This window comes from Mytilus californianus, unplaced genomic scaffold (assembly GCF_021869535.1).
Source record: "Mytilus californianus isolate M0D057914Y unplaced genomic scaffold, xbMytCali1.0.p SCAF_23, whole genome shotgun sequence".
Taxonomy (NCBI): Eukaryota; Metazoa; Mollusca; class Bivalvia; order Mytilida; family Mytilidae; genus Mytilus; species Mytilus californianus.
The window spans coordinates 6609143-6681231 of NW_026262672.1; the positions used below are offsets into that span (position 1 = coordinate 6609143).

Here is a 72089-nt window from a genome sequence, read left to right on the forward strand (position 1 = left end):
AAATATAGCACACATGCCAAAACGTGTCTTCTTTAAAACGCTTGAACACTCCAAAACTTTAGACGCTATTATGTTCTCAGTGACGGCAGTAACATTTACGGTATTCCATATAGGGGACAAAATTGAAGATGTGTCGGGTTTCGATTGGATTCTAAATAAGATAAAAGCCGCTTTCAAAAGACATAAATTCTGAAGTATTTTGGGCACAATTACCCAAACTTAACAGTGGAACAGAGTTGAAAGAAGAAAATTCAAAATTAATTAGCACTAGTTTGTTCAACGCTAATTATTTATATTTTGCATAATTGCAAAATTGATTAGCAACATAAAAAAAATCTCTGGACTGCTGCCTGCTTAATGTCTAGTGGAAAGTATTTCATGCATATTTAGAGGGAACGTAAACACTATAGTTTAGTACAGTTAAATTAATTGTTTACAAAGTATATCGCATTGTACTAATAAACTGCGGTGATGCCTTACTATATTAATCATGCAATGAGGATATTGCACGCTGGCCGGTTTCCTAGCTGCAGAGGTATCTTCTAATTTTTTCACCAGTTCTGATTTTTTAAAAGCTCGTGGAATTATAAAGTGGTATTCAGGTTCTATATTATAAACTTAGGGTTACGAGCATCACTTAAAGACACGTAAACCTGCACAAGATATATTACGTCCAGTGGCAAATATTTCATGCATTATCAAGACGACAACATATTAACAATAAATACTATAGGTAAGTTCTATAATGAGATGCGGAGGAATATTTTCTCGAATCCGAGACTCAGGGATTGTACCTTAAAATTTATTATTCCGAGAATTTGGGATTGGACCTACATTTGTATACGGTTATAAGAATTTACACTAATTGGGTCGTACTCTGAAATAAATAATAATTTTTGGGAGTTGAGAAAGACCGCTTTATTTTCACGGGACAACAGTATAACAATCATGTATTCCCCTTTATATATACAAAGTAATAGGGGCTGTTTGAAATTAAAGTCGGCAAAATTCCAACTGCCACTAGATAATAAGGGTATATACAAACGGCGGTATAAAAATTAAAATTGCTACCTTGCTGCATATCATCGACGGCACCCTGAAAGAGTTGTTACAAGGATTTTGCAGATAGTAGCAATTTTCCTTATAGCGGAGGTTTCTGATTCCATATCCGCATTATGACATTATTGCGTACTTTTACACCCCGCACAACCGAACGGAGGCCCCACTTTGGCACGGGTTACCTTTATACTGTTAGTTAGACATAAAGGACTATGTTTCAATACGTCGATCAGTAAAAGAGCAATAACCAAATAATGGGGTACACGTATTATAATAAGGACACGGTTGAGCTGTTAAAGAAAGGTAAAACGTTAGGCTTTATATGGACACGTTTGTGAGATTGGGCATTAATAAAAATGGTATGCTTTGGCTCACTTCTAGTTCAATGACGTTATGTGGACACCTTTTGAGGAATCGGACACGTTTGGGGGATGGACACGTTTCTGAGTGTAACATATATATGTGTGTGCATGTGTTTCTGAGGAAGTCTGCAGGTTGGCAACCCGGACTTATATATTAAAATTAGTTTTCTTTTGTCTATAAAAGCTTAAGCTCGCATCTGTTGGTGAAAAGCTAAAAGTCGATACCTAAGTAGTTAGTATATGGTATAACTCGTATATGTTTGTGAACAGGTCGACAGTCTGCATTTATTTTATAAACTTCAGAAATCAGTACATATAAAAAAGCTCTAATGTGAAAACCGTAATTGTGTCAGTAAAATAGCTCTTATATTTTGGTGGGAAGGATGGCAGTCCGCACTTTTCGTTGTAATTCTTATATTTATCTCCCTACGCAACATGCGTTAAGCTGGGGTCACATATTCACGATTTTTACTGTCGTCCTTGTTAGGAACATTCCCGATAAAAAAAAATGTTAAAAATCTGATCAAGTTCTTGTTAATCGTGGCTGGAAATTCAAACTTTTATCAAAATTTGTAAAAACATTTATTTAATCACGCCAACAATCAGATATTGTTCAGGAAGCGTCAAAATTCAGCCGTTTCCATCCGAACTTATCCCGATTATCCCGTTCTCAATCCTATTCTAATCCGATTTGCATCTTTCCCATGGTTAAAACCGAATTTATCCCGACAGCGTCCCTATTCTGCCGAATGTGAATCGACAGACATCAGACATCAGACAGTGAACCGACGCTGACGGAAGATATCCGTTAAAAAACTGTCGCCATATTTTGTTCCGGAACGGATTCGTCAAAGACGGTTCGCAATCGGGATACAATCTGGACTCATTCAGCAAAAAAACAGCAATGACAAATCTCTCCAGATCATGCCCGTTCCACAGGACACCGTCCAGAAAACACAGAACATTGTTACGATTTTGATCCGATACAGCAGAATCTGTCACGACATAATCACGATTGTAATCCAACTAGACAAAATCGGATGAGTTTTCCCGAATGTTACGAGAAGCACGTAACCGTCGGGGGTGCTTTGCCGACCTCTCCGAGCCGTAGGAATATGTTACGAACGTAAACTACAGTGTTCGGGCAATAATAGGACATTCCAGGTCATTGAGGATAGTAATCCGACTTTTTTACTTTTCGTGTCTTAACGTTGTCTGATCTCAAACGGGAGCAATAATCGGCGCTGTGTTAACCCCGCATTACGGGGAACACAAAATTACCGGGAGTCCGGATGTGTCCGTGTGTTTGTCCGGCCACCCAGTTTATAAGCCCTCTCATATGTATAATTCTTGCCAAATGTTTATTAAACTTATATCAGAGATACATCATCAGCAAGGGTTCGGACGAGATTGCAAATATGGTCCGAGCAACTTTTTTTTAAAATGTGTTAGGCTTCAGAAATAATAGTTTTATGGGAATATTGCAATGTAAGCGCTCGCATACGCATGTACAAAAATGACAGATATTTATCAAGCATATATCAAAGATTGAGCAATGTCTAGGACTAGTTCGAAAATCAGTACGGGTCACTTTTTTATTAGTCCACAAAATAAATGCATTTATTTAATGCTATTACGTTGTCGTCATCGGCGTCGTCCATATCCATTTGCATTTGGTTTCCGGGCAATAACTTAAGTATAAATGAATGGATCTCTATGAAATTTTTCCACAAGGTTCAATACCACAAAAAAGTGTTACCTTTGAATTTGAAGGTTATAGGAATTAGGGACCAAAAAGTGGTCAAAATAAGCATTATTCTTTTTTCCGGAAAATTGCTTGTTTATAAGTGAATAATTTAATTTTGGATGTAACGCGTCTTCTGATTGGCTGACGTTGTTTTGTTTATCAGCTCATAGACATAATTTTGTCATGTGACCGTGACGTCATCAACGTTTTTTCATGGTTTACTCCGGTTTAAAATGGAATTTAGAATTAAATTATAAGAAATGACTGTAATATTTTTTCTGTCTATTCGAAATAACATAAAAAATGTGGTGCACACGTTAAAATAACCCGCTACGCAGGTTATTCAGTGTGCACCACATTTTTGATGTTATTTCTTCATAGACAGAAAAAATATTACAGTCATTCCTTAAATGGACCTCTCTGAATTTGTACCACAAGTTTCCATACCACACAAGAAAGGTTGGGATTGACTTTTGTGATAATGGTTCCGTGTTGGAATTAGGGCCAAAAAGGGGGAGTGGAAACAAGGTTTTTCTGGTTTCCGGACAATAACTTGTGTATACTGAGTGTATTGACTATATAAAACAGTACTACAAATGGATTGACTCTGTTGGTTATTGCTCAAACCGTTCAGGAGTTAGGAGAAAAAAAGGGGGATTTTTTTATGCCGTTTCCTAAAAATTGCTTAAGTAATTAGTATATTGATATCTTTAACTTTGACCTAAATTTAGAAAGCCACTTTACTAGAATGCTTTCCCGAACCTACAACTGGGATATAAAGTGGATTGTTGTCACGTGATCAGATAGGTACGATAGTAGATAAGGTGCACACAGATATACAGATTATGTGACGTCATTGAACTATATTAGTAGATTGATTGATTGATTGTTGTTTGCTTTCCGCCGCATTAGCACAGAAAGGCTATATCGCGGCGAGAGCTAATTCGAATATTATAACAATTTAAGGAATATTTTTAAAATCAGACAAAAGGTCTTTCAATAAACTAAAATTCTAGACTAAAGCAAATTGATTATTTACAAATAAAAATCAACACTAAGATAACGTGATAAAAATTAAAATCGTTTTAAATATAACAACATTTTTATATTTTATAATATATTCCAATTTCTTTTAAGAATGATTGATTGATTGATTGATTGTTGTTTGCTTTACGCCGCATTAGCACAGAAAGGCTATATCGCGGCGAGAGCTAATTCGAATATTATAACAATTTAAGGTATATTTTTAAAATCAGACAAAAGGTCTTTCAATAAACTAAAATTCTAGACTAAAGCAAATTGACTATTTCATTTTTTAAAAGATATTCGTGTGTTATTCTAGTATGACAAAATGCAGTAGGTAAAAATGACTGAACTAGAAGCGTTAACTCGAGAAGATTTATTTTAAGACCTCGGCAATTCCATTGGATGATATTAGTCATGTTTTGTTAATAGACGGGCGAATGCTATCGAGTTTGCCAGCATTCTTATTTCGCTCACCCTGAGATTGTAATCTTTCGGGTGGCGGAACACTTTCGATTTCCATTTCTGATTCGTCGTTAAGTGTTGAAAATATGTTGTGTGAGGAGAGTCGTCGATCTCCAGGACCATGCGCAGCTGGTTTTACTCCGCCTCGACCCCTACCCCGCGACCTCGAATCAGAAGACTTCTGAGAGGATGTATTTGCTGGCTTCTTTGGGACATCCTTCTGTCTGACACAGATATACAGATTATGTGACGTCATTGAACTATATTAGTAGATAAGGTCGATATATATAAGTGCCTAGAAAATCAACCTAACTATGTTAGAGTAGATCTGATTCGTAACTGTTGACGATTTCCTTAGTTTGAATGCTTATTTAGTTGGAAGAAATTTTCCTTTTACTCATTTTTTTTTCTGCAACATTTTCCACTTTAATGTTTTTATCTTCAAATTAGTTTCATTTTCTTTATTAGATTCGGTTAAATTTATCAATCCGTAATGTTTTTCTGGTAAATTTTCGTTAATTTCTTTTGTTTATGAGCAATAACAGAAAAAGGCTAAGATAAAGACACAAATAACGTATGTAATACCACATCTCTTGTTTTAAAAAAAGAAACTATTTAGATATAAAAAAAACCCCTTATATTATCTAATGGTCTGAGTATAAGTGAAATGCTAATGATAAGGATATGGGTAATAATCAAAATTAGGTTAAGTACAACAATGTAACGTCCAAGGATAAGGATAGGGTTAAGCAGTGAGTGTTGATAAACTTTAGAGTAAGAATACAGTAGTGAATAAATCTATATATGTCAGTATCAGTCATAGTATATGGATGATACAATATTCCAGGCAGACGGTTTATGTAAACACAAAGAGGAGAAAGATCACTCTACAGTTTTAGGGAAGATCTTGTTTTCAATTTACAATTAAAGGAAGTTTGCCTGATATTTTTAATAAACTTATGTAAACCAGGACACTTTAATTTAAACCCATTTGTGATTGATTGATTGTTGGTTGCTTAACGTCCAGTGGCAAATATTTCATGCATATTCAGGACGAGAACAAGTTCACAATAAATACAATAGGTAGGTTCTGTAATAGATTAAGGGATTAAGGTCGGAGAAATTTAGACTGCCACGGGAAATGAGGGTATATTGGATAGGGACAGAAATTTAGCCTTGCAACAGGTCACCTACGGACCCCTCAAAGAGTTGTTGCAAGGGTTCTTAACGTGCAAAGAGCGTGGCACTCTCTTTACACGAGGCATCGGATTTAACGTCCCCATTCTGACCGGACGTGGCTAAACCCATTTGTGCTGGTAGCAAATAATTTCTGTTTTATTTTGATTGATTGATTGTTGGTTGCTTAACGTCCAGTGGCAAATATTTCATGCATATTCAGGACGAGAACAAGTTCACAATAAATACAATAGGTAGGATCTGTAATAGATTAAGGGATTAAGGTCGGAGAAATTTAGACTGCCACGGGAAATGAGGGTATATTGGATAGGGACAGAAATTTAGCCTTGTAACAGGTCACCTACGGACCCCTCAAAGAGTTGTTGCAAGGGTTCTTAACGTGCAAAAAGCGTGGCACTCTCTTTACACGAGGCATCGGATTTAACGTCCCCATTCTGACCGGACGTGGCTAAACCCATTTGTGCTGGTAGCAAATAATTTCTGTTTTATTTTGACGATATGAAAAAAGTTTATATATATATTTATTTTGTATGTCTTCTGTTTCATCAAAAAGGAGCGAGAAAGTTTTTAAACTCCAAATGGTGTCACCTTCAGAATCAAAGACGTTGTGTGTATTGCTATTTAAAGTACACATAGTGACTATGCAGAAGTCACTCGGGTCAAGTGGACATCAAATATTTGAAAAAGACATCTAATGGACTTACCAATTGACCTGAATTTGATGAGTCTAAATATATTCAACTTAAATGATGTTTAAACAGTACTCATACTGATAAAGACAAATAACGGAACGATTATATAAATAATTGCATCATTTAATTATAAATGAGGAAATCAAAACCCTGTACAGGCTTCATTTACAACTGACCAATGAATGTTCTGCACACTAAAAACCTTTTTATATAAATTTGATGTGTTTAATCTGTCAGTAATCATGAATAGATTCGTTAAGACCAGACCAAATGAAAAAGTAAGAAAACTCGTCCAAAGATTAGCTATTTAAACAAGCTTGTTTCCACTTCTAATCTAACAGACCTATTTGCATAAGGTCCTTCACAATATTCAGGTAAATGTTTGTTTAAATTCTACAATTTTCCTACACAACGTTGCATGCAAATGCAAAAATAATTAGTGTTATCTGTTCAGTCGAATTAATTAATAAATCGGTTTTTTTTTCTTTTCAGAAAAACTATGCATGTATACTCCAATGAACAAAATCGTATTAAATAGCTTAAATGTAACATCTTTAGCATCAAGTTATGTAGGTTTGAGTGGCTCGATCAAAACGTGTATAGATGAAATATTCGCAAGATTGATCATCATTCTTAAATTAAAATACAATGCACACAATGTATTATATGAAAGCAAACACTTTTATTTTAGTCGTCAGTCATTCCCTCTTTACGTCTAAATGTAGCATAGCCAAACACCTTGAAAAAAACTTTTGCCTTTCTAAATTTTATAGATGATGATGATGAAAAAGTTATCAAAATCGAAACTATATGAAAAACCTCAGAGATCACTGCACACACTAATCAACAGCCATTGAGAAAAGAAAGTTCACCGAAACACAACAAAAATATTTAGAGAATTCACATACATCCTAGAAATGAATTAGTAGTAAATAAAGTAAGGTTACTTCATCTCCCAAGTACATGAAAGGAAATAAACGGACATTGTTCTCATCAGATAATAAATTATTGAAATTAATCAACGTAGTATTATGTATTTTGAGCAAACTTTGGCTACGTCATACAAGGATTAAACTTGAGATGCCAGTATTGTTGAGATAGTACATGTGGATCCTTGTATCTAAGGTGCAGCTTCTCGACATTGTACACAAACAATGTTAAAAAGCAAACATTAAACAAAATGTAGGAATCAACTAAAATATAAATGTAAATGACCTCGGAGCTAACGTAGACCGAGACGTCGAATCGAGCTAACATTTTCCAACAGAAAGGAGAAGTTGTCACGAAAAATGCAGAAATCTTTTTTTTTGTCCTGTTTATTTGATTGAAGATATTGAAACAGATTTCATTAGTTTAGTCTTAATTCGTCCTGTCTATTTGATTGAAAAGATCGAAACATATTTGTATACGCCCTATTCTATTCAGAGGCATTCCTTTTTTTAATCAGAATTCTCCTGAATGTTTCCAGACTACTGCTGTAATGTATGCGTCAACGTATGGATTGTGAAAACCATCGCTTGGTAGCCGAAACCCATCTGACGAATCACTTGCGCTGTCTGCATTAGTAGGATCTCGTTGTTCGGGTGGTGATAAAATGAAATAATACATTTTTAGCGAGTCGATTCCTGTATTTTCGTGACAACTTCCCCTTCCTGTTGAAATAGTGTGGCTCATTTGAACGTCACGGTCTACGTTAGCTCCGAGGTTATTTACATCTATATTTTGGTAGATTCCTACTTTTTGTTCGTCTCGTCTATTTGATTGAAGAGATTGATACATATTTGTACAATCCGCAAGGGTGACTGGGGAATAGAAGTATGGTCACCATTGGTCTTCCTCCGACCGGCAGTAAAACCCGTGCTAAAGTGGAGCGTCCGTTTGGCTGTGCGGGATGTACAAATTTGCAGCCACGTCCGGTCAGAATGGGGACGTTAAATCCGATGCCTCGTGTAAAGAGAGTGCCACGCTCTTTGCACGTTAAGAACCCTTGCAACAACTCATTGAGGGGTCCGTAGGTGACCTGTTGCAAGGCTAAATTTCTGTCCCTATCCAATATACCATCATTTCCCGTGGCAGTCTAAATTTCTCCGACCTTAATCCCTTAATCTTTTACAGAACCTACCTATTGTATGTATTGTGAACTTGTTCTCGTCCTGAATATGCATGAAATATTTGCCACTGGACGTTAAACAACCAACAATCAATCAATATATTATAGTTCAAGAAAAAATCAAAACATTATTTTTAAAATAAGGGTTTTCTTGTTCAGAGAAAAATGATCTCAAAACTGAATTGTAACTTTTTGTCCTGTGACTTTTCGTCCGTGACTTTTTGTCCGTGGCTTTTTGTCCTGTGACTTTCTGTCCTACATTCATTCCAAGCATGTCTTTGTTTACAATGGGTCTCATTGGGGTCTAAGCGTGACCCGGGATTGCCGATTTTTTTGTAAGCGTGACTCGTGAAAGTCAAATTTTTGTGCCGTGAAAACGGGAAATGAAGTCGAGCGGGACACGGGAAATTACAAAAAAATGAGAATTGCTTACGGACATAGTGTAAGCGGGATACGGGAATCTGACAAATCAGTAAGCGGGATCCGGGATCAGAACCCCCCAATGAGACCCCCTTTACAAGTTAATCTGTTTCATTCCTGTATTGATTCAGCCTGCATTTAAGTCTGACTAAAGAAATACTACAGGTAACACATTAGCACAGTGTGGAGGTTGTCACGAGGGCACGATATCGAGAAAAATTAAGTAATTGACAATAAGGACCAGTTCAAAATCTCAAAGTCAGATTGGTCAAATGATCCAACAGATGTGCCAGATATTAAGTATGCACACACATTATGTTGACCCTTGTATCCCTGTTTTACTTAATATGAACGTTTAGGTCGACGGTGAATTTAATTACATCTGCAATATCATTTCTGAACATGTTAGTTTGAAGTTTTTAGAAAGTTGTGTTGTATGTTCATGTTTAAGCAATTTTGTCTGCTGGATTCCAATTGTGTCTGTTTTTTTTTGCTCTCATCATTTAAAAAAAAAACCACGGAATTAGAAACAAACAAACAAGTGGAGGGCTACCAACGACAATAGATATAGGAAGATGTGGTATGAGTGCCAATGAGACAACTCTCCATCCAAGTTACAATTTATAAAAGTAAACCATTATAGGTCAAGGTACGGCCTTCAACACGGAGCATTGGCTCACACCGAACAGCAAACTATAAAGGGCCCCAAAAAATTACTAGTGTAAAACCATTCAAACGGAAAAACCAACGGTCTAATCTATATAAAAACGAGAAACGAGAAACACGTATGAACTACATAAACAGACAACAACTACTGTAATCAGATTCCTGACTTAGGACAGGTGCAAACATTTGCAGCGGGATTAAACGTTTTAATAGTAACAAACCTTCTCCCTTTTCTGAAACAATAGTATAACATCATAACATAGAAACACACTATAAAATATCAATTGGAAGGCTTAACTCAATCAAAAAACGTAAATTAACACACAATTAACGCATAAATTTGACCTGTGACACCTGAATGCAAATACACAGTTAATAAAAAATTACAAGGGATAAATAATTAAAGTCAAAAGTAAATAAACAGGTTTAAACAAAGTTAAAGTATGATATCACTGTGAAATTTCAAACAATTTATAGAAAATCATCACTTTTGAAGAAATTTGCGTCATATTATACACAGGTAAATGAAAAAAATTTTGTTGTTAAGTATACTTCTTCTGTGTGTTCCCCCAAGGGTGACTGGAGGAATAAAAGTATGGTCACCATTGGTCTTCCTCCGACCGGCAGTAAAACCCTTGCTAAAGTGGGGCGTCCGTTTGGCTGTGGAGAATATACAAATTTGCAGCCACGTCCGGTCAGAATGGGGACGTTAAATCCGATGTCTCGTGTAAAGAGAGTGCCACGCTCTTTACACGTTAAGAACCCTTGCAACAACTCTTTGAGGGGTCCGTAGGTGACCGGCAAAGCTAAATTTCTGTCCCTATCCAATATACCATCATTTCCCGTGGTAGTCTAAATTTTTTCGACCTTAATCCCGGACGCCCCTATTACAGAACCTACCTATTGTATTTATTGTTAATTTGTTCTCGTCCTGAATGTGCATGGAATATTTGCCACTGGACGTTAAGCAACCAACAATCAATTAATCTTCTGTGTGTATAAAAACGTCCGTTTAGGAATACCAAGAAATTTCTTTAATATCAATAAAACTAATCTAACACTTGGTTCATATGGGTTGAATATCAACAATAAAAATATACAATTAGTGCTATATAAAACTTCCTGTACAGGTCCCAAGAACAGCATCTAAGGAAAAATGAAATAATTTTGATGTTCATAGTACGAAGAAGTGAAAATTTGTAGTAATTAAATACCAAATAATCAAAGCTGGTATATAGACAAGATCCATGTTAACATTAAATAACAAAAAAGCATTACAAATATTATCAACAGGTCAAATTAAAAAGAAAGTACGATTTGAGAGTACTCGCAGTTACTGAATGCTAGTTAAAAGCCAAAACAATTAATAATAAAAAATCATGCATCAGAGACTAAAATCAACTAAATACATCCAGGGGATTTAGTATTTTAACGTCATGAACAGTCAAAGAAGACATGACTTGTGCAATGCCAAAAATAAATGTATCGACAGGTAGTAGGATAGTTAGGAGTGACTTCTTTATAGATAAAAATGAACGTGTGTGTGTCTCTATATATCCCGTTTGTAAAGAAAATACACAAATTTAGTTATGTTTTAATTTGTTAATGACAAAATCGATATTAGTGTCAATGTAAACTATATTCAGAGATCTAATTACAACATTGGTACGATAACCCTTACTAATAAGTTTGTTTAAAGGTTCGATGAGTTTACACGGATCACATAATGATTTCCGCGCTTTAAGTACAATATTACCATAACATTTAGGATGTGAAATACCATTTTTAATAAGTTTTCTACAGGTACAGCCAAATTTACTAATCAAATCTTTGTATCTATGAAAGAATTTAGTAAAAGTTTTATGTAATTTATGGTAACGAAATCCCTGACTTAATAAAGTACCAGTGATGCATTGATTACGTTCGTTAAAATTTATGACATCACTAGACACACGGGCATACCGAACGAGTTGGGGTATATAAACACTGTATGATGGCGCCAAAGGCACATCGCCGTCTAAAAAAGGAAAATTAACAATAGGGAATGAAAAATCGTCTCTTTTGTCGTAAATTTTAGTATGGAGTTTCCCTTTAGAAATTGAAATGTCTAAATCTAGAAAAGGACAACTGATGCTGTTTATGTTAGATTTAGTTAAAGTTAGTTCTTTTGGGTAAATTTCGGTAGTATATTTAGAGAACTCTGGATTATTCAACGAAAAAATATCATCCAGATAACGGTAGGTATTGTTGAATGTATCAACCAAATGTAACAATGATGTGTCTCTACTGAGTTTGGTCATAAACTGAGATTCATAGCAATACAGGAATAAATCTGCTATTAAAAGGGCGCAGTTAGTGCCCATAGGAATACCTACTACCTGACGATACACTTTATCGCCGAAACGTACATATATGTTATCTAGGAGAAAATTTAAAGCTTCAATCATATCCTCAAATTTCCAGTAAGTGTAAAACTATTTAATATTAATATGATTTGTTAACTGTTGGTTGTATTGACTGGCAATGGTATCTATATAAGGTATAAAGGTAGATGTCTATAAAAACAATCAATTCGACATCTTGTTTCTAAGGAAATAATTTGTGTGTCTGATTTTTGTTTAAATTTTCATAACGATAACTGTGTTGCGAAATGACAGTTGCTATGGATACTTTTTTTCAAGCTCCAAAGACAAGAGTTAATTTGACTTAATTTACCTAAAAAAACTAATAAAGTATTAAATTCACTGAATCTTTATTGTCCTGATTCTATTATTGAAAGAAGCAAACTCGGTAAATGTTAGTATTATGGCTTATGGAATTAAAAAATACTACGTACAAGAAAAATTAAATTTGACCATATTTCATTTATTTCAATTTTGTTCATAGGTATGTTTCATTTTTATGACTTTTTCCAAGGAAAATAACACGTACCCCCTCTAAATATGAATATTCCAGGCTTGATAAAGTTTTTGCAAATTTATTTATAGTGACGATCTCTCAGTCGTCTGAAAGGAACTCTAGGCCTATGGCGGAAAATTAATGTTGACAAATCCTTTGCAGAGTCTTTGAATGGATGTCTGGCCAGACCAAGTTCTTCCAATTGTATTGTCCTCCCAGGTGAATAGAAAAATACCTTTATCTCGAATAAATCTTTTGCAACCTTCTCTACATCTTTTTGGTAGGAAGGAGGATGATTAAAACCTCTCTTGTTCGCCTCTCACCGATTGCATCATAATATTATACCAAATGATCAAGTGAGGAAATTCCTTTGACCTTTAAAGAATGCTGTCTTTAGTTTGGCATCTGGTTGCAGCAACTTCACTGTTTCTATTTAGAAGTTTAACATATTCACCAAGAGCCATGTTGATGCTTCTTCCTTCTTGTAAATTTATGCACCTATTTACAACCAATCTTTTAGTGATGTCAGCAGGCATTGTACCATATGTCATTGTTATAAGATGTGTACAGCCTATAGAGTATTTGACTCTGTCAGTCTTATAAAAAATTGGCAGCTCATACTCTGCTGAACGTACAGATCTGAAACCATCACCCATGTCTACTATTGTATCCAAATTTTTGTGCAATGCTGTAAGCTTAAATATCAACAAAAGATGATCAAGAAGTTGGTCTTGTTGCTCCTTCTTTTTCATCTTGTCTGTTTTTTAATAGCTGGTGCATTATAATTGTGTTCTTTTTCCTCACGTTTTTTTTAAGATTCCTACAAAAGCGTACACTTCAAATCCCATAATGGACGGAGGAGTTGTATTATGCCGACTGGCGACTATCAAGAGCCTCAAGCCCCCAAGGGTGACTGGGGAATAGAAGTATGGTCACCATTGGTCTTCCTCCGACCGGCAGTAAAACCCGTGCTAAAGTGGGGCGTCCGTTTGGCTGTGCGGGATGTACAAATTTGCAGCCACGTCCGGTCAGAATGGGGACGTTAAATCCGATGCCTCGTGTGAAGAAAGTGCCACGTTCTTTGCACGTTAAGAACCCTTGCAACAACTCTTTGAGGGGTCCGTAGGTGACCTGTTGCAAGGCTAAATTTCTGTCCCTATCCAATATACCCTCATTTCCCGTGGCAGTCTAAATTTCTCCGACCTCAATCCCTTAATCTATTACAGAACCTACCTATTGTATTTATTGTGAACTTGTTCTCGTCCTGAATATGCATGAAATATTTGCCACTGGACGTTAAGCAACCAACAATCAATCAATCAATCAAGAGCCTCAATGATATCTGGCAACTATGATTACAGTTGAAATAGATCTGAAATATCGTGCTGCTCTTTCTGATCTGACCATGATACAATCTCAAAGAAAACAATGATACATTTCTATCCGATATTACTTTTACATTTAATCCATAAAGGTATCCAATGTGGTACCTTTATACCTAGAAAAAAAATTAAACACTATAACAATAAAGCAGTACAGTATTGTTAAGGGTTTAGTCCAGCAACAAGTAATGCATGATTACTGGACCACAAATGAACTTCTGGAGACTATATTTTTTCAAAAAGTAATGTCACGTAATACACTTTGAATGATACTTTCCTTTCCTCATTGTTATAAATTCTCTTAATTGTACTTATAAATCAGAGCCAGGTATCGGTATTCTATGTACAATATAAGTCCATTGTTTGGATAAATAATTGACACTTTTATACTTTTATATCTATGTTTACTGTGAATTCAGACTGTTTTTTTATGTTTGCACAGTAAATGTTTGACTGTTGAACAAAATCGAAACAATTTTTTGGTAAACAATAGCCTAACAAAAGATATAGGAGGGGTCAAGTGTTTGAGCAATCCATTTTTTTACAGCTCTGATGTTTCACTTTTAACATTTCTGCTGTGAGTCCATATTCATCGGGACTTTTTTGGTGATATTACAATCTATTTCTTTCTCTGTTTCTGTAAACAGTTCTGGAACATCTGTACAATCTTTTAGATAAGAATGAAGTCAAGCACTGGAGAATCAGTCTAACGCTAAAAGTATAGATCCCAGCGTTGTCAACCTTGGTGTTCCGAAAATTTTAAGCCCAGCGCTAAAGATATTAAGTCCAGGTTTACATCTCCAGCACTTGAATTACATCTTCAGAGGTGGACTTGTCATCTCCGCTAGATTTGAAATCTTCGACACACCAAGGTTGACGGGGGAATAGAAATATGGCCAAACTTCCGACCGACAGTAAAACCCTCGCCAAAGTGGGGCGGCTGTTTGACTGTGCGGCATGTGCAAATTCGCAGAAACGTCCTTTCAGATTAGACGTTTAATCCGACACCTCGTAACACCTAAGGGTGACTGGGGAATAGAAATTTGGTCAAACTTGGTCTGCTTCCGACCATCTAAAACCATTGCCAAAGTGGGGCGTCCGTTTGGTTGTGCAAATTCGCAGCAACGTGCGGTCAGATTGAGACATTAAATCGGACGCCTCGTGTAGAGAGAGTGCCACGCCCTCTGCAAGTAACGAACGCTTGCAACAACTCTTTGAGTAGGTTGCATGTTGCAAGGCTTAATTTCTATCCCAATTACCCTCAATTTCCAGTCGCGGTGGTCCAAATTTACCGCCCTTCATTCCAGTCGACCCCTATTACAGTACCTAGCTATATGTGTTTCTAAATTTGTTATCGTCCTGATCATGCATTAAATATTTGCTACTGGGCGTTCAGTAAACAACAATCAATGAATCATTTAAATCTTCATCGCTATACTCTACATCACGTTCGCCCGACTTTAAAAACCACTCTTTAGTATCTGTAATAGACCAACAGAGCACCATATAAACTAATGTCGAAACTTTAAACAGGTTTAAATGACAACCACTATACAGAAGATTCGTGAATTTTGTCGGTCATATCCGATTGACACTTACCTGATTGAAAGTTTCTCATCATTGTTCCAGAAAATCACAATCGGTACCAGAAAATCTCAACCTGACATTCTTCATTACATATTCAGCTTAATAAAATTACATTCCTATAGAAATAGAAAAAAAAAAACTGTTATTATACGTTTATATTGATTAAGAAGAATACCAATATACTAATATATACGTTAGCTTTAGTGATGATCACACTGTCATCTGATTGTGCTGGCCGCACTTACATGCGGGAGGAAAGCCATTCCGATGTCATTTTAAATTACATTGGTCAGAGTATTAAACGATATAACCTCAAACTACAAACTGTAATAATTTACAAATATCTGCCGATGCATGTAATTCAGGTATTGAAGAACGTTTAATTAATGAACATCCATTCCAGCACAGGGAGGGAACAAGCAGCTGCTAATTTCTCAGCAAAAAAAGACCTTCATATATAGTTGATTCTCTGATAAAACAGTGCTTTTTCTTATAGATCTATCACCTGTGTAACATTGCTAACTTTGTTCTGAACGTTGCTAAAAGTGTCTTGCTTGAAGACACCATTGGACTGATTAAATTGAATTGAATTGATAACTCTCCTGTTTTCCATATAATATTAACGAGTCCATCTGCTTACACATAATTCTGCACCATATAAATCGATATCGTTGAGGAACCTTGCATAAACAATATGCTTGCATGGTAGTCCTATCAACTTTCTAAAGTTACATGTACATGAAATTTTATAAAGTTCCACATCATTCATCATAAATTGACTATTCCTGCCTGTGGGTTGTTTTAAAAATGGTCTCCATTTTCTAGCCTTACTTATTTGATCTAAAACGAAATAACGAAATCCGCGTTTCAAACCAAAACCGAGAGAAACACATCAACTATAAGAAGAAAACAAAAGAACAACAGGAACACCGAAGTGCAACAAAAACCTAATATCTGCCATATTCCTGACTGGGTAAAGGACATTTTAAGAAAAAAATAGTGGGTTGAACCTGGTAATGGCATGCCAAACCTCCCGCTTTAGGACAATGTTAAAAAATATCGCTAAAACACTACGTTACAGAAATACAGTTCAAACACACGTAGCATATTCATAACAGAGAAACGTAGAAATAAATTATACAATCGTCGAAACAACATATTCCATGAACGACAAACACCACAGGATATTTCTACCCTAATTTTTTTGCTTTGCATGAGGGAGATACATTCTTTAATTTAAAATAATTTCGAACATTTTGTAACATCAAAATTTGATAACAAAAAAAATCCGTATTTTCATGCCTGTAACATGCAATCTCGAACTAAATTATTCTGATCCCCAATTTGATGAAAATAAATATTCTGGTCAAGCAGATGACCAAAAAAAAAAATATTCTGATTGCAGATTTCCCCCATATAGTGTTAAACTTTGAAAAAATAATTTCATCGATAGTGTCGAAAAACTAAATAAATTTCTGACTGAGAAAAAAAAACATAGCCCTCGCCCTTTTTGAAGTTAAATTGATTGATTGATTGTTGGCTGCTTAACGTCCAGTGGCAAATATTTCATGCATATTCAGGACGAGAACAAATTAACAATAAACACAATAGGTAGGTTCTGTAATAGGGGCGTCCGGGATCAAGGTCGGAGAAATTTAGACTGCCACGGGAAATGAGGGTATATTGGATAGGGACAGAGGTTTAGCCTTGCAACAGGTCACCTACGGACCCCTCAAAGAGTTGTTGCAAGGGTTCTTAACGTGCAAAGAGCGTGGCACTCTCTTTAAACGAGGCATCGGATTTAACGTCCCCATTTTGACCGGACGTGGCTGCAAATTTGTACATCCCGCACAGCCAAACGGACGCCTCTCTTTAGCAAGGGTTTTACTGCCGGTCGGAGGAAGACCAATGGTGACCATACTTCTATTCCCCAGTCACCCTTGGGGGAAACTCGCCATTGATTAAATTATAATAAATTAACTATTGGTACTGTTGTTTAACTAAACAGCAATTTTTAAGACTGCTTGTGTCTATCTTAACAAATAGCATGTCAAGTGCAAACCACTCTATATTGGAGAGTTGTCTCATTGGCGATCAATCTTTTTTTCAAATTCCCGTCTTGTAATAAATGTAAATGTAAGTTAAAACATATGGATGAATATATTATAACCAGTGTACATTAATTGGGATGGATGAAACTTTTATAACCAATACAAAGTATTTTAGATGGATAAAATGTCGTGTAAATTTGACCTTAGTTCATAATTGCATACCCTGTGTTTGCTGCCATAGAGAACCATTTTGCGATTGTGGTCTTTATTTTTCCCTGCAGATTCCATGATTTCTTTGTTTAACAGAATTGAAATGCGTCTCAAGCCTACCCGCAGATCAGAAAATTACTAGGTTAAATGTGATTGAATCCAAAGAAAAATACAACTGCAAAAACCATGAAAAGCTATTAACATTTGATGACTGTGCCAAGTCAATAGATATAGGAAGATGTGGTATGAGTGCCAATGAAACAACTCTCCATCCAAATAACAATTTATAAAAGTAAACCATTATAGGTTATACATTATACATTATAAAACTGCAAAAACCATGAAAAGCTATTAACATTTGATGACTGTGCCAAGTCAATAGATATAGGAAGATGTGGTATGAGTGCCAATGAGACAACTCTCCATCCAAATAACAATTTATAAAAGTAAACCATTATAGGTCAATACAGAGCATCGGCCTTCAACACAGAGCATTGGCTCACACCGAACAGCAAGCTATAAAGGGCCCCAAAAATTACTAGTGTAAAACCATTCAAACGGGAAAACCAACGGTCTAATCTATATAAAAACGAGAAACGAGAAACACTTATGAACTACATAAACAGACGACAACTACTGTACATCAGATTCCTGACTTAGGACAGGTGCAAACATTTGCCGCGGGATTAACCGTTTTAATGGTACCAAACCTTCTCCCTTTTTCTGAAACAATAGTATAACATCACACCATAGAAAGACACACTATAAATTATCAATTGGAAGGCTTAACTCAATCAAAAAACGTAAATTAACACACAATTAACGAATAACTTTGATCTGTGATACCTGAATGCAAATAATAAGGGAAAAAAAATAAGGTCAAAAGTAAATAAACATGTTGAAACAAAGTTAAAGTATGATACCACTGTGAAATGTTAAACAATATTTACAAAATCATCACTTTTGAAAAAAACCTGCGTCATATTATACACAGGTAAATGAAAATAATTTTGTTGTTAAGTATACTTCTTCTGTGTGTATAAAATCTTCCGTTTAGGAATACAGAGAATTTTCTTTAATATCAATAAAACTAATCTAACACTTGGTACATATGGGGTGAATATCAACAATAAAACTATACAATTAGTGCTAGATAAAATTTCCTGTACAGGTGCAAGAACATTATTTAAGGAGAAATGAAATAATTTTGATGTTCATAGTACGAAGAAGTGAACATTTGTAGTAATTGCAAATGATCAAAGCTGGTATATAGCCAAGATCCATGTTAACATTAAATAACAAAAGAGCATTACAACTAGTACCAACAGGTCAAAACCAGAAAGTACGATTTGAGAGTACTCGCAGTAAATGACAGCTAGTTAAAAGCCAAAACAATTAATAATAAAAAATCATGCATCAGAGACTGAAATCAACTAAAACACATCCCAGGGATTTAGTATTTTAACGTCATGAACATTCAAAGAAGACATGACTTGTGCAATGCCAAAAATAAATGTATCGACAGGTAGTAGGATAGTTAGGAGTGACTTATTCATAGATAAAAATGAACGTGTGTGTGTCTCTATACATCCCGTTTGAAAAGAAAATACAAATTTAGTTATGTTTTAATTTGCTAATGACAAAATCGATATTAATGCCAATGTAAACTATATTCAGAGATCTAATTACAACATTGGTAAGATAACCCTTACTAATAAGTTTGTTTAAAGGTTCGATAGTGATTTCCGCGCATTAAGTACAATATAACCGTAAAATTTAGGATGTGAAATACCATTTTTAATAAGTTTTCTACAGGTACAGCCAAATTTACTGATTAAATCTTTGTATCTATGAAAGAATTTAGTAAAAGTTTTAAGTAATTTATGGTAACGAAATCCCTGACTTAATAATTTACCAGTGATGAATTGATTACGTTCGGTAAAATGTATGACATCACTACACACACGGGCATACCGAACGAGTTGGGATATATAAACACCGTATAATGGAGCCAAAGGCACATCGCCGTCTAAAAAAGAAAAAAATTAACAATAGGGAATGGAAAATCGTCTCTTTTGTCGTAAATTTTAGTATAGAGTTTCCCTTTAGAAATTGAAATGTCTAAATCTAGAAAAGGACAACTGCTGCTGTTTATGTTAGATTTAGTTAAAGTTAGTTCTTTTGGGTAAATTTCGGTAGTGTATTAAGAGAACTCGGATTATTTAACGAAAAAATATCATCCAGATAACGGTAGGTATTGTTGAATGTATCAACCAAATGTAACAATGATGTGTCTTTACTGAGTTTGGTCATAAACTAAGATTCATAGCAATACAGGAATAAATATGCTATTAAAGGGGCGCAGTAAGTGCCCATAGATGCTTACTTTGCTTACTTACAAGGATATAATGCCTTTGCATCTGGAACATCATCTGGATAATTATCCATTGCTTTTGCATCAACTTCCATTCTTTGGTCAATGATATTAACCATCAATGGGTTACTTTCCGAGGTCCCTAGGTCTTTTATTAGTTGACTACATCTACTCTGTAACTGTCTGTATGATTTCACATACTTAAGGCTATATAATGCTTCATTGATGTCAAATGGCAATTCAGTATTTGTATGTTCCTCTGTTTTTGCTTCTTTGGTTTACTGGGTCCATTTTCTTCTGTTAAGTCAATAGCATAAGGAGATTCTAAAGTTTGTGGTTTTAATTGTGTTTTGAATTCTTGCTGTTTTTTATCTGCCAGTTTCCTTGAAAATTTTATGTCTTGTCCTGTACAAAATGAGCAGTCACTTGGCTCCTGGCAAGTACAACTTATGTTTCTATAGGCAATCACATAGTCCTTCTGAAAGATCAGTTGGTGTAACTTCATTGTACCTTGAATTGGCTTTAACTGTGCTGCTTGTATTAACTTCTGTTCTTTTTGAATATCTCTGTCGGATACTATATAACCAACACTCTCACAAATTTTACTTGGGTGTCAGCATGTCTCTTTAAAGCACCACCTATAGCATCTGGTATCCCTTTTCCGTGACCAGCTTCGAAAGCCGTATTTTGGAAGGTTTGTACAAGCAAGAAAAAAAATTTCCCTTCTGGCGATACTGGGTTGTTGGTCCATCACTGAATATTTCAAGGGAGGTAACATCAGGACTCTCCTGTTTTATTCTTTCTAGAATTGGCTTTAAATGTGCCCAAATCCCTGCAGGACCATGTTGTAAATTCTCAGAAACTGTGCAAAAGGTTTTTTGATAGTTGGAAACGTAATAAACACCAGTATGTAGGGATAGCTGCTTCTGCGCCAAAATACATGCTTTGAATTTCTTCACCCATTTTACAAACATAATATTCTTAAAAGTCAATGTGCAACAAGCACTCATCCTTTTTTAGAGATTGTTTTCTGTTCTTGAAGTATCCATACTGTGCTCTTATTGTAAATACATGTTTTTTTAACCTGACCAACTCATCTTCAAATTTATAAACCAGATCTGAAGCAGACATTTCCATTGCTTCCTTGCCAGTAAGGTTGATGTTCTTTTCTTCTTCTTTTTCCAGTCTTTTTTCAATCTTTGTATGTCCACTGACTAAATTCAACTTCATCATATCCTTTGGATGTTTTACAGACACCACACTCACCAAACATGCATCTTCTTTTTAGCAAATATTTATCTTGGTCACAAGTCAGTCCATCAATAATTTTTTCCAGTTCATCCGTTTCTATAATATTTGATTTCTTCAAGGCAATAGCAATATACTTAGTTATCTCGCATAGCTTGCAAAGACAAGTGCTCCTGTCACTTTCATTAGGAAATATCACTCAAAATGGCCACAGTCTGCAGATTGTTGAATAACTCACTTTCGTGTTTGACTCAGCAAGGAATTTCAAATGTATATTTTTCAATGCATCAAGTAGAATCCGTCGCTGCTTGTTAATTTTCTTAATTTTCTTAAATGTAAGTTTGTTTCACCCCAGTAGATAGTCTTGAGACATCATTTCGTTCATAAAATTCTCTGATTGGTTTACAAGTTCTTCTTGATAGACTTGTATTTCTTACATCTATTCCACAGTTACGATAAGCAGTTGTTTTCAAGTTATATTTTCTGCATTTATTCTTATTTTAAAAAAAAAATGTTGTTAAATTGTACATGTGTTAACAATGAAATTAGATATTCTACAAATAATAGCGAATCCAAATTAAATAAACTTTTAACACAGAGATATGTCTCGTCTATTTGTTATTTTGATAATGCAAATGTTGAAATTAAAAATAGCAATACTTCAATATGTAAATAAACTCATCATAGATACCAGGATAAGTTGTGCAAATATTAAAAGTCAATGAACCATGAATAAAAGTACAGGGCTAAATAATTTCCATGGAAATGAGATGTGCCAATGCTAATACAACTGCATACCAAATACCACTGATTTGTGATATGAACGGAACAGACAGAGACCTGCCTGCTGCTGAGGGAGGGGAACCTCTGCCCTTTCCAGCTTCTGTCGTTCGGCCTATCACCGACGACGGTCTTTATCCCTCTTGCTCTTCTCCTTCTGCTTGTTTTCTTCTTATCCTCTGTTTCTCTCCAAGTCTCTGCCTTCCAAGGGTGGCCTTCCTCTTGGACCCGGCTAACTTTCCTCCTGCAACCCCTGAGGGCGCTATAGACCCTCTTCCTCACCTACCTCAGCGGAAGGGCCTGGTCTCTCCAGCTCCTCGTCCCATACAAACTACAATAATTTGCAGTTGTATATAAAGGAAAATGGGAATATAGCTTTATTGTTGATTGGCAACCACTTAAAATTGAGCAGTTTGCTTTCTTTGTACAAATCTGTACAATACTAGTAAACCAGATGATTAAAAAAAAAGAAGCCATATAGTAAGCTATAGTAATACTAATAGGAACACAAATTGCTACATCTACCTACACTTGTTCAAATTGGTCAGACTACTGTCAAATTCCGACATTAATGCATGCATTTATTATTATGAATCCTTGACCTCTGGACAAAATGTGATGTCTTATTTAATAATATGGTTACAAAGACACGAAGGAACAAATTAAAAATTTAATGTGTTGTAGTCATGACTGTTTGCTTATTGTATTACCGTACTTTGGAGAATATAATGTACTTATATGAAAAGAAATGATTTATTTAGCATCAAGGCTTTTGAAATAGACCCATTCACTAACCAAACTGTGACTTTTTTGGTGTTTTATGATAAAGTTGATATTTAAGGCCATACTGTGCTATAAGTGAACCATGTCCTTTAGCTGTTGTAATCGGTCCTAACTGGCATTTCGTCCAAATTTTATATTTTAAATATATATATTCTAATTTCTCATTCTCAATTCTTGACTTATGTCCTAATGTTCATCAGTATCACAAATTTTAATGTAATTAAACGACTGTTGTTTATTGATAAAAATCCATCGTGACATATACATATACATTTTTTCCTTTACTAGTCTATAACTTTGAACTCTATATTTAAGACTGTGTCAATGTGAACTAACTAACCACAAATATAAGTTAAATTTATTTACGTACTGTGATTACAACTCATTAAAATGACAAGTAGACGACTACAGTTTAAAAGTGCAAATGTGGAGTCAATTTGATACAGGTGTATAAAAATTCAAAGCTGAAATGTTTATAGTGTTTGGAATGCAAATGTCCCATCATTCTATATATATCAAAACAAATAATTTAAAGTTTTGCTGGAATAAAAAACTGGACCCAACTAATGCTTATTTTTTTAAAGTTTCAAAAATTAAATTTCAAATTGATATGTGCCTAAATGAATTGAGAATAGAAAAGCTCTCAGGATTGTAAGTATTACTTGAGTTGATACAGGCTTGGTATTGAAAAAAAGCTGTATCATACATACACTTTCTTATTTACTTAAAAGCAGATGTTCTACTTCCATATGATTTAAAATAGATTTTTGGCTTTCATAAACAGGATAAAATTTATTCTCTAATTCTTAGCCAATTTATCCTTATCCCAGCCTGTTGGTAACTATTTAAACAACTTGTGGTTCATTTAATCTTAGTTCTTCATTGGTCAAAATTAAATGACCTCAGATTTTCTAGCTTTTCTCTGAATTTCGTATTGTAACTTCACTTAAAAAGGCGACCATGTCTGATGACATTTTGTAGAATGAGCACAATTGGTCAAAGGACACGGATATCGTTGTCTACGAATATAATCCCTAGTGTAAACAGTGTATAACTTGCAAATCTTTTTCATACACTTTCCCAATTTATTTCTTGATATATCTTGCATGAAATATAAAGTAAGCGGATGAAAATTTAGGTGTTGAATCTTTATGTTAAGTAGTGATTTGGTCTAGTTAAAAAAGGTCAAAAATTAGTATGTCGGTAACTGTCAAACTGAATTTTAGACACCCTTAACATAGAATTGTCCATATTTTGAGTTAGAGCTGGTAGACTTTTCTATAATTTTGATATTATTTGTCTCAATAGCAGTGCACTACACTGAAAAAATCTTTTTGAGATAGAGCAGGTGCGATTTTTTTAATTTGAATGTATTGTCTAAAAGAAATGCACTAGGAAACAGCTGTGTTCTATGGCTAATTAACTTTTAACAGTTCATTTGAAAAGAAATGAAAAGTAGGTTTGAATTTGTCTGCATATTGTCTTAATAATAAAATAAAAACAGATTCTACAACCAAAGCTTGTGCAATAAAATATATCTCTACTATCGACAGTTAAATTCTAAATATTTACAATGGGCAACCCTCATGTTTTAAATCTGAATTTTAACTGTCTTTAGTGGAGAACTATCATATCACACTTGATGCAATGGTAGAAGCTATTTACACTATCAGATATTTAAAGTTAATTAAAAACATTTAGTAAAAAATTAAGATAAAAATACAAATAAAAAATTATAAATCTTAAATCTAATAATAAAAGTTTTTACAAATGAAATACTGCATTCCTGCTACAAGGGTAAATTCAGAAATAATTTATTGGGGGGTTTTTATTATTGCGAAAAATGTAACAATAAATGCATGCAATACATGCCATAATTCAATAAGTTTACCAGCACACATTATATTTCTATTTGTTATTAACCACAGAAAAAAAGCTCTGTTATAAAAATGAGACGACATAAGAGGAGGGAAGACAAATTTCAGTGTCAGACTAGATGGCAAGCCAAGAAAGTGTATTGTCATTCCACAGAATGCCTTTTTAGAGGAAATCTGGCAACTTATCACTAAAGGTAAAATATCAATATTTATAAACTAAACTAAATTAAATGAAACTAATTTTTTTTATCGAATAGAAAACAGATTGCCATAAACTAAACACTGTTGTTTGGATTGTTGAATGCAGGTTCAGCTTTGAAATTCAATATTGTCAGTCAAATATTTTTGTTCTGCATAATCAACTATTCCAAAGACTATTTGATTTTTCCCTTCCTGCGTTTTTTACAATTGTTTCTGTACAAAGGAGCTGTTGGGTGAATAATTTTATTAAACTTTTCTCACTTTTATTTCACGGAAATTGAAAACATGAAAAAAATGAATATTTTGAAAGAATAATTGGTCTGCTAAACCAGCTTGCAGTATAGAAATCTTAAAGGACTGAAAGTTTTTCAATTTTTATGCCCCTGCCGTAGCAGAGGGAGCATTAAGTTTTACCCTTGCCTGTCTGAACGTCTGTACACCCCATAGTTGGTTTCTGTTCTCCAACTTGGGCTTACCTTACTCAATTGTTATGAAACTTGTACACAATGCTTATTACCACAAAACACTGATCAATTTTGAATTTTGGTGGCATCACTTTAACAGTTCTAGAGTTATGCCCCTTTACAAATGGAAACAAATACTGAATTTTTTGTTTCATTTCTCTAACTTAAGATTGCCGCAACCACATATATTAAACTTATTCACAATACTTATTACCACAAAGTTCTGATCAAGTACAAATTTGGGTAGCCTCACGTTACCATTCTTCAGTTATATCTCTTTATATCTTTATATGATATGCAAGCAAGGGCATCATTTGAGTCCCATGGACACATTCCCCATTAATTTCTATTTTTATTTCTTATTTGTATATATGAAGAACTTGCTATTCAAACCAAACAAAGAGCAATAAATAATAAGTTTAATACAAATGTTTTGTAACAATTTCACAGTAATTTGCACTTTACTTTTAGGTACTGCAGCATGTTCGTTACAACCGTCAGCGAATATTACAGACAGCCAGACAAAATTAAATACTACAAACGAAACAGAAGAGAGGACTACAACCAATGAGACTGAGGAGACGAATACAACCAATTAGACAGAAGAGATGACTACAACCAATGAGACAGAATAGACGGCTACAACCAATGAGACAGAAGAGATGACTACAACGAATGAGACAGAAGAAACGACTACAAACGAGACAAAAAAAGAAGAATATAAAAGAGATTAAAGAGACAACTACAAGCAACAAGACAGAAGAGAAGACTAAAAAAATGAGACAGAAAAGACAACTACAAGCAACAAGACAGAAGAGACGACTAAAAAGAATGAGACAGAAAAGACAACTACAAAAAACAAGACAGATGTGAACTTGAAAAGACAAAAATTGAGGTTCAAGAGAATGACATGGAGGGTAAAGAGATGGAAATAGTGGATAGAGAGACAGATGTAATTTTTGTTGAACAACTTACAAAAGAACGGACTGTATGCATAAATGTAGATGGAATGTTGGAGAGAGAACACAAGATTGTAGACATATATACAGAGAATGAGACAGTGGAGAAACTTAAAAATAAACAACAACTGATATAATAGAAAAATCAGAAAAGGTTAAACATAAGACCACACTCACTCAAAACTACAAGTTCAGTCATAAGAGACCAAGCAGAATTGCTGATGATATTCTTCTTCCTTTTCGTAAGAGAAAAAGACGGCAAAAAGACTCGGATGAGGAAACGAGTTTACACCTATTATTATAAATCTAATTGCATTGATTTGTGTATTTCCGTAGCCAATAGCCAAACATAACGTTTCATTACGGGACAAAGAGTGTTGCATCCCTCCACTTCAACTCATTTAACACATTTATTTGTCATTTGAGGATTACCTGGAAAAATCACTGTCTAAGCAAACAGTTTAAAATATGAAATTAATCCTCATACATCGAATTTAGCTTTTCTTTTAGAGTTTTTAAAACACATATACAATTTCTCAAACAAATCTACCCTTTACTAAAGTGTTACATGCCCTGTCTCGCTGAGCTCGACGATTAGCCTAAGATGGGACTGATATATAGGCATTTATATGTGAAGACAAATTCATTACACCGCCCTTAATTTTTAATTCGACGAAATCCTACAAAAAAGATAAATCCCCTTATAAAAATATCAACCCGATCATAGCACATGACCATAAAAAGCTGACCTTTGGTCCAATCCCACCATCACCTCATTAACAACTTAACTAATACTACTAGAAACACTACTACATACATTGTGTACAGTGGTCATGATACCAGATCTTGTCGGCTAAACTACTGGAACAAGTATACACTGTATATAGGATTGATTGATTGATTGTTGGTTGCTTAACGTCCAGTGGCAAATATTTCATGCATGTTCAGGACGAGAACAAATTAACAATAAATTCAAAAGGTAGGTCCGGTAATAGAGGTCAACTGGGTTGCAGGTCGGGAAAATTTGAACTGCCACGGGAAAATGAGGGTATATTGGATAGGGACAGAAATTTAGCCTTGCAACAGGCCACCTACGGACCCCTCAAAGAGTTGTTGCATGGGTTCTTAACGTGCAGTAAGCGTGACACCCTCTCTACACGAGGCATCGGATTTAACGTCCCCATTCTGACCGGACGTGGCTGCGTACTTGATACATCCCGCACAGCCAAACGGACGCCCCACTTTGGCAAGGGTTTTACTGCCGGTCGGAAGAAGACCTGTAGTGACCATATTTCTATTCCCCAGTCACCCTTGGGGAACTGTAAATAGGATGTAGGGCGAACAGTTCAAGCATAAAATTTGAAAAATACTTCTTATAGATATCAGTCCTTTAACGAAGTCCACTCACAAGTATATAAGTGTTTTATGTGACGGAATATTAAAGCTAAATGATTTCCACAGTAGATATATATTCATGTTTATAAAATGAATGTCCAAGTTGTTAAATTGATATCGATAGTTCATTATGTCACAAATAAATGTTTTTCATATTATAAGCGAGCAATCAATAGTAAAATAATTTCCTGCCTCACATCCCATACTCTTACGGCAAACCACATATTGGGCATCTAATCTTTCTAGAACAGGATGGTTCTATTCTCAAAGGATAGTTGACTCTGTGAAACAGACCTCAATTGTTGGCCTAGGGTCCAGACCTACTACATCCTCCAGGGTTATCAATGGATCCAATACTATGCCCTGGTGATACAATACGGCCTTCCCTCGGCCAGGGAAACGTTCTTCTGCAACCATGTGGCGTTAATCTTCATGAGCGTTATTAAACAGAAACAAGAAATACTTGATTCATAATGCACGAATTTTATTCTGCAATGCTTATATTCTTCCACACAGATAGAACTATTTTAAACGAAAAAGGAATTCGTAAACCATCTCTTACTATTTAAGGAATCTAAAAGTATCCCTGTTACTAAGAGAATGCTTTACCACAAGTCATTATCAATGTATAAATCAAAACATGAACTGGCGCCAAAATATTTATCGAATTTTATTGTGCCTACAAATAGTAAACAATCATACAATACTCGACTTTCATCATTAGATAATTTTATTGTTCCTAAATCAAATACAGAATTATACAAATCAAATACAAATAGATATTCATTCTATGACCGCCCCCAAGGGTGACTGGGGAATAGAAGTATGGTCACCATTGGTCTTCCTCCGACCGGCAGTAAAACCCTTGCTAAAGTGGGGCGTCCGTTTGGCTGTGCGGGATGTACAAATTTGCAGCCACGTCCGGTCAGAATGGGGACGTTAAATCCGATGCCTCGTGTTAAGAGAGTGCCACGCTCTTTGCACGTTAAGAACCCTTGCAACAACTCTTTGAGGGGTTCGTAGGTGACCTGTTGCAAGGCTGAATTTCTGTCCCTATCCAATATATCCTTATTTCCCGTGGCAGTCTAAATTTCTCCGACCTTTATCCCGGAAGCCCCTATTAAGGAACCTACCTATTGTATTTATTGTTAATTTGTTCTCGTCCTGAATATGCATGAAATATTTGCCACTGGACGATAAGCAACCAACATTCAATCAATCGTAACTCCAATATCGTTTCAAGAATTTTCATGAAAATCTGCATACAGGTATAACTCATCACACTGAACATTTTACCCGATATCAGATTATCGCTATATCTAACGGTTTTGAAGATTTGGGGAAATTGGTAGTTTGACCCCTATGGTCTATTTATAGAAACAACAGCCATGTTTTTTTGTCGGATCAAAACTACAAGCATCAGTTTTGAGCACAATACCCCTAAGAACATTCCTGGAATCATGCAGTGTTTTCCATGAATTGGACCCCCAAGGGTGACTGGGGAATAGAAGTATGGTCACCATTGGTCTTCCTCCGACCGGCAGTAAAACCCGTGCTAAAGTGGGGCGTCCGTTTGGCTGTGCGGGATGTACAAATTTGCAGCCACGTCCGGTCAGAATGGGGACGTTAAATCCGATGCCTCGTGTAAAGAGAGTGCCACGCTCTTTGCACGTTAAGAACCCTTGCAACAACTCTTTGAGGGGTCCGTAGGTGACCTGCTGCAAGGCTAAATTTCTGTCCCTATCCAATATACCCTCATTTCCCGTGGTAGTTTAAATTTCTCCGACCTTAATCCCGGACGCCCCTATTACAGAACCTACCTATTGTATTTATTGTTAATTTGTTCTCGTCCTGAATATGCATGAAATATTTGCCACTGGACGTTAAGCAACCAACAATCAATCATCCATGAATTGGAGGAATTTACACCACCAATAACATCAAGGCTTAACAAATTTTAACAGAATAGCATGCTATGCTAAAAATTTTCAGGAAGGTGGCAGTCATTTTGAAAATTACTTCCATGAACATTACCATTCAGTAGTTTCCGAGAAGGTTTTTGAAAAAGTGTATGGACGATGGACATCCATAGTGAATGCATAAACTCACGTGGTTCAAGCCAGGTGAGCTAAAAATAAATTGTGTCTAATTTTTTTTTAAATGCTATAAGTTGCATATATATGTATAATTGAGCAAGAGTAACAATTAGTCAAAAACAAACTTCATAAAACTAAATTTAACTGAGTAAGGGACTGACCATTTTATTTCAGGGGGGGGGGCTTAGGTTTTTTTCGGATCAGATTATTTTTTCGCACGCAGCGCGAGAAAATTCATTTACTTAAGCACGTATTAAACCAAATATTTTTTTTCTATATTTACAATAGAAATTTTTTTTATTCACATCTTTTTTCTTGCCCTCCCTCACCAAATTATGTTTTCCTCAAAATCATATGAATTAAGGATGAAATAAAAAAAAAATAAAAACAAAAAAACAAAAACAAAAAACACCCCCGCCTTTTTAAGTTAAATGGTCCGTCCCTAAACCAACAACAAAAAGAATTAACAGATACATAGTGTTTCAGTTTTTATTTTGTCAAAGTCATTTCCAGGAAACACATGTGTGTCTTTTGTTTTTACTGCAATGCTGAAAAGCACGAAATGTAAAGTGAATACCATTTTAGATCTGAAATTGGCTCAGGGGACTAAATAGGCCAATACAGAAAATAAAAAGTTTATATCTTGGTTATCTGGTAATTTATAAACTTTATTTCTCTGATATACGTGATATGTATATGTATTTGCTCTATTGGGATGGCCTTTCTTGGCCTACGTGTACCAACCATGTGATAAAAACGGGAGAAACATGTTTGTGCACAATTTCACGATTTACGGTTGCGCACATATGATGTTTGCGCACAATTTTGGAATATGTTTGCGCACAGTGTAAGAAAAGGAATATGAAGGAATAATGATGAAGGCATATGCACACGATATATTTTCAATATATATTTTTTTAATTGTAAAAACCCTAAATATTGGGAATGGACTTTAACCATTCATCCTTACCAAGACTGAAGTGAAGTTATTCAACCTTATATAAATATATGTCACAGCCAGTATACAAAGAATGCATCCAGTTTACCATCCTAAGGTGCATCATACACACTAATATAGTTGATGTGGCACGTGTCAGTAAGGGTTGTTTAAACAAAACATACAAGGGACTAGGGGAAGGCCTCCAAGGGGAATGTAAAAACTTGATAAAACTTCCTTCCCTGGATAAAAAGTACCTTTCCTAGATACCTGGTATGTTTTAATGGAACAGTCCAAAGCAGGAATGGACTTTGACCATTCTTCTTAACAGGACACTCATGGTATCACAAAAACCTTCCTCACTTTGTGAGGTGAGCTATAAGGGCTATGACAGGGGATAGAAAGGCCATGTGCCATGCACAATTTTCTTATACTGCAAACTACATGTACATCTTGCATGATTTCATTTTTTTACAATAAATTTCAAAATATAAATGTCTTACTTGATCCCATATTATGGGCATACAAGTCCTCAAATGCTGTAGAAAACACAAAATGTAGTCAAGGCATTTTTATGGACCATAAGAGGGAGATTGCAGTATACATGACGGTAAAATACCTGTAAGTGATTGACAAAGGAAGACCCGTGAATTTAATAAGTAAATAATCTTACTATGCGTTATCCGAGTAACAATATATTAGTTTCTGAATGCTCCTCCTTCACAAATCTTACAGGCCAAATGATAGGTGTTTGTGGCAGCTTGGACCATACAATGCTACAATTAACAAGAAAATGTTTTCTAAAGACAAGAATCACATATTACAGTTCAAACATTAACTCTCTCACTTTTGAGATACATTGGTTCCGGTTTGAGATTTATCTATCTCACCCTAGGGTTGAGACAAAACAGTGAAGCATTATGACGTCACTGACATTTCAATAAATGTTAACAAATGACGGATGAAAGTGAGCTATACAATGGTTAGCATCAAGTGCGAAAGAAAGAAAATGAATCAAACATCGATGGAAGTACAAGATAAAAAAATCATTTAAAAGGCAGACAACGGCAAAAATATTTTATAATTACCTGTGAAGTGTCATGAATGTAGGAGAGAACGTCACGGGACAAAAAGTCACAATTCAGTTTTGAGATTATTTTTCTTTAAACAAGAAAACACTAATTTTAAAAATAATGTTTTTGTTTTTTTCTTGAACTATTATATATGAAGCAATTTTGTAATTAAAATTTATTCAATAAATATCAATAAGGATCAAATAATTGTTATGAAAACAAAATGTCAAAGTGGCTTCGTACGTAAATGGCTTCATTGCGCCAAGAAATATATCCTTTGCATGATTCAAATTTAATAAATTTTCATTTATCAAGGCTTATGAACCATTTCCCAAACTTAAAAATGAATATATGAAATAAAAAAAAAATATTTCAATATCTCTCTTATATATTCAAACAATTGTCAACAAATTATTTTTGACTTTTTGTCCTATCAAATTTGTGACTTTATGTCCTGTGACTTTCTGTACGTTTACCAAGTGTCATATATCTGCAGTCGTCGTGTTGCGTTAATCCATGTCTTGTTCATTACCATCTCTTATCTTTTTTGATGGGAGATTAAAATAACTGCTGCGTTATTAGATTTACAAAATGTAAGGAGAATTCCCAATTCAGTAGGCTTTTGAACTTGTACATCATTTTACATTCTTCATCCGTCAAGTTTAGCAGATGATGTAAATGTTCTTTTGACATTTCACTGCGATTGAAGCAATTGTAGTTCAAATCATTGTCGCATTCATTAGAATGCCAAAGTTTTGTGATGTGTAATTGTTAATGCGCATGTTCGGTTCTTTCCTAGATCTGGATCATCATGTGTTCGTATGAATATATATATGCAAGAGGGTGCTTCTTTACATATACATTGTAGTAAACCTTGTCAGAATTTGCTTCTATCTGAAACCATTGCTCTGCTGTCTTTAAACTTTGACTTGTTCCACTGTGTGAGGTTATGTCTTCACTGAGTGATAATTTATAACAGTTCCTCGGTGATCATAAGCTATTCTGAACTAATGTTATTTTTATTCAGAATATTCAGTCCATTCTCGTGCAACTGGAAGAGCCTGGTTATCTTGTTTTCTAAGAAGTTTTTAAATTTTGTCGGTCGGTTTTTCTTAGATGTTTGGAGTTGAAAAATAAGAATTTAAGATTGCTTCCATTTGTAATGGTACGGTTAGAAACCAGTCTTGAAGCAACTGCAAATTTGGCCAATGCAAGGGTTTATGAATGAATTCTTATATATGTGTTGGTAATATTGAAAACAGTAATTGTAATTATTTGTTTTAATCTAATCGCATTCGCCAGGTATTCCTTCCTTTGAAACAGATTCTACTGAATTGGAGAGTTTCCCAGTGCAATATTCCTTACGGATTGGAAACGATGACAGGAGCGGTTTGCACAGGTGTTCAAAGTGACGAAAATATTATCTAGGAAATATACAATGAATGTAGATTATCTTATAATGGTGCAAAGTTTATCACGATCTAAGTTTCCATTCTCAACGAAAACATGCACTCCATAATCATGTTGACATACTGATGGCAAACAGTCTACCGTTGCTATAGAAAATAATTTTCTGTTGGGACAAGGTCTTGTATGACCGTATAAATAGAAATGTCTAGTTGGACATAACTATGGTAAGTTCCATAGGGTTAAAGCAGACTCCATCCTCAGTTTCATCCGTCAAGAAACCCACTGGTGTCGGTTTATCTGTTCCTAGCTGGGACTACCCCCTGACTTAGGGTAAAGATACAACAACCCCGTTCGTCTTCAAAAGAAGCAACTGTATAGTTCCGACAAGCGAAGACGCCCCTTTTTGCACTACATGTCAAGTATCTCTTAATCATTTTACACATAACCGACGAATGGGTTATCTCACCTGGTAAATATAATAGAACTTACCGTCCTATTCCCTGGTTTAAAACATATATTAACCTTTCCCCAAAAACATGGGATACAAATCACAGTAGACGACTCAGCCCTGGACAACTATCTTAAAACATTAGTATAGTTGGAATTGCCCGTCTTTCATAAAACTTAGCCATTAACTTAAGCTACAACTCCGCACTGAAACCATAGATGCAAGCAAACCCTCAAGACCTTGTTCTGGATAATATACTATTTATTAATTAATTTATCAGTAAGTCCATATTTATGTTGAATATAATTTATAACTATGTCAGATTGTTGATCATCTTTTAACAAGTGGCGATATGAATAAATGTTTTTTGCATACTCTGCATGGACCACACTCTATTTCAGGGTGAAAATTTGAACCTATAACACCCCAATCCAGGTTGATATTAATAAATTTTCAGACCATCTTCACATGACTGGCTTCATGGTTGATAATGTTAGACCTTTTTTGTTTACCTAAAATGTTATTCTTGTGTGTTTTTCAACACGTGATTTGATGATTGTTATTGAAACAGTTTTATGGAATGTTTATATATGTGAGATATTTACCCAAGGCTTGGATATGAAGACTTGTTCTCTTATCATTTGTATTATGACGTCTGTGATTATTTGCTTGAAATATATTTTTCTTTACCCAAGGGTTACTGGGGAATAGAAATATGGTCACTTGGTCTTCTTCCGACCGGCAGTAAAACGCTTGCCATAGTGGGGCGTCCGTTTGATGTGCGGGATGTACAGGTTTGCAGCTCGTCCGGTCAGAATGGGGACGTTAAATCCGATGCCTCGTGTAAAGTGAATGCAACGCTCTTTGCACGTTAAGAACCCTTGCAACAACTCTTTGAGGGGTCTGTAGGTGGCCTGTTGCAAGGCAAAATTTCAGTCTCTATCCATTACACCCCAGTTCTATTGTTATACTTCATAGTTTCTATTTCTGAAACAAGTGTAAATTGAATAGATCTATTGTTACGAATAACAATGGATTTTGACCACAGGGTGTGACGAGCGGGGTTTCTGGAAACCCCTGCTTCTACATCCCGCAAACAAAGTCCATTGTTATTCGTAACAATAGAAATTGATTATTTTTTAAATAGCATGAACATAAGAAATTACTAATAGGGTTCACTACAAATTGTTTCATGATATTAAAAAAAAACACATTTTAGGAAATTCCAATAAGCATCTATATGGAATACAAAAATAATCCTTTAAATACTCTTTTGCTCGAAGGTATTTTTTTTTTTATCCCAGTCATATCTCTCTATTCTAAAGCATTGATCTTTAAAAAAAATTGGGATTCTAACTCCCGGACCCCCCCCCCTCCCTGGTTACCCAGTGGCCGATCCGGGTTTGGGGGTTTTCGCGGGTTGGACCCGACTTTTATTTAAAAGATCAATGCATTTGAATGGTTGGAACCCCCACCCCCTTTTTCTCTTGAGTTGGGAACCCCCGGCTGGATCAGCCCCTGATTGCCCTTAAAGGGAGTTCCTCTATATTAAATATTGTATGTTGAGCATGTCTGGTAGTCGGGTTTCTAATGCAGACACACCTATCCTTTAGTATGTTCGAATATGAATGTTTGTTTATTCTCGAGAAGAGGGGGGAGGGGGGCTTTTGTTTTTGATAAAATCGTTAAATATAAAATACAGTTATGATTACCTTTATTAAACTGATACAGGTAAGTACTTTGGGTTATACCATTGCCTTTATCTGTAGTCTCTTCTACCAAATCCAACGCTTGACTCAAAATGTCGTCCGTCTTATACCCGTCCATATTGACAACTGTATACCAGGAGCATGATGTATTTTTTTGTTTGTAATAAGAATACACGAAACAGTCAACCTTGACCTGCTGATCCATATTAGCACATGGATTTAACGGGAATATGCAAAACAACTTTGACATTTGTAAAATATACTCACTTGTCAAAGTTTGAACGAAGATACCCAAAGAAAGGTTACTAGTGGGGTTTCATGTAAAAAAAACATGTTTTTCTTATAAATTATGGTTTGATATTGTCAATAAATATGCTATCGTGTTTTTTTATTTAATAATCAATGTTAACAAATATAGTTTAGAATGGGGTGTAAGTTAGTTATACACCTCGGGATACGGCGTGTCTGGATAAGAAACCCCTCCGGCCTCCGGCCGACGGGGTTTCTTATCCAGACACACCTATCCCTCGGTGTATAACTATTACGTATACCCTCATTTTTCAGTGGCAGTCCAAATTTCCCCGACCATCATCCCGGATGGCCTCTTTTAAAAGACCTACCTATTGTATTTATAGTTTATTTGTTCTCGTCCTGAACATGCATGAAATATTTGCCACTGGACGTAAAGCAACCAACAATCAATTAATCAATATATTTTTCTTTTCATGAGGTATTTTATCATCCGATCGGAGGAAGACCAATGGTGACCATACTTCTATTCGCCAGTCACCATTTGGGGGTTTCTATCTTGAAAAAAGGCAATTGTGAACCCTACTATGCTATATATTTGACATGTCAATCTGATAGTAAAATATTTAATTCAGCATAATTATGTCTCCCCTTTAACTATGGGAACATTATGTTATAGAATCATTCCTTCAACTGCCTCTCATACTTCTATGGTGCCCATGCCACAATTGTTGACACTGCTTTATGAAGGTGTCTCGCATGTCATCATGACCTTCATTTGTACTTGAACTTTGACCTCATAGTCAAAATACTTGATCAAAATACATTATCTTTTAACATTTTTTGTTTCTGATTCATAATTTTTTCATCATTTAACATAGGCTTCTAACAAATGGAACATAGGTGTGGCTCCTCAAGTTTATGTTTTGTGTCCCATAGAAGATGACCTTACAATACTCTATGACATGAGCCCATTCTCTGTCATAATATTCAAACATATTTTATATGCAACATCCGATATTGCAGAAGCAGCTATTCTAGTGTAACAACCACAATCTGTGCTGCATTTAACAAAATTCCAGTTAATGATTGCAATCTTCTTGTATTTGGAAGTCTACTGGATTCAATCTATATCTTTGTAATTGGCATATAAACAGTTTGTAACGCCAAAATGTGAAATGTTTGTCGACATCCAGGAGTCCTCTATCTCCAATCAGATATAACAGGTCATATAGTTTTTGTATTACCTCCTTAAATATATCCCTCCTAACCTTTCGATCCTTTGATTATGAACAGATCTGACAGTGATATGACTGAGTCTATCCTGTCCATATATCAAGTTCATAAATAGGGCAATCATTGCATTTTCTCCACCATGATTAGATCACACTCTAGAAGGAACTCCATAATGCATACAAGCATCAACAAACTTGTTGCCTTATAAGTTATATTTACTTCACAAATGTCATAAGCTGACTACAATCATCTATTCCTCCATGTGTAGATATTCCCCAACAAAGAAAATAAGTTAATAAACTGGATAGGCTACAAGGAAAATTTAAGGCTCACTTGGCTAACAAATGGCGTCAAACAGGCCTCATTCAAAATCATGCTTTTCCATGCCAGTTAAACTTTTAGCAACCATTAAGCTGAGGAACCCCTCACATACATCATTCAGACTTTTTTGTTGTTTCTGTGTTGGAACATATTGCCTTGAATCTGAGTGCCTGACTGTACATAACTATTTAATAACTTCAAACACAGACTCTTCCAACATGAACTAGAGGCTCCTAGGAGCATGTTATATGTATCCATCTGCCCTAACTCCTTCGGATTGAACTGTTATTTGCACAAAGTAACAATACTTGGTATCAAACTCACAAGAAACAGTCATGTTGTATTGATTTTGCCTGCTACAGTAGTAGATTTCAAGCCTACATTTTATATACTCCCAGGAGAACCAATGTTAAGCCCAGCACGACTTGTGGTTATTTAGGATGGCAGATTGTCACAAAAGAAACCACATTCAGCAAAGACATTATACCCAAAGTCAACGTAGACTTTATACCCGAATTCAAAATAGTTACTGCCTTTATTTTTAGTCATTTATTTTGATCACCTTGTCTGAAATGTATTGAAGGACCTTTTGTCTGATTTTATAAATATACTTTAAATTATTAAAATATTTGAATTAGCTCTCTCTCATACCGCATAGTCAGCTATAAAAATCCCCGAAATCACAAATGTAAAGCAATTCAAACGAGAAAACTAACAGCCTAATTAATGTACAAAAAATGAACGAAAAACACAGGGAGCTCGTTCTTTTCACCATGCAAACGTAGAAAAAAATATTGCCCCATCGACGATTTGGTCTGATGAACTATTACAGCCTTAAAAAATAATATATACAGCAATATGAAATCAGCAAGACGACGTTTTGTTATCTTTTAATTAATTTACAATCTTTATATCTAAGCTGAATACTTGGCTTTGTTGTGACGAGCTTGGTAAGGTCTTTACTTAATGGAAACGTTACACATTGTACAACACAAACATTTGCCTTTGTGGTCAATTTTTACGTGCCTCCTAAGACAACGTTCGTATGAAAACGTCGATCTCATTGCTCACATTTAAAATATGATAGATACATATGTTATGCTCTGAATATGCATATTTCATCTAATAAAGAATAACCATGAGTGTCAAAACTGTTGGATTTCAAAACAATATAAATAAAATGCTCCGCAGGGCGCAGCTTGATACGACCGCAGAGGTCGAACCCTGAACAGTTGGGGCAAGTATGGACACAACATTCAAGCTTGATACAGCTCTGAATTTTGATTGTGATTAAATATTTGACACAGCATAGGTTTCTGACACAGAATGAATGTGGTCTAAGAACTTAAAAATTTTAAATTGGACATTCACCTATTATGGTCCAATATCCAAAATCTAAATACATGGTTAGATTCAGCATATCAAAGAACCCCAAGAATTCAATTTTTGATGAAATCAAACAAAGTTTAATTTTGGACCCTTTTGACCTCAATGTGGACAAAGTTGATAACGGGGCCCAAAATCAAAAATCTAAATACATGTTTAGATTCAGCATATCAACGAACCCTAAGAAATCAATTTTTGTTAAATCAAACTTAGTTTAATTTTGGACCCTTTGGACCTTGATGTAGACCAATTTGAAAACGGAACCAAAAATTTAGAATCTAAATACACGGTTAGATTCGGCATATCAAAGAACCCCAATAATTCAATTTTTGATGAAATCAAACAAAGTTTAATTTTGGACCCTTTGGACCTCAATGTGGACCAATTTAAAAACGGGGCCCAAAATCCAAAAACTTAATACACGGTTAGATTCAGCATATTAAAGAACCCCAAGAATTCAAGAATAAAACCCCATTGAAATTGGTCAAGAAATAAGCAATTTATACGAAGTATCTTCTTTTGCACAATACTGTGCAATTGAATATTTCTTGCTATTGCGAAATACTGCACAATTGACAATTTCTTGCTATTGCGCAATATTGTGCTATTGGATATTTCTTGCTATTGCGCAATACTGTGCAATTGAAGATTTCTTGCTATTGCGCAATACTGTGCAATTGAAGATTTCTTGCTATTGTGCAATACTGTGCAATTGAAAATTTCTTGCTATTGCACAATACTTATTATATAATAATTTACACATCCTGTTTGGTGTGTATCTCCTACCATATCATTATTATTTGCTTTTAAATATAAATCAGAAATAACCAACTTAAAATGGAAAATTTTTAAAGAAAAAAAAAGGAAAAAAAGAAAAAAAATGAAAAAAAAAAAATCCCCCCCCCCAAAATTTATTGAACCCCCTTATGATTCATCACCCCCAAACTCAATCCCAGCCTTCCCTTTGTGGTATGGTACCTTGCAGTACAATTTCAGAGAGATCCATACACTTGAACACAAGTTATTGTCTGGAAACTAGAAAAATGTGTTTTTTGGCCCCTTTTTGGCCCCCAATTCCTAAACGTTTCTTACAATTACCCCCAAACTCAATTCCAGCTTTCCCTTTGTGATATGAAACCTTGTAGTACAATTTCAGAAATATCCAAACACTTACACACAAGTTATTGTCATGAAACTAGAAAAATGCTTGTTTTTTGGCCCCTAATTCCTAATATTTTGAGGCAATTACCCCCAAAATCAATCCAAGCATTCCCTTTGTGATATGGAACCTTGTGGTACAATGTCAGAGAGATCCATACACTAACACACAAGTTATGTCTGGAAGTTACAAAAATGCTTATTTTTGGCCCCTAATTCCTTAACTGTTGGTACCATAACCCCCAAAATCAATCCCAACCTTCCTTTTGTGGTATTGAACCTTATGGTAAAATTTCATAGAGATCCATTCACTGAAACTAAAGTTAAGAGTGCGAAAACCAATGTGTCTTCGGACGACGCAGGACGACGACGACGACGACAACGACGCCAACGTCATACCAATATACGACCGCAAAAATTTTTGCGGTCGTATAAAAAGAGCATATGGAAATACCATAAATGACAACAAGTATAAAGCCAAACCCCGTTTAACATTTTGAATGCAGATTATTTTTTTTGGGGGACTTTTTTCAAAATGTCTTGAGATCTGTTTGTCACATAGCTTTGTTACCAAATGTTTTGAGATCTGTTTATCACCTAGCTTTGTTACCAAAAGTGTTGAGATTTGTTTGTCACCTAGTTTTGTTACCAAATGTGTTGAGATCTGTTTGTCACCTAGCTTTGTTACCAAATGTGTTGAGATGTTTGTCACATAGCTTTTTTACCAAATGTGTTGAGGTCTGTTTGTCACCTAGCTTTGTTACCAAATGTGTTGAGATCTGTTTGTCACATAGATTTGTTCCCAAAAATTGAACATGATCCAAACTAGATAACAGGACTTTTATTACGTGTGTTTACTTGAGTTTAATTATTTTGATTTTCACATTTTAAATATAAAAAAATAATAATGAAAACTGTTGAGTAAAATCCATCCTGTACTAAGTCGGGAATTTCCATTTGTTTGATGCGTTTGAGCTTTTGATTTTGCTATCTTATACAGGATTTTCCGTTTTTTATTTTTCTTGGAGTTCGGTATTTTAGTATTCTTACTTTTTAATCCTTTTTATAAGCTTTTTCATATTTTACCCACAAATTCATGCAATTTCGTATAGAAACACTAAATTTTTACAATATTCCATGGTTGTATTCGTATAATTGATTACATTTATATTTAGTCCATGAAAAATTACCAAATGTATTAAAGTTTTAAAGAATGTGTGGTATATATAGACGTGACAACTTTTTATATAAATTTTGCTTTCGGGATTTTCCCTGATCTGTTTAAAGAAATCTGTAACCAAAATTTTTGTTTGTAAATTTGGTTTTCGGGATTTTTCCAAAAACAGGTAAAGACATCTATGCAGCAAGAGCTGGCTTTCAGATTTGATTTCGGGAGTTTTCATTGTTATCATTTACATATAAATCTGGTTTTAGGGATTATTCCCGAAATGTTTGAAGACAAATTTTTGAATGCAGGTTATAATTTTCGGGACTTTTTTCAAAATGTGTTGAAATCTGTTTGTAACATAGGTTTCAACTAATGTTCCTTAAATTATGGTCAGCAGGTGGATGGTTAATATTGATTATGCGACTCTTTTTTTATATTTATATAAATCTGTGCATAATCGGATATGTTTCTTTTCTTTTACTGAAAAGAAACGTACAACACAACAATTAAGAAAGATAAGAGAAATTGCTTAAATATAACTATAAATCATCTGTTTATATAAGTTACAAAAACTCTCTCAATGGTGTTGGCTTACTCTGTCACATGCTGTAAAACATAAAAAACATGTAGCAAATTGGTGGTAAAGGTCAAAGTATAGCCAAAATATGTCACTGTTACCCATTGGTGGTTTAATAAAACTGTTCAGTTTTACTTGTACATGTATCTATTCCTTTTGAAAAAAAATTATCAATGTAACAAATTGGTGTATATAAAATGTATCTGTTCTATGTGACAAAATAGTAACATGTATACATTTACCACCCACATGTGACATGAATATGTTTTGTCACATAGAACAGATACATATGTATACACATATACACCCCTGTGTATACATATGTTTCTGTTCTATGTGACAAAAATTGTCCTTGTAACGGTTGGGTGTTATGAGTACACATGTATATGTTCTATGGGACAAAAATTGTCCTTGTAACTTTTGGATGGTATGAGCATACATGTGTCTGTTCTATGTGACAAACAATGTGCTTGTAACTTTTGGATGGTATGCTCATACATGTGTCTGTTCTATGTGACAAACAATGTGCTTGTAACTTTTGGATGGTATGAGCATACATGTATCTGTTCTATGTGACAAACAATGTGCTTGTAACTTTTGGATGCTATGAGTATACATGTATCTGTTCTATGTGACAAACAATGTGCTTGTAACTTTTGGATGGTATGAGTATACATGTATCTGTTCTTTGTGACATAAATTGTCCATAAAACAGGTATTGGTATAGTATGAATTGTATCTGTTATATTAATTGTCCATAAAACAAACAGTGCTGTAGTATAACATGTGTTTTCAACCACCAGGTACTACTTGTACTTTGAACCCTAAAAAGGTGTCCCACATACATCTCAATTCAATTTTACTTGATGGGCCAACTGTCGGGCTAACCAAATAGCCAGATCAGAGGGGGTTTCTCACCATTGCGGAAAAACTGTTGCAACTTATTTTTGTATCAAGTAGACTACAATGTATACAAGTCTTCGGCTCAGAGGTGGCATAGTTCCGTGATTTTGGAGGGAAACCAAAATCAACAAGGTTGTGAATAGACCCAACGAGACTTCATTGTACACAATGTGTTCCTGTCTGTTAAATCTACAAAACGTTTACCTCAACAGCACAATATTTACATCAACATTTACAATATAAAAACAAGGTGAGCAATCTGAGTACACTGGGTGACTTAGGTACCCTGGTATCGATCATTTTTGGGAGAATCCCCCTTTTTTACTGGGGGGGGGGGGGGGGGGGGGGGCAAGGGCATGCACCACTTCATAACTATCAAACAGCAAACAAGACGTGTTTTTTCTGTACAAAAAATGTGTTTGTATTTGTTTAATCTGTACTTGTAAATGTATGTTTGCAAATAAACTGCCCATGTTCTAAATTAATAAACTAGTCACAGCCAAATCTAAATCATGTATGTGAAACTTTGATTGTTGAATAGGGAACAACATGTTCTGCATTCATAAATTATACCTGATCTCTCACATCAGGGGAATGCATATTCATATCTTCCGCCATTTTGACAATTACGTCCTAATGCGCATGCCTCTTGTTATACGTCACTGTTTTGAGTATTCCGTTTTGACACTTTTTTTGTCCACTAATATACCTCATCTGACGATTTCTAATAAAGACGACGAATCTGGTTGTTCAAGTTCTGTGTTTTTAAGCACTTCTAGCTCAGAGTGACATTTTGTGACATTGAATACCTATCAAAAGTCATTGTATTTTCATGGGTTTTTCATAATCCAAATACAAATTCTGGTGTCTTCGTCTGAACAACAGATGAATTAACCAAAGACAAAATTTCCACTAAATGTTTCCAAAGTTTAACTGTCAGATCATGAGTATTGTTATGGATAGCAAACATAAGTTTTTCGGTAAGGTTACGCTGGATCTTTTAACATCGTCTCCGCGAATCGAGGTCCGGTCTCTTTTCCATTTTCCAGTATTTGGTTTCCAAATATTAAAACTCAAACCGCATTCGTTAATTTTAGTAACAAAGGCAGCCAAGTAGTCAGTTTTCACCTCTTTAGCTGTGGATTGGTCGTCCTTCTCAGCCGCGTCTTCAAAATGTCAAAAATTCGCATTGTAAGATGTAACTCATCTAGAACTATATTCTCTGGTTCTATCTCGATAAGAGGAGAGTGTTTTATACTGAATGGTTTTTAAGGTTTCATACTTCCTTAATTTCGGCAATAGTTCTGCGATGCTCCAGTTGGTGGTAATAGTTCCATTCTTTTGACATATCACTTCGATCACTTTTGGTACCTTACACCAGGGACATGCGTGTTCAGCGATGGCGCTGCTTAGTCCAAAACATAACTGTATAAATGTATGTCCCCACCGAATAGAACTTCTATTTCGTATGTTTTTCATCAGCGGTAATGTTGCTTACTTTGTAAAGTTCGTTTATTTCATTAAACAGCGAATGCAGTGCTTTCTGGAGATTTTCATAGTTTTTGCTGCACTTTATGATTCAATCAATAAGAAAACGTTGCACTTGCATTTTTGGGGTTTTCAGTAAAAAAAAACTAAATGACTGAGAAAAATCTCAAATACTCATAACATAAACTTTTAAAAAAAAATCAATGACTTTGTTTTGCAGGAATCAACATAAATCTACTGTGAGGAACAATCCGGAAAATCCTACTGTGATGCTAAAATTGAAGACAGAAAATTAGAATGTAGCAAATGACAACAATGTAACACCAGCTGGAGGATATGAAACTAGCTTTAGATGAAAGTGCGGGTGTTGCAGGATGTCAAGTTGTTGTAGTAAATGTAGATCAATCTAAATTGCAAAAAGTGAAGCACAAGTAAAGTGGTGTAAAATCTATAACCAACCTTGAACTCCATAATCAGTCATTGACACCGTATACAGCCTACAGCATAGGCAATGGCACAGTTATAGATAAGGTCAACTCCGTGTGGCCAACAGATTTAATTTCAAGCACTCGCATGTCTTAACTATCATTCAACATTTTACTACATCAAAAGCCTTAACTGGAAATATCTAAGAGCCAAATAAAAACTCAGTCCTATCATCAGACTAAGAACAGATGTTTTTTTTTCTGTACAGAGGTAGGATGCATTTGTTCATTCAATTCTTTGTCCGATTTTCAAAGACACACGGACGTGTTTATAAACTTGAGAAAATGTCAACTAAAGGTATCGTCAATATAAAATGGGCTGAACAATGCAAGCAAGAGAACATTGCCATTTCACTTAGCAAGACTCATTTTGCTGGCAGTTATACAAACTAGAATTGCCACACATTTTTTCTGATCTAGGAGCACAAATATTAAGTCGATGGGGAGGAATTGAAGACGGTGGGCACATGAGTGAACATTTACTTCATCTCATTGAAACAGATGATAGATTTATTCATGAAGAGATGAATTTTCTTTAAGTTGGTGTACTTTTTATTGACAAAATATCTATGATCAGTTCCAAAATTTGTATTATTTGAAGAAAGGTACTTTCAAAATTCTGAAAAATAAAGTCATCAAAATTTGTCATGAAGGCTCAGAAGCCCCAACCTACATGAAATAAACAAACTAAAAAAAAAATTAATCAAACCACATATTCACAGAAAGATAAAATTGATAAGATAAACAAAGTAGGGCGTCCGTTTGGCTGTACGGGATGTACAAATTTGTAGCCACGTCCGGTCAGAATGGGGACGTTAAATCCGATGCCTCGTGTAAAGAGAGTGCCACGCTCTTTGTACGTTAAGAACCCTTGCAACAACTCTTTCAGGGGTCCGTAGGTGACCTGTTGCAAGGCTAAATTTCTATCCCTATCCAATATACCCTCATTTCCCGTGGCAGTCTAAATTTCTCCAACCTTAATCCCGGACGCCTCTATTACAGAAACTACCTATTGTATTTATTGTTAATTTGTTCTCGTCCTGAATATGTATGAAATATTTGCCACTGGACGTTAAGCAACAAACAATCAATCTAAAACTATACATTATAGTTTACTTTTATTACATGTAGATTTAGAGATGAAAATTATCTAATATAAGGACGAAATGTACAATTCACCTATTCCACAGCATACTAAAAATCACATATACGACAGTGTCTAAAAAATCTATATTAACTCCGAAAGAAAAGGTGGCACATCATCAAGAAAACCTGCATTCAAATCTTAGTAGTATATTTACAGAGCTTGAAACTCTTGATACTAGACCTACTATGCGAACCAGTGCTGTATCAAACTTTATTTTCCTTTGTCAGGTAGTCAATTATGTCAGATAAAATGCTGTGATATGATGTATAAAACATGTTATAACCATTTATCTTTTTTTTATATTAATCTGTAAGGGAAAATTTTTATTTGTGATTAAGACAGATTTCAACATCTATGATAATAAAAATTAGACGTGTTAAATAAGATGGTATGATTGCCAATGAGACAAATTTCTATCCAAGGCCTAAAGTACTACACATAAGCATGTAAAGGTCACAGTACGGCTTCAACGTGGAACCTTGACCGTCCTTAGCAATAATCTGATATAAACAACTTACTTCCTCTTTCTGGGAAGGGCCTTCTTTCCCTTGGACTTGCCTTCTTTGCATCAATTCTGAAATAAAATTAACCTTTATTAATTCATCTCAAACATGTGTCTACTAATAACAATTATAATCATATACATGTGTCATACACATGAATAACATGATAAAGGTCTTTTTTATCTAGTAAATAGTATATGAATGATGTGCATATTATACAAAAACATGTACATTATCATGATGATGTATACCTGTGTGTAAGCCCCGGATGATTCAATATTAAAACAAGATGCTCCTAGCATCCTTAAGTCGATCACCAAACTTTTAATGCTTATCTATGAAAGAACAAGGAGCAAACTACAATTTCTTATTCCATAGGGTTTCTATGTAAACTTTAACCTTGCTGTTGGCAATTTTGACACTTGGCTATGGTGACTTACTCGACTTAAAAATGTAATGCCATCCACAACACTGGGAAATATTTATATATCGAGATTGATATTAATTAGATATGTTTTTCTTCATGCCTTCTAACTGTCCCACTTTCATCTGGTTAGGCTAACGTCCTTTTCACTGCTTCTTTTTTTGATGTTCGTGGACTTTGTGTTACTGAAAGACAAGTTGGGAACTAAACAACCACATTAAAACTTAAATATTCAGAGGATGATTATATGGTCTTAAAAATGATTATAAACCATCATATTCTTCATATTCTTTGTTAAGTTTGTTTTTACTTAAGGCCCTCTTGGTGTATCTAATTTACACCCCCGATATTATGCTAATGCAAAAATGAAAGACTATAAATGAGGGAGCAGCAATTTTCCCTTATTTTATGGGAAAGAATGATAAATGCAGGGTATCCAATTACATTTAACGACATTCTTGTGTAAATAATCAAAGCTAAACGGCTATTGGCATTAATCATTGATTTTTTCACATGTTGGCATATCTAGCATTGTCTAGTGGCTATCATTTAGTAGATGGACATAATTTGGTCACTGTTTGTTGATATTTGTCGAATAAAAAATCCTAGGATATCTTCTTAGTCTGAGTTAAAAGAGGGACGAAAGATACCAGAGGGACATTCAAACTCATAGAACGAAAACAAACCGACAACGCCATGGCCAATAATAAAAAGACAAACAGACAAATAATAGTACAGATGCAACAACATAGAAAACTAAAGACTAAGCAACACGAACCCCACCAAAAACTGGGGGTGATCTCAGGTGCTCCGGAAGGGTAAGCATATCCTGCTCCACATGTGGCACCCGTCGTGTTGCTTATGTTATTACAAATCCGGTAAATAGTGTTATACAATAAACTATACCAATAGCTGGATTAGTCAATAAAAAACAAATTAAAGATTGTACTTTTCCGAAATTAAAGAAAAATGAGAAATGACACTATTTACATGATTTAGGTTTAAATTTCTTGCATTACCTTGCTTTTTCTGTAATTTTGACTTCAATTTTGTTGTCACTTTCCCCTACTTGAATTTGGATATTGTTCATGTCGTCTTTCTGTTTTTTCAGCTAGTGTCTTCCCAGCTGAAGGAGCAAAGGGGTACACATACTTATTGGGTGTTAAGAATTGCACCCCTTTGTCCTTGTTTATACATAGCTGCTGGCATCCCCCTTGCGTTCAACAACCTTCTTCGGAGGGATGCCAGTTGAAAGTGGCTAACAATAATCTCAAACCGATTGAGTAGAAATTCTGATCCATCGTATTTGTACTATTTTGTGGTCTTTTCATAAACAACAAAGAGGACATCTACTGGTTTAAAAGGCTGTTCATGCAACAGTTTGTGTATCAATTTTTTTTTTAACTTATTGATAATCCTACTTTTAGACATTCTTTCCGCTTGTAATTTGTTCAGTATTTTCTTTGATACTTGTATCTGTAGTCCTTTCAAGTTTTCCAAGGCATTAGGCTAGTGGCTGCTAGTATGGCAAGCACTAGTTTCAGTACAACTTTGTTATTCATCGTGGTATATATGATGGGTTAGTTTCCGAGACTTTGATAATACAGCATTTTGTTACATATGTCACCTTTTAAATTAATTTTTGTCCCACGCCACTGTCGCCACAACACAGAAGTCTTAGAAGAAGAAATAGAAATACCAGTGTATGTCCGTCACACTCAACTTTTTGGACACAACTCATCAGAGACCCCTCAACGGATTTGTTGTAGGATTGTTAGTCACCATATGCGCAGCAATCTATTATTTTGTTCACATGTACTTAAGGATTGATCGTAATTTTTGCGGTTACGCAAAGTGTGTGCAACGTGATTTAGGTTATTTCGAATGAACCGAACAAATAATTTCGATCAATTCTTATAAATTAATTCAATTTTAATTAATAATTAAGAAATCATAAAAAAAAACTTTGAAAGCTCTTAAAGATAGATTGTAATAGTTTTAAAAGAACGGCTCTCCAGCTGTGGGCCTCTTTAGAGTGACGTCACGTGATCACAGCAAAAAGTTGGGTTTATTGAAAAAGAACGTAATGTTTTTAACCAATCAAATACAGGCAATGATTACAATTAATCTATATGCTTATATTTTTTATTATCACTGAAAGAAGAATTTATTTTCAGATGATAAAAAGAAACTCAAAGGTCTGTCCCTTCAGTTTACCTTCAAAAAGCGTAAATCTTGCAAGTTTTTCAGCTGTGCATGTCTACAGAGTATATACTTGTACACATTATCCATAGACCATAGTTATTACAAACATGGATATATTAAAGAATGAAAAATGGGGGAGCTCTGCATATACTTGTACATTTGTTTTGTAAAATAAAATAACTCTTGGCATGCTAATCACGAACATTGTTGCACCGATATCCAGAGTCCATGCTTTGGATAGGGTCTAATGGCAATTGTATATCACAAACAAAAATTGTAATATGTTATTGTGTCGTTGTTGTCCGTGGAAAGTTGGTTTCCGTGTTGTTTCAATGTTTGTTAATTATGAAATTCTGATCGACAATGTGTAAAGTAGTCTATACAGTTTAGACGATTTCTCCTGTCACACGACATTGCTATTTTTCCTCAGCTAAATTCAAGACTAATGTTGTATTATATAAAAAAAAATGCTATTTAATATAAACATTGAAGTTATTAATACCCTATTAACTGCTTTTGGGCCGTTTATTCTTTACAAAGAAGGGAAAACATAAATTGCATCAGAATCAATTAATTTGATATGTACAGCCTAAGAAAGTAAATTATTTAATACAAACAAAACAAAACATAGCCGCTTTATATTTGACACTAATAGGTGCATATAATTTTAGATGATCAAAGTAACTCAAATGTAACCAGCTCAACAAATTTTTCATGCATATTCAGAACGAGAACAAATTAACTATAAATACAATAGGTAGGTTCTGTAATAGGGGCGTCCGGGGTTAAGGTCGGCGAAATTTAGACTGCTACGGGAAATGAGGGAATATTGGATAGGGACAGAAATTTAGCCGTGCAACAGGTCACCTACGGACCCCTCAAATAGTTGTTGCAAGGGTTCTTAACGTGCAAAGAGCGTGGCTCTCTCTTTACACGAGGCATCGGATTTAACGTCCCCATTCTGACCGGACGTGGCTGCAAATGTGTACATCCCGCACAGCCAAACGGACGCCCCACTTTAGCAAGGGTTTTACTGCCGGTCGGAGGAAGACCAATGGTGACCATACTTCTAATCCCCAGTCACCCTTGGGGGTACAGTGAAATTGATGTGAACCAACTAAAACAATAGAAGAAACTGACATACCGATCCAGACACAGTATCCCCCCTCCCCAGTCCCTACTCCTGAGGTGCAGGGCATTAAAGTTTTCAATAAAGAGACTAAAACATCTTTTGAAGTTTAATCGGTTTTTGGCTTCCTATAATAATAATTTTGAGTTTTCCACAGTAAAACCTTCATGTACATGTGCAATTTACCAGTTTCACATTATTTGTTATTTTATAATTCAGAGGATGATGCAAAGACTCAAAGATAAATGACGATGGAGATATTGAGAAGTCCAAGTCAAGAAAATGAGTAAGTTCATTAAAATCTACTCACATCAAAACAGATAAAAAAAAAAGATTAGAGCATGGATTAGAATTTTTAGAATGGGACTTTTTCTATTAACTACAGAATTTCAACGGGACATTCTTTTGTAAATATTTCTGATTTTTATGGGACATTTTCAAGTATGAATGTGATAAATGGCGCATGGCTCCCTCTTATGCTATACATTGTTAAAGTATACTTTTAAATCCAAATCTAACACTGGTCTCAATATTCGATCACACTTCTTAGTTATATTAATCTTAAGATCTGTATACTTTTTGGTGATGATTCAAAATTTTATTTTTGAGTTATCGAGTATTTTGTTAAAAAGGGGGGGGGGGGTTTCACATGTCGCGCTGTATCTCAAAAACAGTTTATGATTATTGCTTAAAACTTTACACACTTCTTAGTTATATTAACCTTAAGATCTGTATACTTTTTGGTTTTGATTCAAAATTTTATTTTTGAGTTATTGAGTATTTTGTAAAAAAAGGGGGAGGGGTTTTTCTCATGTCGCGCCATATCTCAAAAATGATTTATGATTATTGCTTAAAATTTTACACACTTCTTAGTTATATTAATCTAAAGATCTGTATACTTTTTGGTTTTGATTCAAATTTTATTTTTGAGATATTGATTTTTTTTTTTAAAAGGGGTGTTTTCACATGTCGCGCCGTATCTCAAAAACGATTTATGATTATTGCTTAAAATTTTACACACTTCTTAGTTATATTAATCTAAAGATCTGTATACTTTTTGGTTTTGATTCAAAATTTTATTTTATAGATATTGAGTTTTTTGTAAAAAAAAAAGAGGGGGTTTTCGCATGTCACGCGGTATGTCAGAAACTATTTATGCTTATTGCATACAAATTTACACACAAGACGACGGGCGTATCATGCGCTCATGGCGCAGCTGTTTATTATATTTTCGAAATTGTATTTTAATATTCCAAGTTACAACAAGCAAGTACTTATAAACATGTAATAAAAAATAGGTTTGTTTCCCCTAACCCCTACCGATTCAGTTGACAAATAAACATGCATTGAAGCTTCATTACTTTTTATCACATGAATTGTAATTCATTAATCATGTTAATGTGGCACTTCGTTAGAACATTTACAGATGTTAGACAGATATGATTTTAGGTTTACAGTGACATCACTGCATAAACCAAATGTAAAATGAGTATTCAGGTTTTCAAAAGTAGTTTCTTGCATCAATGCATGAAGGGGAAGCTTCCATCATTTACACCAGAATTCTCTACCTCATGATTTTACCACAATAGAAGTGTGGCATTCATCACTCAATGAAGAAACGTATATATTTTTTCTACCCCCCCCCCCCCCCCCCCCCCCCAAGATAAATATAATCATATGCTTTACAATATTTGATTTCTTCGATCAATTAATGACACATCCATGGCTTCAAAGACATATCACATATATTTGTTTCTTTATATATATAAAGATTAAAGATTAAATCCGTATCTACATGTTTAATTCAGCAATCTAATCAACTAGTCATAACTGAACAATAAGAATTATTATTACTTTTTCAAAATCATTATTTCAAGATATACCAAAGATGGTGCTGCAATAGATACTTTTAACAAAACGATTTCATTTTGATTTTTGGTGTTTTAACGCCACTTTGAAGCACCGCTTTTGGGCTACTTCGTGGCGGCCAGTTTTTATTGGTGGAGGAACCGGAGTGCCCGGAGAAAACCACCGACCTTCGATAGGAAAACTGACAATCCTAGTCAATTAAGATTGGAGTCGAGTGCACCCGCACGAGCGGGGTTCGAACTCACAACCTCAGTGTTGACTGGCTAGTGATTACAGTAGTAACTACTTAAACCACTCGGCCACCGAGGCCCCTTAACAAAAACGAGAAAGAGGATATCAATCAGACAAACTTTATTGCACATTACAATCCTTCATTGACAATAACACAAAGATATGAGAACACATTACAATCCTTCATTGGCAATAACACAAATATATGAGAACACATTACAATCCTTCATTGGCAATAACACAAAGATATGAGAACACATTACAATCCTTCATTGGCAATAACACAAAGATATGAGAACACATTACAATCCTTCATTGGCAATAACACAAAGATATGAGAACACATTACAATCCTTCATTGGTAATAACACAAAGATATGAGAACACATTACAATCCTTCATTGGTAATAACACAAAGATATGAGAACACATTACAATCCTTCATTGGCAATTACACAAAGATATGAGAATTACAATATTTTTATGAACAAGTATAATAAACTGTAAATTTATTCATACAATCAATTTATACAACAATGCTGGTACTGATTATCCCCAAAAACATAAAGTCCCCATTATAAGTAGAAACCGCTAAATGCTCCCCTATTATTCATTCAATTCATTATCAATTTGCTTTATATTGTAGAACATTTTCAATATGTAAAGATTATTGTTGGTCATCTCGACCAGATTGATTTTCTCGCTTGAGCAATAATTCAGCCTTCACGCTTAACCTTTGAGTCGAAAAGTCAGACGCTCAATATTTTGAAAATTTAGTTTGATTCTGTTGGCTTGAAGGGAATAATTGTACAAGACAGAGGCAATTTTGCAAGCCAATGCCGTAGGACTTGTGGTTAAGCGTGTGAAGACTGTGACCCGGTACGTCGAAAGTGAGAAAAATCCAGATCACATGACCAATGATAAACTGTTTATTGCTATTTTACCTATGACGACGAATGGCATGTGCACCCTTAGTTTCTAGCAATAAATTTTAATATCACTCTACTGTGCTGAGTCAGTAAGATCAAAGGAAAATTTGGTAAATAGCCATAATAAAGATTCTCCAAATTTTATATAAATATTTATGGGATGGACTGACTGACTGACACACAGGTAAAACAGTATACCTCAACTTTTTCTAAAGCATTCATATAAAAATCATTCATTTTAAATATGAAATTTTTTCTAGTATCTGATGACCGATCCAAGTTACATTATGTACAAGTACATCTACCAAAGTCTACCTAAATTATTTTACTAAGAATTCCACTAAAAACGGTGATAGGGGTTGTCTTACAAAAATGTCTCAAAATTGCATTAAGGTTTAGAGTTTTTTTTATCATCCTTGCTTTATTTTCTCATGGAGACTAAAAGCATGTCATATATCAATAACATTTCATCTTCTGACTGCTGGACTCGCCTTAAAAAATTCTTAGAGAGAACCCTGAATTTATAAAATATACACAGAATGGAAACTTTCGTCTGCATCATAAATAATCATGACGGTCAAAGTGTCAACGTATATTTGTTCCGTCTAACAGGTGTTCCACAAAAACTTTGTTATAAACAATGTCATAATATCTGTCCGTGTTGGAACTAATATTCTACATCATTTATTCCGTTAGGAACATATACTGTGATATTCATTCCAATGGAATTAAACCATTGTTGTGACGTCATCTATTCAAGAAACAGTTGATTATTTTTCAAGAATCCACTGAAGTTTTGACCTATTTGTAATGTAACACTACTCACTATGGTTCATTGAATTGAAGAGATGAGTGAGTAGATTACATTACAAGCGAAGAAATGACTGATGTTTACCAATAAACAAATGTTGTTGACAATACAGAACACAGAAGAATTGTACGGAAGCGTATAAGCGCCACGAAATTTATTTTTTTATGTTTTTTTCTTATGTTTGCGTTAACGCAAACCTTTGTGGCGCTAATACGCTTCCGTAGAACTGATAACAAAAGCACCCAGAATTTGTTTGGTTGGAAACTCAATTGAATAAAATGCTTGTTTTCTGCTCTTTGGTCGGGTTGTTGTCTCTTTGACACATTTCCGTTCTAAATTTTATTGTGTGTAGTAAAAAATGTGATTGATAACATTTTAACGGTTCACGAGCAACATTCAATGAAGGCATAAGCACTCATACCACATATTCTTATTCATAAGACACTTTATGAAAAAGATCAGATATTTGTACATGTACATAAATTTATTTCACATGATAGTTGGTCCACGACTCAGTTGTGTCTTAAACAGCATTGAAATAAAAATCCTTCACACGTTACTTTGAATTCCCAAAGTTTACTTGAAGCGTTATGTTGATATTATTGCCATCCACTTGAAAGGTAGACGGTGCACTGTTTATTTGTAGTTCTGAACGGGGTTTCTTTTGTTCTGACGGCTTACTGTTGATCGTCTGGTTGGCCTTTCGTTTCATTTCGGTGTTTGTTCTTTTATATTCGCGAACTGCCTTACTTTTGTGGCCTGTTATTTCAGATATCAGCTGTTCGTCCTGACCATCTTCATATAACCTGGTAGCAGCAGTGGCACGAAGCGAGTGGTTCGACCTGAATCCCTTTAGTCCGGCTTCTTTGCATAACCCTGCAATTGTTGCTGTCAGCATATTTATACCCACGGGCATAGCAGCAAACCAAACTTGTCCAGTCGATTTTGGTATGGGTTTCAAGTAAAAGGCATTTTTTGGTCTTTTTTCTGGGCTGAAAAATACAAAACACTTTATAATATCTTTCAAGTATAATCCAAGGACTTACTAAACCTTCCCCTTTCTTGGTTTTTTATTTACTTTTATGTGCCTATCCCATCAGGAGCCTATAGATCAGTGGTGGTCGTTGGTTCATGTCTGTCATATTCTTTTCTAAAATTGTTTTGTAATAAATTAAGACTTTAGTTTTCTTAATTGAATTGTTTCTTTTTTTTCATGTTTGGGCCTTTAATAGCCAACTATACGGTATAGGATTTTCTCGTTCTTGAATGCTGTACGATTGTCTAATTGCTTACATCCACTTTATTTGAACTTTGGTGGATAATTGTCTCATTGGCATCATACCACATCTCCTTATTCTTATTATATAGGTCCCTGTGTTTTTTTCAAGCTACAAGTTGTGCAAAATTTATTCATGAAAAATTACTTGTTTTGAGAATAGAACATGTAGGAAGAAATCTAAAAGCTAGCATTTTAAGGTAAATTGTTGACAATAAAAAAAAGTACACTGGCAATTTAATCTTTGTCGCTAAAGGAAACCTACCAATGAGATATGTAGTCTCTATAAAATTTTACAATACATCTGTCAGGATTGTCTTTGTTCTCATAAGCAAAAACCACTTTTTGCTTGCACTTCCGCGATTTCAGTCCGCCTTGGTTTGACTTGGAAACATCCTCTCTGTATACAAGGTAGGAGTCACCATTTGTATCCGTGTGCTCTGATATTTGACTGTTTTCCCATCTTAGATCTCGATGCTCCTTTCCAGCACGAAGAGCAAAATTTAAACCAAATAAATAAATAGTCGTATCAAGGAGCTTTTGCGGAGTAGTATTTCCTAGAATTCCTTTCTCCCATAGCATGTTTTCTTCGTCGTAAGTAATTTCCTGTGCTTTTTTCTTGTGAGTTCCTAAACCAGATCTCGCTCGTTCTTTCATAGTGTGATCGAGTGTATTCTTTATTTGGATAAAACAATCTTCGTTTAGAAATTTGAAATATTTCCCCTTTCCCTCTAAATATAACTGTATGTTTATTAAAATTTCGTAAAGGGTTTGACCGGGATATTCTTCTCCGTTTTCTTTTTTGATCTCACAGATGAACCTAGAAAGAGCAAAACACAATTCATCCTTTGTCATCACTTCTAGATCTGGTGAAATAATACTTATATTAAGACTGAGATCAGCTACGGCTATGGCATTTCTTTGTGTTTTCCATGTGTTGAAAAGGTTATATGCCCACTTAATTTTCTTTTTAGTACTCTCAGCTAAACTGAAAATAAAATATTTTGATGGTGACATATTTATCTTATCAGATATTTTTATTATTATACATTTCATATTATACATTTTATATTCGAATTTCAATTTGAAGGGTGGTGCATTTCTTTTTTGTCGGGTATAATACTAGGTACATTTATAGTGATAATTATTATTCGAACACACCTACGATGTTCCAAAATTTTAAACAAGTGTATATTATGATACTATAACGTGGATTACATTGGTGAGTAAGATTTTTCATATTAAACGATTAATCGTTTAAATATAATAATCATCATATTTTATTTCAAAAGTTTATTCGAACGATCTATCGAAAAAAAAAATATGACTAAACTTAAGCAGTTAAGAGCTCATGTTCCTTGTTATTATGTAAATATGCAACCCGAATTTAAACAAGATTACTTTTACTTTACTTTACTTTACTTGCTTTGACTTATTGACCAGGGCTGATATGCATAAAACTACTTAAGTTTAGATTTATCCCGAACGACACGGATTTTTTTGACATGTCATAAGATAAATTATTACTACGATTGGATATGTTAACTTGAGTGGTTTTATACATATCAGCCCAAAACTTTTAAAATCACAGACCTAGATTTTAATGTTTACAACGGATGCCTAATGAACTTCAAAAAGGGGGTATGTTTTTTTTTCTAAAAAAAAAATATTCTGGTCCCCAATTTGATGAAAAAAATACTTTGGTCTAGCAGATGGAAAAGAAAATATTCTGAATCTAGATTTCCCCAATACCTTATGGTGTAATATTTAAAAAAAAAAAAACACCAATTTGATTGATACCGTCGAAAATCTAGAAAAACTGTTAACACAGAGATATGTCTCGCCTATTTGTTATTTTGATAATAGATATGTTGAAATTAAAATAGCAATACTTTAACATGTAAGTTATGCAAATATTTAAAGTCAATGAACCATGACTGAAGGTACAGGGCTAAACAATATCCATGGAAATCAGATGTGCCAATGCTAATACAACTGCATACCAAATACCATTGACTTTTCATGTGTCGTTCTCTTTACACAAACCTAAACACAAACATAAACTTGTAAACTATGCAAAAGTTTCAAAGTCAATAAACCATAATGATGGGGTGGGGTTATATAATCTCAGTGGAAATGAAACTTGCAAATACCTATACCCTTGCATACCAAATATCATTGACTTAATATTAATGGTTCATCTTAAACTGACCTAATCACAAACTAATACATGTAAACTAAGCAAAAGTTTCAAAGTCAATAGACCGTGACTGAGGGGTAAGGACCATATATACTCCATGGAAATGAGATCTGCTAATGATTATACAACTGCATACCAATTATCATTGACCTACCACTAACAGTTCCCCTTAAACTGATCTAATCAAACTAATACATGAAAACTAAGCAAAAATTTAAAAGTCAATAGACCATGACAGAGGGGGCGTGGCCAAATAATCTCCATGGAAATGAGATAATCCAATGCTTATATAACTGCATACCAAATATCATTGACCTACCACTAGTGGTTAACCAGAAACTGACCTAATCACAAACTAATACATGAAAACTAAGCAAAAATGTCAAAGTCAATAGACGATGACAGAGGGGGTGTGGCCAAATAATCTTCATGGAAATGAGATATGCCAATGCTTATACAACTGCATATCAAATATCATTGACCTACCACTAGTGGTTCCGCAGAAACTGACCTAATCACAAACTAATACATGTAAAATAAGCAAAGTTTCAAAGTCAATAAACCATGACTGAGGGGGCGGGGCCAAATAATCTCCATGGTAATGAGATGTGCCAATGCTTATACAACTGCATACCAAATATCATTGACATACCACTAGTGGTTCACCATAAACTAGACCTAATCACAAACTGATACATTGTTGACGCCGCCGCCGACGCCGGAAACAGCATACCTATGTCTCGCTTTTTGACTCCGTCAAGGCGAGGCAATAAAAATGTTCTGACTCAGTAATTTCATATACAGTTTAAGGAGCCAAAGGTGTTTACAAAATTTTGAGAAAATCTGACAAATTTGTAGCTTTTGAATCATATCACATCTCCATCTTTTATATCTATTTTTTTTTAATTAATAAGAACTTTCTCGTTTTCGAATTTTTAAGCTATTTGATTCGACCCGTGGCTTGCTAATATTATTGTTTAAAAATTGACATGTAGAATATGGAAAGGGTCGGATTTCATGTCGGACCCTTTTATAATCAACTATACGGTATAGGTTCTTCTCATTGTTAAAGGTCTAACAGTTACCCATAATTTCCTTACATTCACTTCATTACATTTCTGGAAGATAGTTGTCTCATTGGCAATCATACCACATTTCCTTATTTTTTATACGGAACGGTGTTAGAATAACAAGTTGAATAGGGTAAATCTTTTTTCGTGTTAAATACAATCATGCATTTCCTTTTGGGCTCGGTTAATGTTACCAATACATTAATCTTGGTTAGAAGTAGTAAAGAATTTATAAGAAGTAGTGGATTCGGAAACCATAATCGAACAATCAAAATCTAATGTTTTGTTTTTTTAGTTATTTGTGGTACTTTGTTAAGTTTTTCCCATAATATCTTTTTATATTTCTTTGTAATTGTTAAGTTAAAAGAAGAAAAAATACAGGTTTAAAATTCAGTTTTAAACGGACTTTGTTTTAGCAAACTTATCAACCTGAAATTTTCATAACAGTCATGCAACTGGAAACTTATCGAGTGAGTTCTTTCTGTAACTTTTTTTCATCCATTTTCCTTTATTTGTAGACATAAGTATCTTGATAATTTCCCCCCAAAAATGAATGCCAAACATATTTATTTCACTTACTCTGGACTCGTTTTCTCAAAAAATTCAATCCTAATCAGGTTTAGTACTGAACGGGGTCTATCAAGCGTAATCTTGTAATTTTTTGTATAAAGGCAAAAAAAAGGGGGGGGTGGTATTTAAAAATAATGTATATAGCACAATAATATTTCGAATAAATATAATACTGACCTCCTAACAGAAAGATCCTCTATTTTGTTGTCGGACACAATCTTGCTTAACCTTGATGGTCCTGGCTTACTGCGTAAGTCAGAGTCTACACGATCTACTAAAGTACACATTAATTCTTCATCTGACGCAGACGATATATCTTCATAAATCGGCTTTTTGGGAAGAGTAGCTTCATTTTCAGAAGCAGATGATATATCCTCATACATAAGAAGAAAATTTCCACTTATATCCTTATCACTTTTCGTAGAATTATCACAAAACTTTGACTGAGTTATAAATATATCCTCATCGTCCGATTCCATTGTCATACAATTTTTGATGAGCTGTTTTTACTCAAACTTATACATTTATACATTTTCTTTTAAGATTGATTGATTGATTGTTGGTTGCTTTACGCCGCATTAGCACAACAAGGCTATATCGCGGCGAGAGCTAATTCGAATATTTTTTACAATTTAAAGCATATTCTTAAAATCAGACAAAAGGTCCTTCAATAAACTAAAATTCTAGATTAAAGCAAATTGATTATTTACAAATAAAAATGAACATTAAGATAACGTGATAAAATTTAAAATCGTTTTAAATATAATAACATTTTTATATTTTAGAATATATTCCAACTTCTTTTAAAAATGAAACAATATTTGTAAATGAAACATTATTAAATAAATCATACATATTATTGACATTGAAATGCTTCTTACGAATATCAGCAAAGTCAATACAATTGATTAAAACATGTTTAATAGTATACTTGCAGTTACAAGGTATACATTGTGGTTCTACTTCATTTTTTAAAAGATATTCGTGTGTTATTCTAGTATGACCAATACGACATCTAGAAATAACACACTGATCTTTTCTGCACATAAAATTATTGAAAGGTTTACATAAATTAGGTTTAATTTCATGTAATTTATTACCATCTTTTTTACTCCATTCATTTTTCAATATATTAAAAACATATTCTCTAATATTAGATTTAAAATCGGTATATGGTATATCACAGTTAGATAAAGGGTCACCCAGGGCATTCTTTGCCTCAAGATCTACAGCTGTGTTTCCAAGGATTCCAACATGACTCGGCACCCATAGAAATAATATTTCTTTAAGAAGAATTTTTAAATTCCTCATTACATATAAAATTTTGAGAATTGTTGGGTTTTTAATTTTAGTATTTTGTATAGCTTGTAAGCATGAAAGTGAATCAGAACATATAATAAATTTGGATTTATCTGAAGAAGCAACAAATTTCAAAGCCAAAATTATTGCTTCTGCTTCAGCAGTAAAGATCGATGCATCAGATGGCAAACGGAGAGTTGCAGCTCTGTCCCTGAAGACAGCAGCAGATGCAACTCTGTCACCATCTTTTGATCCATCAGTATAGACAGTTGAAAAATCTGAATAATTGGCTTTGATTTCAGCATAGTGTTGCTGAATTAAAAGAGGATTTGTTTTATTTTTATTGTGTTCACGGAGATCAAATATCATTTTTGGTTTGGGAAGTTCCCATGGAGGACATTTGCAAGTTTCAACTTGAGCAACAGATTTTAAATCAAAAGAAGCTAGATGTGGTTTTAAACGTATACCTAACGGAGGAATTTTATTTTCATGTTTTGCAAAAATATCTTCATAAATTGGATTAAAAACACAGCTGTAGGCAGGATTATCTGAGTAGGCTTTTAGTTTGACAGCATATTGAAGTGCAAGCTTCAAACGTCTGTTAGAGAGTGAGTGCTCATCAGCCTCTACATACAGACTCTCAACTGGTGAGGTTTTAAATGCGCCAAGACAGAGACGCAAACCCTGATGATGCACAGCATCGAGAATCTGTATGTAGGACTTCCTTGCAGAGCCATACACTATAGAGCCATAATCTAGTTTAGATCTAACTAGAGATCTATATAAATTAAGTAAAATGTTGCGATCAGCACCCCAGTCGGTGCTGCCGACAACTTTTAAAATATCTAGTGCTTTTAAACATTTCGATTTTAACATTTTGATATGGGGTAGAAAGGTTAACTTTTTATCGAAAATTAACCCAAGAAATTTGGTTTCATCAACCATTTTAATTGGGTTGCCGTACAAAGTGAGTTCTGGATCAAGATGCAATTTCCTTTTGTTACAAAAATGCATCCCGACCGTTTTTGAAGTGGAAAATTTAAACCCATTTTCCGAGGCCCATTTTTCAATTCTTCCAAGACATAACTGTAATTGTCTTTCTATGTTATTCATATTTTTGCCTCTATAACATATTAAAAAGTCATCAACATACAATGAACCTTCAATATTACTTTTTAAAACTTCAACAAGGCTGTTGATTTTAAGACTAAATAATGTAACAGATAAAATACTGCCCTGAGGGACACCCATCTCTTGATCATACAGATCAGACATGGTTGAATTTACTCTAACATTAAATTGTCTGTTAGATAGAAAATTCGAAATAAAATTTGGCATATTGCCTTTCAACCCCATATCAAACAGATCTTTTAAAATACCATACTTCCATGTAGTATCATAGGCTTTTTCTAGATCGAAAAAGACCGACACTACATGTTCATTTTTCGCAAAACCATTACGGACAAATGATTCGAATCGAACAAGATGGTCAAGAGTACTGCGACCTTGGCGGAATCCACACTGGATATTGGCTAAAAGCCCATTGGATTCCAGGAACCAAACAAGGCGATCATTGACCATCCGTTCTAGTGTTTTACAGACACAACTGGTAAGAGCAATTGGCCGATAATTAATAGGATCCGTGTGATCTTTACTTGGTTTTGGAATAGGCACGACGGTTGCAAGCTTCCAGATTGATGGTAAATCACCAGATTCCCAGATGTTATTCATAAGCTGCAAAAGAGCTTCCAGCGAGGAATCTGGCAAGTGTTTTAACAGTTGGTAGTGAATATTATCAGGCCCACAAGCTGTATCATGGGCTTTTGACAGAGAAGTTTTAAGTTCTTCAAGGGAAAAGAGTTTATTATAATTTTCACCATTTTTTGATTTAAAGTTTAATTTATTTTTTTCTTTTTGTTTTTTAACTTTTTTAAAATCTTCCCTGTAGTTGTTAGAAGAAGAAGATTTCGCAAAAGTTTCACCAAGCTTGTTGGCAATATCCTTTTCAGATGTTAATAAATCATTGCCAGTTTTTAGATGTTTAACTGTGGCTTTAGAATTTTTACCTTTTATCTTTTGTATCATGTTCCATACTTTTGTCATCGGAGTGCGAGATGTTATCTCCGAGACAAATTTCTTCCAAGACGTTCGTCGTGCTTGCCTGCAAGTCCGCCGTGCCTTAGCGCGAAAAACACGGAAATTACTCAAGTTTTCTGTCGTTGGTTGTTGATTGAACCGTCTTTCAGATTTTTTACGGTCACCTATTGCTTGATCACAAGCATCATCAAACCATGGTTTGCTGGGATGTTTCGGATTTGCCGAGGTCTTAGGAATAGTTCTGTCAGCAATTGACGTTAAAACTGTATTAAAAGTTAAAATTGGATCTTGTACAGTCTCAAACATATTTGACTGAAGTTCCGCTTGACAGAGATTCTCAAACAAGGACCAGTCCGCCTTGTCAAGTTTCCAACGTGGTACTCTCTGTTGGACAGAAGTAAAAAGATGTTTAAGTACTATTGGAAAGTGATCACTTCCACATAGATCATCATGAACACGCCATGAATAATCCAGAAGAAGAGAGGGATCGCAAATAGTGATATCAATAGCAGAATAAGACCCGTTTCCAGGATGAAGATAAGTATTAGATCCATTATTAAAAATGCATAATCCTTCTTGAGAGACAAAGTCCTCAATGATCTTACCTTTGATATTATGAGACTTGCTTCCCCACAAGGGGTTGTGTGCATTGAAGTCGCCCATAAGTATAAATGGTGAGGGTAATTGATCAGTGAGGTTTTTGAGTTTAGCTTTATCTATAATTGAATTGGGTGGAATATATATAGAACATAATGTAATTGTTTTATCTAATGATAAACGAATTGCAACTGCCTGCAGATCCGTGGTGAGTTGGACTGTGCTATGAATGACGTTGTCCTTCACAAAAATGGATGATCCGCCTGCAGCACGTTCATCTACCTTAGAAAATGTGCTATACATGTTGTATCCTTTTAAAGATACATTGTCACTTTCTTTTAAATGAGTTTCTTGAAGACAAAATGCAGTAGGTAAAAAAGACTGAACTAGAAGCGTTAACTCGAGAAGATTTATTTTAAGACCTCGGCAATTCCATTGGATGATATTAGTCATGTTTTGTTAATAGACGGGCGAATGCTATCGAGTTTGCCAGCATTCTTATTTCGCTCACCCTGAGATTGTAATCTTTCGGGTGGCGGAACACTTTCGATTTCCATTTCTGATTCGTCGTTAAGTGTTGAAAATCTGTTGTGTGAGGAGAGTCGTCGATCTCCAGGACCATGCGCAGCTGGTTTTACTCCGCCTCGACCCCTACCCCGCGACCTCGAATCAGAAGACTTCTGAGAGGATGTATTTGCTGGCTTCTTTGGGACATCCTTCTGTTCTGGAGAACGAAGAGGAGACGGGGCTTTAGAAGACTTTGTACTAGATGCAGAAGATAAACTAGTTTTATTAGATGCAGATGAAGGAGGACTATTGGAGATGGAAGAATCATCAATGTCACTGGGAAGATCCCAGACAGATTCACCGCCCCAACTGTCTGATTTAACTGTATCTTTTTTATTTGATTTCTTTTTTTCATTTGTTTTAGATGATGACATTGAGCTCTGTAAGGAAGATTGAGTTGACTGAGTACTGGTTTTAGAAGGTGTTGGTTTTCTTGGAATTAATATTTTATCGTTAGGTTCTGTTTCAACAGGCAGCATTTCTTTTAAGGGGTGAGTTCAAAACTTTTTAATTCCAATTATCTTTACATAGTGATGAATATATTATTACATAGTGATGAATATAGCATCGTTTTTAAATATATCTTTGATATATGCTTATTATTTGTATCTTCAATAAAATAAATATGGTTAATATTCTGTTCTAGAAATTCGTATTTTTTTTTAATTCAGACCATAAAATTATTTTGTGAACAGTTTTTTATTTTCAGCTTTGAAATAATCCATCCATGAAAGAAAACAAATCAGTTCGAATAGTGAATATTTAATCACTTTATGTGAAAAATTGATTGAGAATTTGTGATTCGTAAGGGATACGTTTTACTAGGTTCCGAGTAAAGAAATGTTGAAATAATCGTAGGGGGAGGATACTGTTCCTCATCCTAAAACAGAATTGTACAAAGAATCCATAGCAATGGTTTAAGTAAGAGAATTGATAAGAAGTAGTGGATTCGGAATCGATAATCAACTCGCGACTGACGTCGCTCGTTGATTATCGTTTCCGAATCCACTACTTCTTATCAATTCTCTACTACATAATATTCCAGAATACTTTTTCCTTTTGGAACTTATATTATGAAGGAACTTCTATTCCGTGACAAAAAAACGTGCAATTTAGGTACCCGTACGCTGAGCCCGTACGTTAGTATTACCATTCAAGTATTGTCCTAAATATTTTGGGACCTTCTTGTGATTTTGAGGGATGACATTTTCATCACGAGTGCTCGAAGTGGTAGGGATGAACAGATGGAAATTATTAGGTCACTTTTGCAAGCTTCGTCACATATGATTGATAGCGCGAAGATTAATTATATAAAGATAAAAGTCTCCTGTCGATAATCATTCTGAGGTCTCGTGAATCTTAACCTTCAAGTTACCTTTTTTAAATATTATAATAAATGTTTCTTCTATTTTGTGTCACGCTATAAACATCATAGTTAGCAAGGCGCTTTAATCATTCATCATATATTAGGACAAGTCGTCCAAATATAAGAAAAAACAACTCGTCCCCTACAGTTGTTTTTTTTTTTTTTTTTTTTTTTTGTTTTTTGCGTGAGCCTCAGCCCTCTATTTAGACATCTTTGATATTGAGTGTAACATTCAATTATCAGAGACCTATTAGCCTATATGTTTAATGTATTTTTGTTTTTTGTTTTTATTTAGAAAAAACTTTGACTTGACCTTACACAGAGCTCGACGCAGAGGCTTCGAAATTGTCCTCATGCAAACTGCTATGAACTGATAGTAATGAAACTTCATACAAATTATCATTGATTTATCAACAGGAAACCCTTCAAAGTAACTTGGGCAGACGACTAAACATTGAAAACTGCCAATTTAATTTATAGGCAATAACCCGGCCATGCAGGGCCTCACTAAAAAAAGTCGGCAAACAGATATATGAAAAAGAAGATGTGGTATGATTGCCTATGAAACAATTCTCCACAAGAGACCAAATGACACACAAATAAACAGCTATAGGTAATCGTACGGCCTTTAACAATGACCAAAGTCCAAACCGCATAGTTGAGATGTATTGATAGTAATCAGCGACAAAATATTATTCATCTGTATCGTATGTCCTTAAACCTAGTGCAGGCTGATATCGTTGAAATTATAAAATATAATATTCTGTATCAAAGAATGTAAAAAAGAAGACGTTGGCTTTTCAAGATAATTTACACCTTTTCGCAATTTACTATGGCCTTTCAAATTTAATGCAGTCACATAAAACATTTTTTTTGTATATTTTTAACAGACTTGTGTACCCAAAGGTATGCATATATTCGTAAAAAAATCACCGTGGCATCAAAACTGTATCGTTTGCCCTTAACGTCAAGTGGGAAATGTTAAAGCATTTCAGGACGATTTAGCTCTTTAAAATCAATAAACGTATCTCGATCCTTATTACACAATTATCCTATTTTAAGAAATATAAATCTACTATACCTATCAATATATTATAATCATGATCTTTTAGAGATTTTGAAATTTTGAAATTTTAGTTGGATTGATTCCCGGGGAAATTTTAACAGAAAAAAAATCGATTTAAACTTTTAGCGGAAGGACAAACTAAAAATTTAAGGCCATTTAGACTCATTACTCATCTAACAACTACACATTTTTTTCCATTAAATTATGGATTTTTAATCACTAGTAAACATTTTAAATAAATTTGGGTCCTAAAATTTCTAGTATGTAGAAAAAAGGTACAATCATTTTGTGAATGCTGATGGCCTCGAAAAAAGAGTGTTGATAAAAGTCACTTCGACATTAGATGAATGTCCAAAACCTTTTTTGCTCGTCACTTCTTGCCCTTTCTGTAACATGAACGTGGTCATTTTTCCCCTTACGTCTGTGGGATCATTTTCATGGGAAATCAAGATTCTCATAAGGTTATTCGCCGGCCTCTTAAAAGTCAGTAAAACCACACATTAACCTCATCAAAAGACACTGATTGTATATTATTACGTTTGGTTTTTACCTGAAATCAAATGCAACTTCTACAATACTAGACAAGCACAACTTCGACATTCCATAAAACAAACAAACAAAAACAAACAAAATTATTGAAATATGATTTAACTTGGACTTGCAATATGCAACTTAAACTTTAATGATGAAAACTTACAAAAAAAAATGTTCACCGTGAAATCGTGAAAATGGCAGACGTATTAAAAAAAACACCCTGAACATCGGTATAAAAAAAAACTATGGAGTTACATTTAAGCGTGGTCATACATGTTTAAAACAATAAGGAATTATATATACTTTCTCATTTCAGATTCAATAGCTTTCATATTTCAAGTTTAATGTGGATATAACATCGAAAATGCATACAAAAAAACAATTGTATCTGTGTCATCATATTATAGTAGGTGTGTTTGAATAAGAAAATAAAATGTACGCATTTGAATTATCTAACTTAAAAAAAATATTGTCATTTAGACTCTTCACACAAAATTTCGTTAAAAAACGACATGTCCGTTTGAGATGAGAACTCCAACTACACGGATTACTTACAGCGCAGAGCATCTACAATATACCTAATTACTCGATGCAAGCGTAACTTTATTCAAATTTGCTTATTGAAGAAATTATTGAAATAAGGAACAGAGTTCCATGTACCCCGTGTTGCACTTATTCAATATTTCCAAGTGACATAACACTTTTTTAAAAATTTGATCGTCCCCCACTTTATAATTTGTCCGAGATATGGCTGATATTTACCTATAGTATAAGTTTTGTCAAAAATCTTGCAAGAAGAATTGTACCCTTGACAACTCTAACGAGGCCATTAGTTTATGTGAAAGATTTTAACTGATTTAAGTCATTAAAACACTGCGATTCAAGCTTAAATGTGAAACATCTACTAAAAGTATCAAATATGCCAAAACATGTCACTTTTCTGATGGATTTTGTCAAAAATGAAAGTGGCCGCATCCGTGTTCATCCTCAACCTTTATACCGTATATGTTATGTATTATCACCAAATACAACTTACATTTCAATATTATGAATTAACACAAATGCGGCCACTTTCATTTATAAGATGAAAACCGTCTAAAATTTAACTAAAATGTTAAAATTGTGATGATTTCAGTAATTTAGCATGACTTAATGATGCTAGTTTCCGATATATGTGCATTGTATTGTCAAAAAGAGCCCATATTTATGTAGCATCAGCATGCTACTTTCCAATAAATAAATTAAAGTTTACATTTTAACATTTTTGTAAAACCGGTATATTCTGGGGCCAAAAAGGGGTCTTACTTGACCTACTTCTTTAACATTTTAAAGAGGTATAAGTCTTATTTTAAGTCGATCATCCACATTTTAGAACTTGTCCGATATATTGTTGATATTTACCTATACACAAGTGGCAGTTTTATAAAAAAAAAAATCTAGCAAGAATCGTACCAGAGAGCGCTAACAAGACCGGACGGACACCTGGTATTTCCATGTCCCTCTAAACCCGTTAATTGGGAGACAATACATGGGGAATGTGTCCATGGTACTCAGATGATGCCCCGCTTCCACTTCATATAGTAATAAAGGGACATGATTGTAAAACGATCAAAATGACGCCATACAAATTTGTACCCGGTCTGAGTTTTTTGTACAAGTCTCATAGCAATTGGTTTAGGCTAACTCAGATTAGAGAACAAAAACGAAAATTTCAGCAATATTTCAAATTGAAAACAGGTACAACTCATGAATTTTATAAGAAACGCCAATAAATTCAAACTTGATCTTTATATTGTTGCAATAAGCATTGGGTAGTTTCATAACATTTAGATTAGTCAAAATAAAGTTAACGAAAACGAGAAATTTATCAATTTGTATGTTTATATAGGGGCATGACTCAGGAACATACAAAAGTGACGCCACCCATTCTCAACTCGATCTGTATTATGTGGTAATAAGCATTACACATAACTTTCATAACATTTGGTTGAGGTAAACTAAAGTAAGAGAACGAAAACAGAAATTTTCTCAATTTTTTTTCTTTTTTATAAAGGGCATATCTCTAGAACATTTATAGTGACGCCATCAAAATTTGAACTTGAACTGTGTTTTGTTGTAATTATCATAATGCATAAGTTTCATAACATTTGGGTGAGGCAAATTAAGTTCATATGTTGAACTGTTATACACCTGTCCCCGGTTAGGGGAAGAGTTATGATTCCGCTAACATGTTTAACTCCGCCACTCTGTATGTATGTGCCTGCCCCAAGTCAAGAGCCTGTAATTCAGTGGTTGTCGTTTGTTGTTGTTACACATTTGTTTTTCGTTCATTTTTTGTACATAAATTAGGCCACTAGTTTTCTCGTTTGAATTGTTATACATTTTTCATCTCATTGATAGCCTAGAAAAAAGAGTGTTGATAAGTTGTACTTACGTCTGCGACTTCATTTTCATGGGAAATCAAGATTCTCAAAAGGTTATTCGCTGGCGTCTGTGAATATCAGTTTTTCATAAAAACAGTGAAACCACACATTAACCTCATCAGAAGACAGTGATTGTATATTATTACGTTTGGTTTTTACCTGAAATCAAATGCAACTTCTACAATACTAGACAAGCACAACTTCGACATTCCATAAAACAAACAGAATTATTGAAGTATGATTTAACTTGGACTTGCAACATGCAACTTTAAAAATTCTATAATGACGAAAACGTAAAAAAAAATGTTCATCGTGAAACTGTGAAAATGGTAGTAGTATTAAAAAAAAACACCAAGATGAATATTGGTATAAAAAAACTATGGAGACATCACTTTTCTCATTTAAGCGTGGTCATACAACAATAACCAATTATATACTTTCTCATTTCAGATTCAATTGCTTTCATATTTCAAGTTTAATGTGGATATAACGTCGAAAATGCATACAAGGAAACCAATTTTATCTGTGTCATAATATTATAGTAGGTGTCTTTGAATAATAAAATAAAATGCATTTGAATTATTTAAATTTAAAAAAAATGCAGTCATTTAGACTGTTAATACAAAATTTCGTTAAAAAACGATATGTGCGTTTGAGATAATAACTCGAACTACACGCATTACTAAAAGCTCAGAAGTAGCTTAACTAGACCTAATTAGGCGATGCAAGCGTAACTTTATTCATATTTGCTCATTGAGGGGATTATTGAAATAAAGAACAATGTCCCCCGCGTTGCACTTATTCAATATTTCAAAGTGGCATAATACTTTTTTTTTTTAAATTTGATCGTCCACCATTTTAGAACTTGTCAGAAATCTTGCTGATATTAACCTATAGAATAAGTTTTGTCCAAAATCTTGCAAGAATTGTACCATTAACAGTGCTAGCGAGGCCATTTTCTATAAATTTAATATTTCAAAAGGGCATAACTCTTATTTTAAATCGATCGTCCATATTTTTGAACTTATCCGAAATAGACCAAATGCATAAGAACTGGTGTATACCACAAGGCTCTATCCTTGGCCCTCTATTATTTATTTTATATATCAATGATTTACCACTAAACATAGAAAACTCATTAATAGATTTATATGCAGAAAATTCTACATTACATGGTAAATGTAATGATGTACTTCAGTTAATTGCTAACCTTCAAATTGATATTCATGTAATTGAAAACTGGTGTTCGCAAAATTGTATGAAACTGAATGATAAAAAGTGTAAATCAATAATTATTGGTTCAAAACAGAGGTTTATTCAACTGGGAACAGTTTAGATATTAATATTTCAGATGAACAAATAGAGAATGTAGATTGTGAAAAAAATCTTGGTTTATATATCGACAAAAACATAAATTGGAATGAGCAAATAGATAAAATGTCATGTTCACTATCAAATAGAATTAATTTATTACAAAAGATAAGAAAATATTTAGCTATGCATATACGTATTATCTATTTTAACTCTTATATTCTGCTATTGTTTGATTACTGTTGCAATAAATGGGGAAGTTATGAAAGTGGATTAAATAAACTTAATAAGTTAATAATGAAATCTATTAGGTTTATTGTAGAAGCTGGCAGATTGACATCATCAAGTTTAGTGTTTAATAGTTTAAACTGATTTAATCATTAAATGGTATGGTTCCTAACTATTTACAAAAACAAATCAATTTACTGATAATCAAAATTATAATTTACGTTCAACCGATGAAACACTATTAAATCTTCCAAAACCAAAACCAAATGTTTTAAATAAAAAAATTACATATTCAGGTTCTCAAATATGTAACAGTTTACCAAATGAAATAAAAATGAGTATTACACCTTTGTCTTTTATAACAAAATGTTACAAATTTTTCATCAAATGTGCAAATTAATATCCTTTTTCATTATTATCTATTGCTAGATACAATTGTATATTGTGTATAATATATCATTATAATACTGAATGTACTTATACATATGTTATTATTATTTTGAAGACTCTCAGGATGATTAGTTTTAACTAATGGGATCATCCTCTTGAAATAAAGATTATTTATTTTTCTATTTATTTTATTTATTTATTGTTTATATTAATCTATACGCTAGTGACAGTCTATAAAAAAATCTGGTAAGAATTGTACCAGAGAGCACTAACAAGACCGGACGGACGCCTCGTATTTCTATGACCCTCGCAACGCGTTACGTGGGGCAATAAATGGGGAATGTGTCCAAGAGACTCAGATGAAGCCCCCACTTCCATTTCATTTAGTTATGAATGGACATGATTATAGAACGGTCAAAATGACACTTCCCAAATTTATACTAGATCTGAGTTTTGTGTAGAAGTCTCATATCATTTGTTTATGGCTAACTCAATTTTGAGAACAGAAACAAAAAAATCAGTAATTTTTTCCCAATTGAAAACAGGCACAACTCATAAACTATATAAGTAACGCCACCAAATTCAAACTTGATTTTTATATTGTGGCAATAAGCATTGAGTAGTTTCTTGACATTTAGTTGAGGCAAACTAAAGTTCACGAAAACGAGAAATTCAGCAATTCTTCCATATGTAAAGGGCCATATCTCTAAAACAGTTACAGTTACGCCATCTAAATTGGAACCTGACCTGTGTTTTGTTGTAAGAATCATAGTGTAAAAATTTCATAACATTTGCGTGAGGCAAATTAAGTTGTTATGTTGTACTGCAATACCACTGTCCCCTGTAAGGGGGAGAGTTAGGATTCTGCTAACATGTTTAACTCCGCCACATTCTGTATGTATGTGCCTGCCCCAAGTCAGGAGCCTATAATTCAGTGGTTGTAGTTTGTTGTTACATATTTGTTTTTGTTAATTTTTTGTACAGAAATTAGGCATAACATATTTTCTCGTTTGAATTGTTTTACATTTGTCATCTCATTGATAGCCTCGAAAATAAGTGTTGATAAAAGTCACTTGACACTAGATGAATGTCACTTCTTGGGCTTTCTGTAATATGAACGTGGTAATTTATTTGTACTTACGTCTGCGACTTCATTTTCATGGGAAATCAAGATTCTCAAAAGGTTATTCGCCGGCGTCGGTGAATATCAGTTTTTCAAAAAGTCAGTAAAACCACACATCAAAAGACAGTGA

General features: G+C 34.3%; 1 protein-coding gene across 1 annotated transcript; it reads right to left on the minus strand.

The window, feature by feature from the left end:
- Positions 1 to 14100: 14100 nt before the first annotated feature.
- LOC127732283 (zinc finger MYM-type protein 3-like) lies at positions 14101 to 56355 on the minus strand. Its single transcript, XM_052241359.1, has 3 exons — positions 55384 to 56355; positions 54718 to 54834; positions 14101 to 14137 (listed from the first exon to the last, which is right to left on the minus strand). Exons 1-3 carry the CDS (start codon positions 56181 to 56183, stop codon positions 14101 to 14103), a joined length of 954 nt encoding a protein of 317 aa, XP_052097319.1. The 5' UTR covers positions 56184 to 56355.
- Positions 56356 to 72089: the final 15734 nt, after the last annotated feature.

Bases quoted from the DNA above. Each gene is read 5' to 3' on its own strand.
- LOC127732283 (XM_052241359.1), bottom strand. From the start codon at position 56,183: ATGTATAATATGAAATGTATAATAATAAAAATATCTGATAAGATAAAT. The intron at 54,835-55,383 runs GTAGGTTTCCTT...TGTATTTTTCAG, and splicing joins AGAGACTACATATCTCATTG to CCCAGAAAAAAGACCAAAAA. The intron at 14,138-54,717 runs GTTATGCAAAGA...TTTTTTTTCTAG, and splicing joins CTGACAGCAACAATTGCAGG to GTATAAAGGTACCACATTGG.